The 72,089-nt window shown below is 36.9% G+C and overlaps 1 non-coding gene across 1 annotated transcript; it reads right to left on the minus strand.

Annotated features, from left to right (window-relative positions):
* Positions 1–11,328: 11,328 nt before the first annotated feature.
* On the minus strand, positions 11,329–11,435 carry LOC128279754 (small nucleolar RNA R71). Its single transcript, XR_008269950.1, has one exon. It is a non-coding gene; the product is annotated as a small nucleolar RNA R71 (small nucleolar RNA).
* Between the last annotated feature and the right edge of the window lie 60,654 nt (positions 11,436–72,089).

Consider the following 72,089-nt stretch of genomic DNA (forward strand, 5'->3'; position numbering starts at 1 on the left):
GATCCTGCTTCATGGGAAAAATTTCTAAGTTTTTCCTAGAGCTTTCCAAAGTTCTTGGTTTAGTCACGAACCCTTTCTAAAGTATGTTTTGGGCTTCGTAAACCCAAATAAGGGACTATGTGCATGTGATTGAATGTTTTAAAATATGAATGTTTTAAAATATGAATGAAATTTTATGGCTTGGCTTGCATGATTATTTGCGTTTAAGTCCATTAATGCCTCATATCCTGTCCCGGCGTCAGACACAGGTAGGTGGTGTTATATTTAGGGTAAGGTGTCGATGCCATGTCCCGGACATGGTCTTTCACTGGCTCACACATCAAAGTTGATGCCATGTCCCAGACATGGTCTTACACTGACTCTCATATATCGATGCTGATGCCATGTCCCAGACATGGTCTTACACTGGCTCTCATCTATCGGTGGCGATGTTATGCCCCAGACATGGTCTTACACTGACACATATCAAGCCGATGCCATGTCTCAGACATGGTCTTACATTAGCTCTCATCTATCGGTGCCGATGCCATGTCCTAGACATGGTCTTACACTGGCACATATCAAGCCGATGCCATGTCCCAGACATGGTATTACACTAGCTCTCATATCTCAAGGCCGATGCCATGTCCCAGACACGATTTTACACTAGCTTTCATATCTCCCTAGCATCATGGCATGAAATCTAATCTATTCCTACGGTTCAACTGGGAGTTTCCCGTATTAATCTCATCATACATTACTCATAGCCACATTCAAACATTTTATGCAAAATCAATCATTAAATGCATAATAACGATAAAGTTGTAATATTTACGCACATCTTACTCGTTTCAATGGAATGTCATATTCCATCAAATTTCCAATGTATCCAATCATCACATAAATGTTATTAACATTTGGCATCACTTTCTCATACTCAATATCATCAACATATAATTCAATATAATCATAGCAAGATAGATTTCAAGTATATTAATAATAACATGGATAATATGCTTATTTAGTCACACGGGCTTACTTCGAATGCAAAAACAGCTAATTATTCCCTTTTTATCCTTAACCACGTACTTTCTCGATTTAAGCCCGAATATCGATTTTCTTGATCTAAAATTTCAAATATAGCTTATTTATTACTCACAATATTCAAAATGACCCAAAAATCATACTTTGGAAAATTTACATTTTGCCCCTAAACTTTCACTTATTTGCAATTTAGTCCCTAGGCTCGAAAAATAAAATTTATTCAATTTTATCCCAACCCAAGTCTAGCCGAATATTTATCTTACTTACAGTAGCCCACATATTTCATTATTTCACACCTTTATCACCTATTTTATAACTTTTACAATATGGTCCATTTTAGGTGTTTTCATGAAAATCACTTAACAAAAGTTGTTTATTTAACAACCAAGATTCATTTTCTTCCATAAAAATGCAGCAAACAACAAGAATATTCTCATGGAAAAACCCTAGACTTTCAACCATTTTGCAAAATAGTCCCCTCATTAGCTAAATTAAGCTACAAGGGTTCTAAAAATACAAAAATAATAAAAAAAGACCATCAAAATCACTTACTTGTGAGGGTTAGAAGTTGCTGAAATTTTCAAGCTTCTATGGTCATTTCCTTGGGTAAAAATCGGTGGAGAAGAAAGAGAAATAAAAAAAAAGATGATAGCTTTTTGCATTTTTGTCTTATTATGCCTTTTTAACTTAATTACCCATTTACCCTTTTAATTTCTAACTAATTTCAATAATACCAAACAAATATCTTCCACTAACTTAATAATGGGCTAATTTCCACATAAGGGCTTCCACTAAAAATTCTATAGCTATTTAATACCTTTAGCTATTAGAATGCAACTTTCGCACCTTACGTGATTTAGTCCTTAAAGCCAAATTAAACACTTCTCACATATAATATCTTCATGAAAATTTTACACAATCATATAAACATATCATAGACCTTATAATAATTATAAAATAATTATTCTAATTCAGATTTGTGGTATCAAAATCACTGTTCTGACTAGGCCCTAATTCAGGATTGACATACATGCCCGTGTCTCAGGCCGTGTAACTCTCTGACTTGGGTCACACGGCCAAGTCACACGCTTGTGTGCTAAGCTGTGTGTAGGTGTAGGGGTCACACGGCCAAGCCACACACCCGTGTGCCAGGACGTGTGATAAATTCTGAGCATTCTATTTTGACATTTTAAAGATGCAAGAGGCAAGGCCCGGTCACACGCCCATGTGCTAGGCCGTGTGTCACACACGGCTGAGACACACGCCCGTGTCTCTACCAGTGTGGAAAAAATAGGCTATTTTCCAAGCCACATTTCTCAACCAAATTCTCATCCACCCATACCAACACTTTTACACATTCACAAATCATATCCAAGCATTTAAAACAAGTCCAAATCATGTCTTAAACATGACATAATTTCACATACAACCAATGTACCCTTTGTAACACCCCTTACCCGTATCCATCGCCGGAACAGGGTACGAGGTATTAACAAATTATAGTATATACTATTAAATAAAACCCAACAGAAATATGGCGTGCAATTTGATCATGAATCATTATAACATATGCCATTAACAATACAAACCAATTTCAAAGGCTTCGTACAAAATGATTAGTTTGATACTATAATTATTATTTTAAACCTAGACAATTATGACACGTAACAAAATAACTAAGTCTGCTATACATGCCGTATTTCAAAATGTTGAGTTCGAATACCAAGAGTATTGATAGTGCGGGCGGATCTTCAACGATCTCTAACTCCTGTGCTAGCTGGATGACACTATAAGACAAAGGAGAGAAAAGAAAGTAAGCTTATAGCTTAGTAAGCAAGTATATAAATAACAAATAAGGAATCTAATATGTTTACAACATAACTCAATTATATCATATTTTTAATTTTACTATTTACTCCAATTTGATCAAGTTGTCCCTCCTTTGTCATGATCACTAAATAAATCATAACTCGAGTTACGAAACTCAAAATTCAAATCCGTAAAATTTCCTGAATCTAGACTCATAAAACTTCTTACTAATTTTTTCTAGAATTTTGGTTCAGCCAATTAGTACAGTTTATTAGTTAAAATTTCCCATTACACACTCAATTGATCTGACCTCTGTTCACTACGAATTGAATTTCTCTCAGTACACAATTCAAATAACCATGAAACCTATTTCATTTAAAACTAGACTCAATAAGGAATTTAGGCATATAAACTATATTTCTTAATTTGTTTTGTACAATTTTTAATGATTTTTCAAAGTTGGAATAGGGGATCACATAGTCATCCTGAGCAAATCACACACAATTGTAAATATCTCAAAATATAGAATTCCTTTGCTTGCTCTGTTTCTTTTATATGAAAATAGACTCATTAAGCTTTAATTTCACATCTCATTCAACTTTAGTGGTATCATAGCTATGGTTTAGTCGGTTCTCGAACTAATAAAGTGTGTGTAAAAGTCTAGCTATACATGCCATAAAAATATTGTGATAGTGTGGTGACTCCTTATTATTCTAAACTGTGTTTTGTTTTAATATAGTAATAGATCCTGAAGGAACTGCGGCTGATGATGCTGCTAGTAATGCGCCAGCTCCTGCACAAGGGACCGCGCCTGTGGAAAGTAGACCTGAGACATTGAGACAGAGAGATGAGGCTCGGGATGCCTTTCTCCAAATGATGAACAATTGGTATACTGAGTTTATTCGAGAAAATCCAAATGCTCAACCTCCTCCACCCCTCCCATACCTCGGACGATTCTCAGAGGTGCTCAAGGCATAGATTTGGTAAGAACGAACAAGCCTCCGGTTGACAAGATTCGAAAACAAGGGTCAAGAGTTTAGAGCAAAGATCGATGATGATCCCGAGAAAGCGGAGTTCGGCTTGAAAATTCTACCTGTATTTGATGAGCTCTCATGTACACCCAGGAGTGCTTAAAATGTCTGTGTATCACTTTTGAGAGATTGACCTACCACCGTGGAAGACTTTGGTAGTAGTGGTGCCAAAAGAAAGAGTTACTTGGGATTTCTTCCAGGAAGAATTCAGAAAGAAATACATAAGTCAGCGATTTGTTAATCAAAAACGGAAGGAGTTCCTTGAATTGAAGCAGGGCAAGATGTCTGTGGCAGAGTATGAACGCAAATTTGTAAGACTCAGCAAGTATGCCCAGGAATGTGTGTCCACCGAGGCCATTATGTGCAGAAGGTTTGAGGATGGGCTAAATGAGGACATTAAAGTGCTTGTGGGAATTTTGGAGTTGAAGGAATTTGTAGTATTGGTTGACCGAGCTCTTAAAGCCGAAGAATTGAACAAAGAAAGAAGAGAAGCTACTATTGAGGTTCGATATGCCAGAAAAAGGCCGATAAGTAAGTCATTTCAATCTCAATCAAAGAGGTCCAAAGAGACAAACCCTCGAATGATAGTTTCAACTGGGGATTCACACAGAGATCGTGGTAGAGCATATTCGGGGTCTAAAGCTCAAGCTACTTCGGTGGCAAGTGTGGGTAATGTGCGACCTAGAAAGCCCGAGTGTCAGCAATGTGGCAGGCAACATTATGGTGAGTGTTGGGGAAACGAGCGAGCTTGTTTGAGGGCGCTCGTGAGCATTTTATTAGAGACTGCGAGAGAAAGTTAAAGAAGAAAGATTTGAGTACTAAATGAATACCACCGCTAGCGAGGTAGACCACCGAGAAATCTGGAGGTGGGACTAGTAGTAAACCGATTCAATGACGAGATCGAAGCTAGAGCACTGCTAGAGCTTATGCTATACGTGTTCGAGAGGATGCATCATCTCCGATGTCATTCTTGGTACATTTCTCTTTATGATACTATTGTTATTGCATTGATTGATCCGGGTCCACTCATTCCTGTATTTGCATGAATTTAGTATCTAATAAAAAGTTGTCTGTTGAGTTTATTGAGTTTACGATTAAAGTGTCGAACCCCTTAGGCCAATATGTGCTAGTTGACAAGGTTTGCAAGAATTGTCCATTAATGATTCAAGGTCACTTTTTCCGCTAATCGATGTTGTTACCATTTGATGAGTTTGACGTTATTTTGGGAATGGACTGGTTGACATTGTATGATGCCAAGGTAGATTGTAAACAAAAAACACTAGAGTTGAAATGTGAAAATGGAGAAATTATGTGGGTTGAAACAGATGAATCAAATAAATTGCCTATGGTAATTTCGTACATATCTGCACAGAAATACATGAGGAAAGGGTGTGAAGCTTATCTGGCTTATGTAATGAATACTGAGTTGCCTCAACTAAAGTTTGAATTAGTACCGATAGTTTGTGAGTTTCCAGATGTATTTCCAGAGGAATTGCATGGGTTGCCTCCGAACAGAGAGATAGAGTTTGCCATTGATTTGTTGCCGGGTACTGCACCGATCTCGATTGCTCCATATAGAATGGCTCCGACTGAATTAAAAGAATTGAAGGCTTAGTTGCAAGAGTTAACAGATAAGGGATTTGTGAGACCGAGTTTCTCTCCCTAGGGTGCTTCTGGATTGTTCGTAAAGAAGAAGGATGGTTCAATGAGACTTTGTATTGATTACCGTCAGCTTAATAAGGTGACTATAAAGAACAAGTACCCATTGCCGAGGATTGATGACTTATTCGATTAGTTAAAGGGAGCCACAGTGTTTTCAAATATCGATTTGAGGCCTGGTTACTGCCAGTTGAGAGTTAAGGAGTCGGGTGTGCCGAAAACTGCCTTTAGGACAAGGTATGGACATTATGAGTTTCTTGTGATGCCTTTCGGCTTAACAAATGCTCCAGCTATATTTATGAACTTGATGAACCAGATCTTTCGGCCATATTTGGATAAGTTTGTAGTAGTGTTTATAGATGACATTCTAATTTATTCTCGGGATGAGTCTGAACATGCCAAACACTTGAGAACCATATTGCAGATCTTGAGAGAAAAGAAATTGTTTGCTAAGTTTAGTAAAAGTGAGTTTTGGCTTCGTGAAGTCAGATTTTTGGGACATATAGTCTCAGGTGATGGTATTCGGGTGGATCCAAGCAAGATTTCCGCGATCGTTGATTGGAAACCGCCAAAGAATGTATCCGAGGTTAGAAGCTTTTTAGGCTTGGCTGGGTATTATAGACGTTTTGTTGAGGGATTTTTGATGATTGCCTCTCCTATGACTAAGTTGTTACAAAAGAATGTTAAGTTTGAATGGACTGAAAAATGTCAGCAGAGTTTTGAAACGTTGAAAGCACGATTGACTGAAGTACCAATTTTAGTAAAGCCCGAGCTAGGAAAGGAGTTCGTAATTTATAGTGACGCATCATTGACAGGCCTTGGATGTGTGTTGATGCAAGAGGGTAAAGTGGTAGCTTATGCTTCAAGACAGTTAAAACCGTATGAGAAGAACTATCCTACACATGATTTGGAATTGCCCGCTATTGTCTTTGCCTTGAAGATTTGGCGACATTATTTGTATGGTGAAAAATGCCGAATTTTTACTGATCACAAAAGTTTAAAGTATTTGATGAATCAAAAGGATTTGAATCTGCGACAACGGAGATGGCTTGAATTATTAAAGGATTATGAGCTAGTGATTGATTATCATCCGGGAAAAGCAAATGTAGTTGTTGATGCCTTGAGCAGGAAATTTCTTTTTACTTTGAGAGCCATGAATACGGGGTTAGCATTGTCTGATGATGGGTCAATCTTAGCAGAGATGAGGGCTAAACCGTTATTTCTCCAGCTGATTTGTGATGCATAAAAGAACGATAGTGAGTTGCGAACCAAGAGAACTCAATGCGAATCAAAGTTACGACTCGATTTTCGAGTTGGACCGACGGTATCGCTTGATGTTTCGAGACAGGATATGTGTACTGAAAAATGATGAATTGATTCAAAAAATATTACATGAGGTGCACAATGGCTGTTTATCAATTCACCCTAGTAGCACAAAAATGTATAATGATTTAAAGAAGTTGTATTGGTGGCCAGGTATGAAAAGGGACATTTCGAATTTGTAACCAAGTGTTTGATCTATCAACAAGTAAAAGTTGAACATCAAGTGCCTTCAGGACTACTTCAACCGGTAATGGTGCCTGAGTGGAAATGGGACAAGATTACCATGGATTTTGTAGCCGGTTTGCCTTTGACTCCTAAAAAGAAGGATGCTGTCTGGGTAGTGGTTGATAGATTAACAAAGTCAGCCCACTTTATACCAGTACGTACCAATTACTCACTTGATAAATTAGCTGAATTATATATTGCTGAAATTGTGAGGTTGGAGTACCTATGTCTATAATATCAAATAGAGATCCGAGATTTACCTTGAGATTTTGGAAAAAGTTACAAGAAACTTTGGGTACAAAATTGAACTTTAGTACTGCGTTTCATCCACAAATAGATGGTCAGTCAGAAAGAGTAATCCAGGTACTTGAGGATATGCTTAGATGCTGTGTCTTAGAATTTGGAGGTAGTTGGTAGAAATATCTATCTTTGATTGAATTTGCCTACAATATCAGTTATTAGTCAAGTATACAAATGGCACCGTACGAAGCCTTGTATGGTCGCAAGTGTCGGACTCCTTTATATTGGACCGAACTTAGTGAGAAACAGATTCACGGAGTTGATCTAGTTAAAGAAACTAAAGAGAAAATAAAAGTAATTCGGGATTGCTTGAAAGCTGCTTCAGATCGACAAAAGTCATATGCAGATTTAAAAAGAAAAGAGATTGAATTTCAGGTGGGTGATAATGTGTTCTTGAAGGTGTCACCATGGAAAAAGATTCTGAGATTTAGCCGAAAAGGCAAGTTGAGTCCACGTATTATTGGGCCGTACGAGATTACTGAGAGGATTGGACCAGTGGCATATCGGTTGGCCTTACCAGCAGAATTAGAAAGAATTCATAACGTGTTTCATGTATCAATGTTGCGACGTTATCGTTCTGATCCTTCACATGTGATTTCTTCAACAAAAATTGAGATTTGACCAGATATGACCTATGAGGAGGAACCAATAAAGATTTTGGCTCGGGAAATTAAACAGTTAAGAAATAAAAGTATAGCCTTAGTGAAAGTATTGTGGCATAGACATGGGATAGAAGAGGCTACGTGGGAACCTGAGGAAGCTATGAGGAAACAGTACCCGAACCTCTTTACTGGTAAGATTTTCGGGGACGAAAATCTCTAAAGGGGGCGAGAATTGTGACAACTCGAATTAGGGCCTAATCAGAATAGTGGTTTCGTGACCACAAATCCGAGATAGAAATAATTATTTTATAATTATTTTTGGGTTTATGATGATTTCATGATTTCGTGAAAATTTCGTGATGAAATTCTATGCATTGAGCGCTTAAGTTGAGATTAGGGACTAAACTGAATAAATTGTAAAACTCGTGTTTTAGAAGTTTTTAGTATGAAATTGCTTTAGGATATTAATTAGGAGGTCTTAAATAGCAATTTGACCCATTCCTAAGTTATGGACAAAAGTTGGACATGGAGGGAATTTTTGGAAAGTTTAGTAATAAGGGCATTTTGGTCATTTGTATATTAAATGAAATAAAATGGGAAAAATAACACAAAATTGGTCATCATCTTCACTAGTTGCTGCCGAAATTTTCTCTCCTCCATAGCTAGGGTTTCTTTAACTTTCAAGCTTCATAATCAAGAAAGGCGTGGAATCGACAAGAAAGTTTTGGACTAAATTGCAAAATTCTCATATTTTGCACCGAGGTAAGTTTGTATGTAAATAATACATTAATTTCATTTACATTCTTATATTTCAGCCTATTATATATATACTAGCTGATGTTGAAGTATAAATCGACTATTGGAAGAATGGAAATAAGTAATAGAGAGAGAGATCCCGATTGAACATTCGGAAAGATCGAATAAAATAGAGGGAGCATAGCTAGGTCACATGTATGGTGATGATTGCACATCATGTGTACAAGAAAGCTACGAGATACTATGTAGTAGCTAGGTCAAGAGGGCTAATACAAGATGCTCTTTTGAGCTATGGTGTGTCTGCAACTTATGCAAAACCACAACTAATGCGGGAAACTTGTATCCATCAATTTTCATTTATTCAAATGGGATTTGACACTTTTCTGGCATTATCGGATATGTGATCATTTCATATATTTATAAAATTTATACAATTCACATAAATACATTCAATACAAGCGTATAAATATACACAATTTAGTTACATGAACTTACCTTAACAATTGTTCGTATTCGTAAAATCTACTAATTTGACATTTTCCTCTTTTCCTCGTTCTAACTCCGAATTTGGTCTATCCAGATCTACACGAGTAAATTTAACATCAATTTAATACAATTCATACTCAATTCAGTCCAATTCACATTTTAGGCAAAATTATCGTTTTGCCCCTAAATTTTTAATTAATGACGATTTCGTCCCTAGGCTCAAAAAATGAAATTCATGCAATTTTATCCTTATTCCAAGCCTACCTAAATTTTACAAGTAACATTTACAGCCTATGTATTTCATTAAATTCAAAATTTTTTCATGACTTTTCTATTTTTACAATTTAGTCCCTAAATCATAATTTCATTAAAATTTTCTTTATAAAAGTTGTTTAGCTATCAATAACCTTTCATTTTCCACCATATATTTCAAAATTTCAGCATATTCATCCATGGAAAATTTTCTATACTTTGATAACTTTTCAAATTAATCCCCAAAATAACTATATTAGGTAATCCCGATCTCAAAAATATAAAAATTACTAAAAACGAGACTTGAGTTCTTACTTAATTTGGCCAAATAAGTTTTCTCTTTCTTCCATTCTCCATGGTTAGGGTTTCCATATTTATTTGGGAAATATGATAAAAATGATGATATTTTCTTTATTTTATTATTTACCATCTTTAGTTATCATCTTTCCAATTTTATCCTTTTCTTTAATTAATTTTCCATGAATGAATCATCATCCTTAAAAACTAAGCATTTTGAATGGTCTATTTACCATTTAAGGACCTCAAATTTTGAATTCCATAGCTATTTAATCCCTTTAGCTATTAGAACTCAACTTTTGCACTTTGTGCAATTTGGTCATTTATCAAATTAAACATATAATCGGTAAAATTTCTTTACGAAATTTTCATACGACATTATTATCATACTGTAGACCATAAAATAATATTAAAATAATTTTCTTTCGGAATCAGATTTGTGGTCCCGAAACCACTATTTTGATTTTACCGAAATCGTGCTGTTACATGGTTTAACTTATATGAGATTCCCAGTTAATGAAAGATCGAGTTTCCATGAAATATTTTCTGAACATTGTTAAACATGATGAAAATGAATTGAGTCAAGTATTGTAATTGTTCTGGCTTATTCATGTTATTGTTGTTGAACTTGTGAAATTGCTACAAAACCATCACCTTGCATTTCATTTCATCTAATTTTCATTTAGGTTAAATTGCATCTGGTTAATTAATTCAATTTTAACATCTATCATTTCAAAATTATTGTATTTTTCTTACCAACTTGTAAATTCATAATTTGCAATTATTTGATTAACAGATACAGTCCTTGTGGAGACGATAACTCTTTTACTTACTTATTACTTGATAATGACTGTGTATACTTGCACAAACCCATATGTTACAAGTTTTTGGTGCCGTTGCTGGGGACTGTTAATTTAATCCTTATTTGTGAAATAATTTCTTGCAATTTGATTTATTTATTTTTATTTTTAATTAATTAATTAATTATTCTTTATTTTTTGTGATTTCTTTTTAGGAGTTTAGGAGCATATATCAAATCACTGATCTACTTCCTGTAGACCTTGAAATCAAGCGGATATTTCGACAAAGAAGATGAGAAAGATTTTCCCAAAGGGAAGTTGCAAAGATGGAATGATTTTCAAGGGAATAGAGCCGCTAATATTCATAATCCAATCCTTATTGCTTATGATAGGGATCGAGCTATAAAGAAGTATGATGTGCCCCTTTTTAAAGAACTTAATCTGAGTAATAAAATGAGACCAGAGATCTAAGCACTGCAGTTTGAGTTGAAGCCTGTAATGCTCTAGATGCTTCAAACAATAGGCGAATTTAGTGGAATGCCCACAGAAGATCTACACCTTCACCTTTGGCTATCCATGGAGGTGAGCCATTCCTTTAAGATAGTCAGTGTAATTGAAGACGTACTGAGATTAAAGTTGTTTCCAAACTCATTGCGATATCAAGCACTAGCATGGCTTAATTTGTTACCACTACATTCAATTTGAACGTGGCAAGAATTAGCTGAACGCTTTCTGGTAAAGTATGTCCCACCTAGCAAAAATGCGAAGTTGCGGAATGAGATCACCATTTTTTAGCAGATGGATGATGAGTCCCTATAGAAGGCATGAGAAAGATTCAAGGAGTTACTTTGTAGATACTTTCACCATGGGATCCACATTGCATCTAGTTGGAGACATTTTATAATGGTCTCAACGTACAGATAAGGTTGGTGGTAGATGTTTCTGCAAATGGTGTTCTTTTATCGAAGTCTTAATGAGGCTTACGGGATCATTGAGAGAATAACCAATAACAACTACTAGTGGCCGAAAAATCGAGCATATTTAGGAAGACTAGTAGCCAGAGTGCATAAAGTAGATGCCCTTGCTTCACTTTCAGCTCATGTATTTTCTATATCTTCAATATTGAAACAGTTTACTACCAACGCTTTAAATCATGTTGCAGCTCAGCCACCGAGTCAATTTGATGTTGTTTCCTATGTATGTTGTGGGGAGATTCATTCTTTCAAGAATTGTCCATAAGTCTTGAGTCTGTTTATATACTAAAGGAGCAAGCAATAGAAATAGGAGTGCAATGCCCAATAGAAATAGAAATAGGATGTTCTAAATGAGCTTCACATCAATATACCATTGGTAGAAGCTTTAGAACAAATGCCTAATTATGTCAAGTTCATAAAGGATATTCTGTCTAAGAAGAAAATGCTTAGTGAGTTTGAGATTGTAGCACTAACAAAGAAGAAAATGCTTAGTGAGTTCGAGATTGTAGCACTAACAAAGGAGTGCAATGCGTCCTTACAGAACAAAATACCTTTGAAAATGAAGGACCCTAGAAGGTTTACTATATCCTGTAATATTGGAGAATCTTACTGTGGTAAAGCTTTATGTGATCTTGGAGCGAGAATCAATTTGATGGAAAAATCTAGTTTCAAAATGTTAGGAATAGGTGAAGTAAGATCCACGGCTTTGACACTCCAATTGACGGATTGATCTTTGGCAAATTGATACGATCTACCTCAGGGATGAGTTGAGTCATATGTGAAATGCCCGATCATCTATGAGGAAGTATCGTTCGGTTTGGATAAGATGAAATGTAAGTATGGAAAGAAAGGAACTTAAAAGCAAGTACGAACCAATACTAGAGAGTATTGACCCAATTGCTTATAGGCTTTTAAGGTGATCGGATGAAAGAAGGTAAACCTCGACCCACTACTTAGTAAATAGGAACCTTGGTATAGTTTCAAATGCCATACAATGAATAGTGATAAGTTCAGGATAGATAAAAAACAGGTTGACGCCACTAGGCTTCCTAGATAAGCCAACATGTCTTTAGTGAAATTAGGGAGAAAAGAATCTCACCAAATAGTTTCATTAACAAAGAAATAATAATCAAAGTTTAGCCACCTTTACAAATGAAATTAAACAACTATTTATAGCCTAGTTTGGAGTAGCCGAATGGACAACTACTTAAACTTAAAAGCTAGTTAAATTTGGCTAGAACATTTTAGATTAAGCTAGAACTAAACTATTAAAATGCTAAGTCCAAATTCAGCTTCTTGACGCCAAAAGACATGCTTCTTAAAGAAGAAATGTGGCTAAATGAATTTGGATGTCTTGGAAGCTTTAAGGAACTTGTCTAGGTTCGACATTAGGCTTGAATAGACCTTGTGATGTGTTGTTTATGTTCGGCTGCTTGGAACAACAATGGACAACTTCTTAATTGAAGGTAAGTAACTTGGATGAATGTGGCTGCAAGTTAGCTCAATGGACAAGTCTAGATTCGGCCTTAGTGGTGTTTGGCTAAAAAGACACCTTTAGAAAACTAATGGACCAGCCACAATTCATGCATTTCATCCATACATGAACCCTCCGATTCCTTGAACCAAGCCATGCATCACTTCATTAATACTCCTTGTATATTTGGCTGCACCTTGGTATTAAATATACTACTATCTCTTGGCCAAAAGGTTGCTTAAGAATCACCAATAGCTAGCCCACTGTGTATAAATTCATTCAAGCATGAACTCTTAATCCATGTACCTAGCCGTGCATGAATCTCATTAAATGTGCTCAATACATTCGACTGAACCTACAAGAAACATGAACACATTAAATGCCAATGTATATTTGGCTGAACATGTTAACAGCATGAACTAGACATCATAAATATCATGCTAAGCTAAACTAAACACATTAATTAAAGACTAGCTAGTAGCATTAAGTTCGGCTAGCTCAAACTAAGTGAAACATTTAATGAACTTATTTGAGCTAGGATTTTCATTAATGAGCTGTAGCAAACTAATTAGTATAAAACTAAAACTTAGTTTAATTTATTGAAATAAAGAACGAGCTGAAAGTAAGCTCGGTTGAGCTAAAACGAGCTGAAACGAGCTGAAATGAGTTGAAACGAGCTGAATTGAGCTGGATGGGCTTGAGGAGCTAGAAATGAGCTAAGATCAGCTTGCCAACAATGCACGGGTTCTTTGGATAGTTGCTTCAAGCTGATTCTATGAGCATTGGCCCTTGTTTCGAGCTAAGGTTTTGCATTAGAAGCTAAAACAGCTTCTAGGAAACGTTTATATTGCAATTGGCTTATTAGAAATTCAAGTAGCTTAAGGAGCTCATTGCCAGAGCTTAATGAGCTCCAAGGCATGCTCGTATCATCCCTCCTCTTGAGGGCGACTTGTCCTCAAGTCGAGACTTTTGTCCATTTGAAAATGTACCTTCTTGCATAGCTTTCCTCGTTCAAATGGGATAAAGGATTGCACACTGTAACACCCTATACCCGTAACCCACGTCGGGTCAGAGTACGAGGCATTACCTAACTTTATCTCATGCATACAAACAGTCTCAAGTCACCGAGACTTGGTCCAAATTAAAACCTTTTCAATTTCTACTTTAAACTTATTACTATGGGCCTATGAGCCCCAAATCGACCGTTAAAAACTATTCAAAACCATTCAGGGTCCTTAAACCAACCTTAAGAAATTTGCCTTAAAATAGAGCACACATCCCTGTGGAAGGGTAACACGCCCGTGTGACCATTTCGACATGGTCATGTTGGTGGTCCGTGTGGTTCACACGACCTAAACGCCTTGGGACACACCCGTGTCCCACACCCGTGTGGAATTAAATTCTAATTCACACCTATAGGGGTTTTCAGACGGCCAGATACATGCCCGTGTCAATGTCCCGTGTCCCTCACACGACCAAGACACACTCGTGTCTTAACCCAAGTGCAAAAACCTGGGTATTCTATTTCTGATGTCAGCATTCCTAAATTGTCACACAGCCAAGGCATACGCCTGTGTACTAGGTCGTGTCCTTCACACGGTTGAGACACATGGCCGTGTCTCTACTCGTGTGTTTATTATCATGCATACTGACTTGAAATTTTTACGTGCAGGGGTCACACGGCCGGACCATACGCCCAAAGGGCTAACCGTGTGTCACACACGGCCTAGACACATGCCTGTGTGTCTACCCGTGTGGGTAATATAAGGCTATTTACCAAACCTCATTGCCACCCTTGCATACCTATTTTCACGCAAATACCAGCCAATACCAAAACAAGCATAATTTCAAAAATCAAAGCAGCCACAATAGACATTCATTCAACCATGTAGATGCAACTTTTATAAACTCAATATAAATATTAGCTATCGTTCATGGCTTAATACTAAGTGTCGAATCTATCCCAAGCCAACACATTTGGCCAAATCTCTAAGACTCAAAATAATAAGTTCTAATCCTATACATGCCATATTCGAAAATATAAATCCAACTATATCGAATGTTTCGGCTGATAGTGTGGTCGATATCTCTGACTTCCGGTGATCCTTGAGCTAGTTAGGCGGCACTGAAAGAAATGGAAAGGAAAGGGAGTAAGCATAAAGCTTAGTAAGTTGCATATAAATAAATATACAACAATAAGTCTACAATTTACCAACAACTTATGATACCAAAGTGGGAATAAGCATGACGTACTCTTTACTTCATACAAATCACATAGCATATACAATGAGTTCACATCTTATACATATGTATCACTTGGGTACCTGTAATACTTACAATATGGTTATACTTTTCTTATTAACTTAAATTTATAACTCTCGCCGTTGAACCATTCGGAACACTACCAGATATTCCATAGGCCTCAATCATGGGTAAAGTGTCGATGCCATGTCCCAGACATGGTCTTACACTGGCTATCATCTTCGAGGCTGATGCCATGTCCCGGACATGGTCTTACACTAGCTCTCAGATAACCGTGCCGATGCCATGTCCCAGACATGGTCTTACACTGACACATCTCGTAGCCGATGCATGTCCCAAACATGTCTTATACTAGCTTACGTCTCGAGGCTAATGCATGTCCAAGACATGTCTTACACTAGCACTCGTCTCAATGCCGATGCCATGTCCCAGACATGGTCTTACACTGGCTCTCATAATGTGGCCGATGCATGTCTTTGACATGTCTTACACTAGCTCACACAAATGACTCACAAGTGATACGGCATGAATATCCTGTTTACTTTCTAAGGTCCCAACAGGAATTCTACTATCTCAATGATCATTACACATTCTCAATCTCGAAATCAAGCAATTCATGCCATATCCATTCAATGAAAATTTAAATTCGGATAGTAGCAATGTAGTTATATTATTTACATACAACTTACCTTGGATTTCAAAATGTAGCGACTATACGGTTTCGTCGATTTGCTTGGATTTCCCTCGGGCTTGGTTCGGATTTGACAATTCTTGATCTATATTATCAAAATACACTCATTTAGTCACTAATTACAATTAGGCAATTGAAAATTCACATTTTTGGTAAAATGACTTTGGCAAAATGACCATTTTACCCTTATACCCGAGAATCGATTTTTATCGAGTTTCTTTACCTCTTAAGCTTAGGTAAACTCTTTTTACTCTTATAGCAACCTAAACTTCCAACTATTTCACACACTTATCACTTATTTTGCAACTTATGGAAAATAGTCCTTTTAGGTGTTTTCATGCTAACACCTTTCACAAAAGTTGTTTATAAGACAACCAAGACTCATTTTCTCCCATAAAAACTCAGAAAACAACATAAATTCTTTCATGGAAAAACCCTAAACTCTTGATAATTTTGCAAGATAGCACCCTCATTTGAAAACTCATGCTTCAAGGGTTTCAAAAGTACAAAAATATTTTAGAAAAGCCATTAGGATCACTTACTTGTGAGTGCTTCAAGTTGCTGAAAATTTTTGAAGCTTAAAACCCAAAAATGGCTGAAATTTTCAGCTAAGAAGAAATGGCAGATAGGGTGATATCATTTCCTTTTTCTATTTTCTATTTTAGTCAAAATTGGTCACCTAATCCCACCAAAAATTGAAATTTTTGACCACACATGTCTCCTATGGCCAGCCACCCTATTTCTAGGGGTCTAATTGCCCTTTAAAAGCCCCTAATTTAGATTCTCTAGCTATTTAACACCTTTCGCTATCAATTTAGGACTTTTACACTTTATGCGATTTAGTCCTTTTTTACAATCGGGCTCACAAACGTCAAAATTAACTCACCAAAATTTTCATGTACTAATATAAACATGCTATGACTCCAAAATAATAATAAAATAATTTCTTTAACTTTGGATTTGTGGTCTCGAGACCACTATTCTGACTAGGCCCTAAATCGGGCTGTTACACACACAAACCTTATTCGGCAATGACAAACAAAAAGTATTCAAATAGCATATATAAAATTTATTCCAAAGGTTATATGGAAAAAATCTTATTCGATCATAACATGGATACTTCGCAATGTCACACAAGTTTGATATGCCATCAATATGAAAAATTAAAGAGAAAGGGGCCAAAGATTGATTAGTCACGCAATCTTGCAAACGAATATTCATTCCTCGTTTCAACCATAACATTCCAAATGGATCAAAACAAAGGACATATTCACTTAGCTTTTTGATTTGAACAACCTCACCTTGCCATATTCAATTGAATGGATTTACTTTAGCAGGGTAAATAGCATGGCCGCTTTCCACAAAAATATTATCAACATCATGGTTAATCAAAGGTGAGCTTCCAATTTCAGCATAAAATAAATGACTTTCAAAGTTTGGATCATGAATAGAATTTCTTCTAAAATTCAAATGAAATGAAGGTCTTTCCATATCTTTAACAAGGTCATCATCAACAACACCGATTTATTCATCTTTCAAACAAAACAAAGATATTATTGACTTACCTTGATTACCTTGAAAGTTACATGTTGAAAGTTTGATTTTACCTCGTTTGCTCAAAATAACCCTTCGCTCCTCAGCAAGGTAATGTAATCGATATTTCAGACTCAAATAAACCTAAAAAGGTGAAAAATCAATGAAGTAACTCGCGCTCTTCAAAATGTAATTTCCATAAAGATGGAAGATGTCAATACCATCAGGAAGGATATATTTAAAAGGACATGCTAAGATGTTATTCACAAGTGGATAGCATAAACTGATTCCGGGATTAAAAACAAAATTTCTAGATTCAAAAACTAGATTTTGATTTTGTAAACTAAGCACAAGATTTATTTTCAGAAATGAAGATAAAATTCATAATGGATGAAAAGGTTTAACAAATTTATTTACAATGAGATTACGGTACTTACCTTTTATTGATAACAACTCAAAGTGGCTTACTCTCGACTTAAAGAATCGATTTTGGTCACTTAGCCCGATATACAGCAAGAGTTTCACCTTCTCAAATAAATCACGAAAATAGAACAAAAAATGTTTAGGCAGACAAATATGCAGAAACTCATACTTCAAGAATCTCAATCGGACAGGCAGATCGACACATGGAAATTTTGCACAAAAATTCAAAGATTTCTCTTGAAGGGAAAAATCAAACGATTATTCATTGTATGCAAAAACCTTTGAACACATATGTTGAACAAATAAATTGTAAACATGCGACTTTTCAAAAGTTCAAATCCAGCACAGACCAATCGAATAGGCATGTTTAAGAAAAAAGGTTTAGCACATATGTTCAAAGAGTTTAAGTATTCAAACACATCAAAATTTGTATGTGCAAAACTTTTACCACTCATATCCACGATTCGCATAGCTAAAACCAAATCAACAAAAGGGTTAAACATGTCATGAGACAAACTTTTTGTGGCTCTTCTTGAAACAAGGATATTAACATCAAGAGTTGAGCAATAACTAACCAAATCAAAATTTGGAGACCTTTTAGAAATTTCCCTATCAAAACCTTTATTAGCAGTTTTTAAATCAAATGATAATGACTCGATAATCATAGAGTCCTTACCTTGTTTACCTTTAGACACAAGTGGGTAGTTGTCATTCTTGTTCTTACCTTTCTTGTACAACTGAAATCGCCACTCGTTGGGAAGGTATTAAAGCTGGAATTGGTCACACGGATTTTCAAAAACCTGGGAAGAGATATCATAAGAAAAACTAATAGGTGGGTTAGTGGAAACAATCCTCGCTTGCTGACTAACATCTTTTGCACTCGAATCATTTTCTTTGGAGACACTCGTTTCTTTTACCTCAATTTCTTTTTCCAGTCTTTTCTTTTGATCAAACTCTTTTTCTTTTTCATTCTCTTTTTCAAGCTCTTTTTCAATCTTATTTTGTTTCCTCTCTTCCTCTTTTTCTTTCATTTCTTTGTTTCTTTTCTAGATTTCATTCAAGATCCTCTCATTTTCTCTCATAATCCTTTCTTGCCTCTATTTTCTTTTGATCTTTTTTTGCTTTTTGTCTTTTTCTTTTCTCAGTTTCTTTTTACAGGGGGACGCAAAAGATTTAGGAGAATAATAATTTTGTTCAAAAAAAGAAAAATTATTTACATATGGTTCACGAACAATCCTTCATGAAGATCTCTCCGTGGATGTTTTCTTTGGAGTTCTTGAAGAGGTGTATCTTTCATCTCGTATGTCTTCTCGGAAGGATTCAAAATCAAAATCGACTTCTCTTCGTCTTGAATTTCTTGATAAAAAGGAATCTCGGTCGAAATCTCTTCTTAAATTCTTCAATGAGTAGGAGTCATAGTATAGGTCTCTTTGTCTCGAAGTTGTTGGGGAATAGGAATCATAATAGGAATCATAATAGGAATCTTTTCTCGAGTAGTCATCGAATGTATATCTCCGTGATGTTCTCGGTTCTACTCTCTAACTAGATGACACTCGTTCACTTTGGTCTCTTTTCTCCACACTATCTTGTCTTTAATGTAGTTTGTCAAACTTAGTATTCACTATTCTTCGCATTTCTTGCACCAAATATTGGAATTCCGATTTGGAAAATTCTTTACGAGACATAATTTATTACTGAAAGAAAAGATTGTTAAATAAGAACAGAAATAAATTCCTCACAACAAAAACCTCATGATTTCACTTGGAAAGAAAAAAAGTTTGATTACGCTATTGCTCGTATTCGTAATTTTGGCTTTTACCTCCAATTGATTGTGCTCACACTTTCGTGCCTTTTACCTCTCAAACTTTTCTCTCACAACTTCGTATTCGGACTTGCCAAGGCCTTATCGTAGGCTTAGGGGTCAGTTGCAAATGGTTTAACAAGGAATAAAGATGAGGGGGTTAAGGGTTGGCTGAAAGAAAATTGGAATGGTTTTGGGTATGGCGATGGGGTAGGAAGTGAATGGTAGAAAATCAAACGTACTTGGTCGGGAATACAAAAATATCAACAAAGATCATAAACTTTCACACTTTTTTTTATTATTCTCCTTTTTTTTTTCAATTTCAAGAATGCTAAATACAATGCTTTTGATACAAAATAAATTTTTTTATAATTTTTTTCACTTTACGAACCTATTCCAGATGATGGTGGAAATGTCGATACTTCCCGTTTTGCAAGCTCTGATACTAGATGATACGATCTGCCTCAGGGATGAGTCGAGTCGTATGTGAAATTCTTGATCGTCTACGAGGAAGTATCATTCAGTTTGGATAAGATGAAATGTAAGTATGGAAAGAAAGGAACTCAAAAGAAAGCATGAACCAATACTAGAGAGTATTGACCCAATTGCTTAAAGGCTTTTAAGGTGATCGGATGAAAGAAGGTAAGCCTCGACCCACTATTTAGTAAAGTAGAAACCTTGATATAGTTTCGAATGGCACATTATGAATAGTGATAAGTTCGGGATAGATGAAAAATAGGTTGACGCCACTAGGCTTCCTACATAAGCCAAAAAGTCTTCAACAAAATTAGAGAGAAAAGAATGTCACCAAATAGTTTCATTAACAAATAAACAATAATCAAAGTTCAACCATCTTTACAAATAAAAGTAAACAACTATTTATAGCCTAGTTTGGAGTAGTCGAATAGACAACTACTTAAATTCAGCTAGAACATTCTAGATTAAGCTAGAACTAAACTATTAAAATGCTAAGTCCAAATTTAGCTTCTTGAAGCCAAAAGACATGATTCTTAAAGAAAAAATGTGGCTGAACGAATTTGGATGTCTTGGAAGCTTTAAGGAACTTGTCTAGGTTTGACATTGGGCTTGAATAGACCTTGTCATGTGTTGTCTAACTTCAGCTGCTTGGAACAACAATGGACAGCTTCTTAATTGAAGGTAAGTAACTTGGATGAATGTGGCTGCAAGTTAGCTCAATGGACAAGTTTAGATTCAGCCTTAGTGGTGTTTGGCTGAAAAGACACCTTTAGAAAACTAATGGGCCAGTCACAATTCATGCATTTTATCCATACATGAACCCTCCGATTCCTTGAACCAAGCCATGCATGCACTTCATTAATACTTCTTGTACATTCGGCTGCACCTTGGAATTAAATATGCTGCTATCTCTTGGCCAAAAGGTTGCTTAGGAATCACCAATAGTCAGCCCACCATGCATAAATTTGTTCAAGCATGAACTCTTATAATCCATGTACCTAGTCGTTCATGAATCTCATTAAATGTGCTCAATACATTCGACTGAACCTACAAGAAACATGAACACATTAAATCACAATATATATTTGGCTGAACATGTTAAGAGCATGAACTAGACATCATAAATATCATGCTAAGCTAAACTAAACACATTAATTAAAGACTAGCTAGTAGCATTCAGTTAGGCTAGCTCAAACTAAGTGAAACATTTAATGAACTTATTTGAGCTAGGATTTTCGTTAATAAGTTGTAGCAAACTAATCAGTATAAAACTAAAACTTAGTTTAATTTATTGAAATAAAGAACGAGCTAAAAGTAAGCTCGGTTGAGCTAAAAGTAAGCTTGATTTAGCTCAAACGAGCTGAAACGAGCTCAAATGAGCTGAATTCAGCTAGACAGAGCTCGAGAAGCTAGAAATGAGCTAGGATCAGCTTGCCAACAATGCAGGGTTCTTTGGATAGTTGTTTCGAGCTGATTCTGTGAGCATTGCCCTTATTTCGAACCAAGGTTTTACATTAGAAGCTAAAATAGCTTCTAGGAAATGTTTATATTGCAATCGGCTTATTATAACTTCAAGTAGCTTGAGGAGCTTATTGTTAAAGCTTAATGAGCTCCTGGGCGTGCTCGTATCAGAAATAGATCAAAATGTCATCAATGAATACAACCACAAATAAATCTAGATACTGTCTGAAAATTCTATTCATTAAATCCATGAATACAGCAGGTACATTAGTAAGTCTGAAAGGAATAACCAGAAACTCATAAAATCCGTACCTTGTTCAGAAATCAGTCTTTGGCACATCAGTGTCTTAACTCGCAACTAATAGTAACCTAACCTCAAATCTATCTTTGAAAATACTTTAGCCCTTTTCAGTTGATCGAACAGGTCGTCAATCCATGGCAAAGAATATTTATTCTTTATAGTCACCTTATTGAGCTATCTATAATCGATACACATTCTCATAGTTCTGTCTTTCTTTTTCACAAATAAAATTGGTGCACCACAAGGAGAGAAACTCGATCGCGCGGAACCTCTATCTGTCAACTCTTGCAACTGAACTTTTAATTCTTTTAATTCAATAGGTTCCAATCTATATGGAGCTATCGATATCGGAGTGATTCTCGGCATTAACTCAATACCAATTTCTACTTCTCGTATAGGTGGCAAACTCAGTAATTCTTTAGGTGACATATCCAGATACTTACCCACAACTGGTACTGATTCAATTTTCTTTTCAGTTACTTTAGAATCAAGCACATAAATAAAGTAAGCTTTACAACTCTTTCTCACATATTTCTGAGCTAACATCGAAGATATCACTGCCAGTAAACCATTTAGATCATTAGACTCAATCCGATTAATCTCATCATTCAATAGTCTTTCATTTGCAGTTTACAACAGCATTGTGCAAAATCAACCAATCCATACTCAGAATTATATCGAACTCGTCGAATGATAACAACATCAAATCAACCGGAAGACATGAATCTTGAACCATCAACGGAAAATTCTTACACATTTTATCAACCAGAATATACCAGCCTAAAGGGTTCGATATTCTAATCACAAACTCAGCAGACTCTACAGATAAAGTCTTACTAGATATTAAGGTCCCAAATACATAAGAATGAATAAAACTAGAATCAATCAACACAATTACACTAGTATCATAGAGAGTGAATATACCAGTAAGAACATCTAGGGTTGAAGCCTCTTCGCGAGCGTGAATAGCATAAGCTCTGATAGGTGCACGAGCCTTAGATCGAACTATTGTATCTTTAGTTCCTCACTGAATGCTACTCACATTTCCCTCATTTCTAGGAGATCTATTCTTGGCTGAAGTGTTACTCGATCTCAGATTTTGCACAATCTCTTGCTCAACCTACTCAGGACAATCTTGGATAAAGTGATCTAAGGATCCACATTTGAAACAAGCTTGATTATTCAATCTACAAATACCCGAATGTCTTTTACCACAAGGTTTGCACTCAGGTCAATCAGATCTGACATTTTCAACATTAACGATCGAAGTAATGGGAGCTCTGAAGCTCAAATGTGATCTAGCACAATCTCTACTCGAGTGTCCCATGTTAGCCTTTGAACAACTATAATCATTTCGGATTTTCTTTGATGTAGACTGAAATGATTTACCCGATGATCTCTCACAGAAATTTCTAGCTTCAAAATCAGCTTCTCTTTTCTTTTCTTTTCGTATGGCTTGGGTATTTACAGAAACTTGAGGGGGTGGAGGTTGTTGAGTAGCCGGATTCGTTTGAACGCACTCTGTAGACCACTCATTCATTAATTGGAAGAAGGCTTGCTTAGCCTCTCATTCTATACTATTTGAAATCGACCTAGAAGGCACTGCCCCCTGAGCAGGACTGGGAAAATTATCTTCTACGTCATCCATTACGCTCGATCGGGATCCATTTCTATAAGAAAACACATTTTTAACTGTCAAGAATCATTACACTATCACAGTTTATAATTATGGCATGTATAGCTAGACTTACACATGCTATGTTAGTCCTAGAACTGACTAAATTGTAGCTTCGATACCAATCAAATGTAACACCCTAACCCGTATCCATCGCGGGACTAAGGTTAAGAGATATTACCAGACATAATAACACATTTAACAATCAAGCAAAACATAGATCATATTCATATATATATAATTACTAATTAAATAATAAACATAAAGCATAATGCATAAATTATTCATATCTTAAAGTTCAGGTCGATTTCATATCAAACATACATCATATTCTCAAGTCAATAAACATATCTCAAGGTTTTATATCATACACTTTATAAATACATAATTCAGCCTATATATTTATCTCTATAATGGTATTCGAATACCCACATAACATAAATAAAAATTTTCCATTTCATAGAAAGAAATTTAATAAATATATTTTTGAATGCAAATTAAGAGTTTAACCATCACTAAGTAAACCTTTATGCAATTGCTATAATATTAAATATTTCATTTTAATACCCTTACACATGTAATTATTGAAACTAATCAAACCAATGCATATATATATATATGCAGACTAATCATATATGCGACATTAACAATCGATGATTAGTTCAAATGTACATATGTTTCATTATACAATTTGTATTTTTTTCAAAGTGCTATTCACCAACTTAAACATACTTGCTGAAATATATTCATTCCCAAAACACCTATTTATCAAATACTAAGGTTATATAAATCTTAATAATTATTTTCCAACATCACTGTACCTATATAGCCAATCAAATATTCCTAAAACATGCATCTACTTTGCTATTCATCACATCATCTAATCAGCCATTATATTAAACTATATTATAATATTCACACGGCATTTTAGACATACATTTATATTTATAATACATAACAAGCACTATATTAGGATCAAATATTCTTTTTAAACTCATCACAAATCTATGCACATATGAACATATCAATTTGGGTCATACTCGAACAATCACACTAAATCATATCATGTCTTTTTCATATACTATGAAACATGTCTAAACATCACTTGTACAACCTACAAAATCATTTATAATCCAAACCTAAATAATTAATTCAATTTCATACACATATAACATAAACTTTTCATATACTTAATCATGCCAACTCTCATGACTTTATCATTAGCAAATATGCCAACCACCTCACATACATATATATATTAAGACCAAAACTTGCTTATACTTAAACATCATACCTAGCCATATCTATCAACCATATTAACCTCACTTAAGTTAAATTTTATAATCAAACACCTCACAAAATATACCACAAATTATACATCTAAAATGAGCTACTTTCATGGCCGATTATGATTCATAACTAAACATTTCATTTTCAATCATATAACCAGCACCACAAACATATCACCAAAACACAAATTACATATCATAAAATATGCATGTAACACCCCAAACCCGGCCTAGACGTTACGACCGAATCTGGCGTGTCACATTGAAGCGTTATTAGAGAAGTCATGTTTTATCTAAAATCTTTCTTAGTGTTTAAAGAATATTTTCATTTTAAATTAAAGTGAATGGAAGCTGCGCACCAGGTAGGATTCAAGAAAAGAGGAGGTGAGTTAATTAGACTGCTTAAGCACCTAGCTTTTCCATGATCCAATCCTAGACATGCACACATCCATTGCCACACTTTAAGCTTATTACTTGTCCACGAATAACAAATTAAGTTTAAGTCTATTTAAAATATTTATTTCCTTTGAAAACATTTACATTGCGGAAGCTTTGCTCGGTTATTGTGATATTTTGAAAATAAGTAACTTTTATAAAACGCGGCCTAGAGCTAACCAATTGTAAGGAATCAATTTAAGTGATGTGAATCTCAAGTTGAAAACGAATTAAGTAATTTAAAAACCCAAAATAAAAATAATAGAGCGGCCTTATTACAACTTTAACCTAGATAGAAATAATCAAAAATAAATGCAAAATTTAAAAGGAAGCTAATTGAAAGTTATTTAAAAATCAGAAATTTAATCTTCGTGGCCACTCTGAATCCCGCCTAGCTCCAAGTCCACCAACTAGGGCTCACCTGCAAGGATGGAAGAGAAAGGGGGTGAGTTTGGAAAACTCAGTGTGTATGGAAAACCTATCCACAGCCCAAGTCAGCTCAAGCCCATTGGGCCTAAGCCCTATTCAGATATCAATGACTCTTGGTCAAGCCCTTTTCGAATCGATGAATCGGGCCTTAGCCCTTTTTCAGATAACAAGATGGCCCATAGGCCCATTCCGAAACGTAACGACATATTCGTGTATGCAAGCCCAACCCAACCTATAACCAACCGCTACACTCCACTCGTACCACCCTACACTCCATGTGGGAATAGCTCAACCCACCCAAACCTACACTCCACATTAAAGCACTCACCTTTCAGATATCGATAAGTTGAGGCAAAGCCTCCAAGATCGTGGACAAGCCACTTTGAGACTTCCTCCATCAATAACCCAGTCCCATGCATCGATAATAATAACATGGCATGCAATAAATAGTATGTGATCAAACATGCATTCAGGTCAACCTTAACCCTAAGGGTATATTAGTAATTTTGCTCCTAGGGGTAAATCTGTAAATTTTCCACCTATAAAGGTATTTCAATAATTATATCAGTTTTAAGAGTTCTCACGAATGTTACTGTCCTTACTAGCCCATTTGTCATCGCAATAATTTATTTGTCTCAATTTCACAATTTTAGCCATTGGGCCCTAAAACCTTTAATGGGCCCTACAGTGTCCACTAGCAATTTAAGCCCATTTAATTCAAGTTTTATGACCAGTTTACCGGTTTAAGCAGTTTCGATTCCACAGTCTAACAGAACATACTTATTACCTTTTTTTTATTATTTTACCCGCATGGGCCCGCAAGCCCATTGGGCCCAGTTTTAGCCTATCGAGGCCCAATTACCGAAGTGCACGAAATTTCACACACTACTAACTTACCACTTTGCGATTTCAGATCTAATGATTTCTAAATGTCTTGTGAGCACTCGCACACTCACAAGCCCACGGAATGCCGAATTTTCAGCATTTTGGCTTTTGCCGATTTGAACTATGAGAGGGTGTTCGATACACACCTGATTTAGAACGGTACGTTGGCGAGATCCTCACACGAATTGCCTACAATTGGATTACTAACACGTCAATCTAAATATCAAAAATGAACTACGTATTTAACCCCAGAGTTCTTTACCTTTTGCCGAAATATGGGTTAGATCTGATGAGCCAACCCAATTAGTCTTCAAGCCCTTTTCTATACGTCCCCTTGTCCATGCTAATGCTTACACACCAAACAGACAGAGGCACAAAACCCTTAGTCCAAAACGCTAGCCACCCATAAGGGTTTCGGCTTTTCTTAACTCCCGAAATAAAGAAATAGTTTCGAAAACTTACCACCGGTTCCTTCAGCCAACAATTCCACTTTAGTTCTTATTCGATTTTGATGTAGATCTAACCTTCAAACCGTAGCAGAAGTCAGTCCTTTTCTGATCTAAAGGTTCGGCTATGCCCCTAAACTATGGGGTTTTTGGCTTTTTGAAATAGTAAAGAAGATGAGATATGAGAGTTTTGTAGTGGCTTTGTCGACAGAACTTTAGGGTTTAGAAGAAGAAAGAATCGACAACAAGATGGGGAAGAATCAGGGGGTTTGACTAGGAGAAATCGACACAAAAGAAATATAGGCTTACGGGATTTCAGCTTTTGTGTATAAAGCTTAGGATCAAATGATTAGAAAGTAGAGATAAGTAAAATAGTAGAAGGATTCGACTATGGGGGAAAAGAAGAAGAGAAAGTAGATGAAGAGAAAAGAAAAGAAAAAAAAGAAGGGAAAGAAGAAGAAGAAAGGAAGTAGATGAAGAGGGGAGAAAAGAAAAGAAAATAGAAGAAGAAGAAAAACTGAATCCTAAAGGCCAAAATATACGGCACTTATTAGCTATGGCCGAGTGAGTGTATTTCGGCATATGAGTTCTTCTTAAATTCCAATTCCCCGAATTGTTCCTTGATTTTTGGCCACATTCAATGTTTGAATTCCACTCAAACTCTTGACCGATCAGCCCACTGTTTGCACCACCTCAGCATGCTACCAAGAGTCCTGATCAGACCCCAACTCCTTCCCCACGCATGCGGCAAAAATTCCAACCTTGCGTGAGCAAGATGAAGCTCGAACCCCAGACCTCCATCCACCTTGCGCCCTTTCACCTTTGCTCAAGCTACTGGCCACTGCACCACGTTTTCTCCTTTACTAATATATGGTTACAATTAATTATAAACCTTACCTACTGAAGCTTTGGTCTGCTTAAAAATAAAAAAGGGAATTTTGCCTTCCACGCAACTCGAACCTATGCCCTTGTGGAACTTTTAGCACCCTACTGCCACTGCGCCATAAGCATTCTTATAGCATAACACAGTCGCAACTATTCTTAAACCTTACTTTAGTGCGACCTGGCTTCTAAAATAAAAACAAGCCTTTGCACGCGCCAACCCTCAAACCTAGGCACTATACCACCCTCCCAGCACCTCTGCCACTGGACCGAGCTTCCCTTTGTGTTACCTTTTAACCCCAACTATATATAAGGCTTCCCTGCGTAGTTCCCTGATATAAAGAAAAAATAAAACACTTTTGCACATGCTAGGAGTCGAACCCCAGCTCTCTTTCCCACTACCTAGCATGCTAACCATTGGGCCAGGTACGCTTCTTCATGCCCAGTCTTGCCTAATTTATTTTATAAGCCTTATGCCCAGATTCCCTCTATGAGGCAAAAATTAAAACAATTTTTTTCCTAGAGTTTAAACACCAAAACACCAATACTTTTATAAATATATATATATATATTTTCCTATCTAATAATAATAATTATAATAATAATTTTATAAATATATCTAATAATAAAAATTTCAAATATCAATAATACAATAAATAATAATAATAATTTTCATAACAATTTTTCAAACATACATACAATAATATTTTTCTAATAATAATAATTTTATCTCATAATACTAATTAAAATTTCATAAAAATTTAAAATATCCGTAATAATAAATACAAGAAAAATTTCTAGTAGTAATTTAATTCAAAAATTTTTTCTTAAACGATAATATTTAAAACTTCTTAATTATTCAGGTTTTCTTCTATCCGAATCCCAAACTCAAAACCCAACTCTTTTAGGCCCCAAATTCAAGGTGTTACAATGCATTCCAAAATAAACTCCAACCATATCAAATATAACCAAAATTCGATCAAACCTTAAAATCGAATCTAATAAAATAAACAAGGCATTTTCGCATGGATTAATATATACACAACTTCAAACTTAGCCAAATATAATCTAGCCTATACATGCCATAGATTTAAGTTCAAACTTATAAAATACCAAAAACAGTCGATAGTGTGATGGACTTTGCTGATGATCCCCAAGCTCATAACTGATCTCCAAAATCTATAAAACAGAGGCAAATATAAACACACAGAGTAAGCTATCATAGCTTAGTAAGTCATAAGCAAATAAACAACTTAATGACATAATCAACTCATTTAAACCAAACCAAACTATTCTATCATAGTCACATTTAATCTCAAGCTTACAATTTCATGTATAACATATACATTCACATAGAAACTTTATCATGGCCAAATGTACATATATATATTAACAAAGTATCATTCGACTTCAAAGTCAAAATATCATTATATAACCAAGTACATTTACACTCATATACATATACTTATGAATCAAAATATAACATCACATACATATTTATAGCATATGACCAAATATACTACACAAATGCACATCTGTTTACATTAGTAACTTGTATAATTTGCATCACATATCAAATAGCCAACTTACCTTATTTTAAAATAGGTAATCAACTAACTCATACCTGATCGTTTTAGCTTGTTTTACACATTCGATCACAACTTATCATTGCCCGTTGCACCATTCGGAATTGAATAGGATATTCGGATAATCACACATATCTACAATGCCGACGTCCCAAACGTGGTCTTACATGTAATCACATATCGATGCCACTATATTAAACGTGGTCTTACTCACACACATATATCGGAGTCACATATTGATGCCAATGTATTAAACATAGTCTTACTCGCAGACATATATCGGAGTCACATGTCGATGCCAACGTATTAAACGTAGTCTTACTCGCACACATATATCGATGCCATGGTCTTGCTCGCACATCACATATCAGAATCATATGTCATGACATATGTATCCTGGCTATTCCTAAGGTTCATATGAGTCTTTCGGATGTCGTAACTCGGTTGGATCGAACTCGTACACATAGATTCCAAGCTTATAAATATTAGGTTTCCACATATATAATATCACATTATACATTTAAGCATATATAGTTCGTATCTAATCAAATAAATAAACTTACCTCGGACGACTAATCGACAACTTTGGTTTTTCCTCGATCCAAATCTGATTTCTTTGGTTATTGATCTAAACATATTCAAATTAACTTATTCAAACATATTTTCACTCAATCCAGTCCAAAAACACATAAATGGGAAAATTTCCATTTTACCCCTGACATTTTATACTTTTTACAATTTAGTCCAAATTGCACAAAACATAAAACATGCAAAATTTGCACATACCATACTGAGGCTGAATACTACCCATGTTCATACAAGTCCATACATTTCATTTATTTCACATTTTAGTCCCTCAATTTATTATTTTTGTAATTTAGCCCTAATTACTCAATTTCATCAAAAAACCCAATACAAAACATATCTTTCATAATTCATCAACTAAAATCACAAAGCTTAATTATTCATCAATGGAATAACTCAAAATATTCATCAAAATCAGAAATTCAAAGATGGGCTTTGTACATTACACTGCAACAATCTAAAAAACGTAAAAATTAACAAAAACCGAGCTAGTTACATACCTTAATCAAGTTCAATAATGGTTGAAACCTTGAAAACCTTTTTCTTTCTATTTTCATATCCGGTCATGAATAATGAAAGACAAGTGCATGATAACTTTATTATATGTTTTATTATAATAACATATTTATTATTTTACATATTTAACCTTTATATTAAAATTCTTAAACCATTATAAGCCATGGTTATAGCCATCCATCACTTTAAAAATGGTTATATTGCATAATAAATACCTTAAATTAAAAAGACAACAACAAATTAGCCCTTTCACATTTAAACATCAAATTTTCATTTTACGCGATTAAGCCCTTTTTATTAAATTGACACTTAAACTACAAAATTAAAACACGAAAATTTTACAGATATAAATTCACATATAATAAACACATAAAATAAATTTAAAATATTTTTCTGTCTCAGATTTGTGGTCCTGAAACCACCTTTCTAAATAGGGTCTAAAACGGGTTGTTGCACAGAATGCTCAGAATTGAGCATACGGCCAAAGACACGGGCATTTGTTTTAGCTGTGTCGATGGCGCAGCCTCAAACACGGGCGTGTGCCCTGGCCATATGAAGTCTACACCTATTTTATGAAAATGAATTTTCTACACGGTCTAGCACACGGGCGTGAGACTTGGCCGTGTGATCCCAATTTATTCATGAGTGACAAGTCAGAAAGTTATACGGGATCGAGACACGGGCATGTGTGACCACACAGCCTGATCACACGGGTGTGTCCCATAACCACACTGCGTGTGACACTTATTTAGTGGAAAATTTTCTAAGTTTTATAAAAATTTCTAAAGTTTTCGGTTTAGTCCCAGACCACTCCCAAAGCATGTTTAGGGCCTTGTAGGCTCGTATTAGGGACTTTATGATTAATTGCAAATGATTTTAATTTGGACGCAAATTGATGGCTCGAAATTGTATGATTGTTTGTGTGGTAAGTCCAGTAACGCCTCGGACCTTGTTTCGGCATTGAATACGGGTAAGGGTTGTTACATTTAGTGGTATCAGAGCTATGATTTAGTTGATTCTCGGACTAGCGTAGCGTGTGTAAGAGTCTAGCTATACATGCCATATATAAATTTTGATAGTGTGACGACTCCTGAAAATTTAAACTGTGCTTTCATATAGTAAATGGATCCCAACCAAGAAGTGGCTGATGACATTGAGAGTAATGCGCCGGATCCCGCTCAAAGGACCGTGCAATCTGAAAGTAGACCAATGACGATTAGTCAAGGAGGAGAGGCTAGAGAAGCCTTCTTCCAAAGGATGAATAGTGGTTTTCTGAGTTTGTTCGAACAAATTCGGCTGCCCAACATCCTCCACCCCTACCTAATCCCCAACCAATTCCTGTAGCTGCCCGAGGTGTGGAATTGGTAAGATTGAGTAAGCCTCCAGTTGATAAGATCCAGAAACAAAGGGCTGAAGAATTTAGAGCAAATGTCGATGATGATTCTGATAGAGCAGAATTTTGGCTTGAGAATTCTATCTGAGTATTTGATGAGCTTTCTTGCACATTGGAAGAGTGCTTGAAATGCGCTATATCACTTTTGAGGGATACTACATATTAGTGGTGGAACACTCTTATATTTGTAGTACTATGGGAAAGAGTTACTAGGGATTTCTTCCAAGAGGAATTCAGAAAGAAGTACACCAGTCAGTGGTTTATTGATCAGAAATGTAAAAAGTTCTTGGAGTTGAAACAAGGCCGAATGACTGTGATTGAATACGAGCGGGAGTTTGTTAGACTCAGTAAGTATGCGGAAATGTGTTTCAACAGAGGCTATTATGTGTAAGAGATTCGAAGATGGGCTGAATGAGGACATTAGGCTGTTAGTTGGGATTTTAGAGTTGAAAGAATTTGTTGTGCTAGTCGAATAAGCTTGCAAAGCCAAAGAGTTGAGTAAGGAAAAGAGAAAAGCTGAGTTTGAGGCTAGAGATTCGAGAAAGAGGCTTATGAATAAGTCATTTTAATCTTCGTCAAAGAAATCTTGAGATTTTTATGCTCTCTCCAATGCTTAAGTTGGGTATCCCAACAGAGATTGTGGTAAGCAATATTCAGGTTCTAAGGCCCAAATTACATCCACAGCGAGCGTAGGTAATGCTAGGCCTAATAAGTCCAAATGCCAACATTGCGGTAGATGACATCCCAGTGAATGCAGGATGAATAACCGGGCTTGTTTTAAATGTAGTTCCCAAGATCATTTTATCTGAGACTGCCCTGAAATGGCTGAGAAATATAATTTTCAGAATGTAAGATCGAGTAACACTGATGCTAGTGGGAAGCTAGTGAGAAATATAGGAAATGAGACCAGTAGTAGAGGAGTATCCAAAGACTCAGCCGTGAGATCGAAAGCTAGAGCACCTGTGAGAGCTTATGCTATTCGCGCTCGCGAGGATGCGTCCTCCACTAACATGATCACTGGTACATTTTCTCTTTATGATACTAATGTAGTTGCATTAATTGATCCTGGATCGACTCATGCCTATACTTGTATGAATCTGGTATCTAGTAAGAATTTTCCTGTTGAGTCTACTGAGTTTGTGATTAAGGTGTCGAACTTCTTAAGCAAACATGTTTTAGTTGATAAAGTTTGCAAGAGTTGTCCTTTAATGATTCAGGGGTACTGTTTTCCAACTGACTTAATGCTTTTGCCATTGATGAGTTTGATGTAATACTTGGAATGGATTGGTTGACTCTGCATGATGTCGTAGTGAATTGTAGACAAAAGGTTATTGAATTGAAATTTCAAAACAATGAAACTCTTCGGGTTGAGTCAGATGAATCGGGTGAATTGCCTATTGTGATTTCATAGATGTCGGCTCAGAGGCATGTAAGAAAAGGTTGTGAAGCTTATCTTACGTATGTATTGAATATGAAAGTGTCTGAATTGAAGATTCAATCTGTGCCAGTAGTTTGTGAATATCTTGATGTGTTCCCAAAAGAGTTGGCAAGGTTACCATCAGTCAGAGAGGTAGAGTTTGCTATTGATTTGGTACCGGGAACTTCACCGATATTGATAGCTCCATATAGAATGGCTCCAACCGGATTGAAAGAATTGAAATCTCAGTTGTAAGATTTGACAGATAAGGGTTTTGTAAGACCGAGTTTTTCACCTTGGGGTGCACTACTGTTATTCGTTAAGAAGAAAGATGGATCCATCAATCTTTGTATTGACTATCATCAACTTAATGAGGTTACAAAAGAACAAGTATCCTATAACATCCCGAAATAGGGCCTAGTCGAAATAGTGGTTTTGGGACCATAAATCCGACATTAAAATATTTATTTTATGATTATTATGAAGCCTAGAATATGAGTATATGCAGGTGTTAAAGTTTCATGAAGAAATTCTTTGAGTAAGGTGTTCAATTGGAAATTAGGGACTAAATTAAATAAATTGCAACACTTGAATTCTAGAAGAAATTTGTATGAAATTGCTTAGGGTTATGAATTAGAAGGTCTTGGAGAGTAATTTGCCCAATTTTTAAATTTTTGCACAAAAATGGGCTTGATGGATGGAATTTTAAAGAAAGGGCATGAGGGCATTTTGGTCATTTGGCTTTTTAATGAAATAAAATGGGAAAAATCAAGCCAAAATCAGCCATTCTTCTTCTCCATGCTGCCAAAATTCTCTTGTGACCATAGCTAGGGTTTTCAAACATTTCAAGCTCAATAGTAAGTACTCCCAGACCCCATTTTTAATGTTCTTTGTATTTTTGGAATCCTGGTAGCTTGTTTGTGACAGCCCTAAATTGACCCTAGTCGAGAAGTGGTCTCGGGACCGCTAAGCCGAGTCACCGAAGTATTTGAATGTGATAATTATTGTCTAGAATATGTGAGTATGAATGTGTGAAAGTTTTAAGCTTCGATTTAGTCGATTGCATGTGAACTTAGTTAATAGGACGTATGTGTGACACTTTTGAAATGTGATAGGTTAATTTATAAGGACCTATTAAAGCATGTACTGAAAATAATGGCTTTGCATGTCAAATACTCCTTTTTTTTATACATAGTGGCCGGCCATGATGGAGCATATATTAGAATATGTGGTAAATTTCCATGAAGTGGTCATTATTTTATGTAAAAGAAAGGAAATAATAAAAGAAATACTAAGGATAATAAAAGAAAAAAAAGGGTTATCACCTTGTTCTTCTTATAGTACAAGAAGAGAAAAAAAAGGGGGGAAGGCATTCGCCTTTTGAATGAAGAGAATGTTAGTAAATTTTGTTAATCTTTCTTTTGAAATCTTAGTTTGTTCATGTTAATCATCATGTTTTTCTTACCTAGCCATACTAAAATTTTGAATTTAGAGTGTTGGATGGAACTTTCGGTTATGGTATGTGTGAGAAGAACTTGATTTTTTTCTTACCTTTAAGTTTTGATGGATAAAGAAACAAAAGATTGTTGATGAAAGAAATTAATGTGTTAAGAGATTATATGGAACTTATTCATGTTTATATATGTTATATGCATTGAAAATGGTTGATGATTTTGGATGTGATTAGATTGAATCGCCATGGTATATCCATAAGTATGATTTATGCTTGTTATGTTATCATGGTTAAAACGATTGCTATGGTTCATGTAAAAATAAAATATACATGTGAATTTGGTTAATATATTTGGTTGAGGTGTTATACATGATTTGGTATTAAATGCTATTAGGTTATATTCGAACATAGAAAGAGTTTATTTTGATATGCTTATTACATGGTAGGTAAGATTTGTGTTTTGGATATATGTTTATATTTGGTTAATGATTTATTCTTGTGAAGTATAAATTTGTGACATGGATTGAGTTGGAAGTTATTATGATGTACTTGTGCATTCGGGTGTATGATGAAAATATATGAGATGGTTATAATCAACTTTATGATTCGGCTCTTGCACATATATATATATTTGCACATGATGTATTGGTATGACATATATATTGTCTCAAGGTATATATTTATATATGGTGGTGTTTCAGTTATGGAGTATATGATGGATGCGTATTGAGTTATAATATGTAATGCATTAGTTAGTAAAATGTATGTCATTTATATGTGGTATTAAGTATATAATTGGCCTCAACATAGACATGCATATTCGGCCACATGAGATGGATTGGTGTTGCATGTATTCGGTTAGAGGCAAGCATATTAATGCTTTTATCTTGGCTTAGATAATCGGCTAAAAGAGAGTGTGGGCTAAAATGTTGAGTTTGATTCATGATTTCATATATATGTGACTCTAATGTCTAATGTATATATGGGTTAAGTACCTTGAGTTCTCTTTTTGATATTCAAATGATTAAATCAATTTATTTGTTAAATTAGACTCAAGAGTATAGAGGGGCAATTTTGGATAAAGAGAAAGTAAACGAATAGCCGTGGATATCTAGTCGTCGACCACTTCCGAGGTAAGTTTTAAGCGATTAAACGTTGAGTAAATTCAATCATGATAGGACATAATGAGTTGATTTAATAAGATATGATGTGGCCATGATATGTCTTAAACTCAAATGGTAAGTTCATAAGTGTTTGGACTTGGAAATTTAAGAGCAAATTGTAATAATTTGCTTTGGACAGCAGCAGTAACGTGATTTTAGAAAATCACTATAAATGTTTGGTGTGGAATTATAGGCTGAATAAAATATGTAATCAAAGCTTAGTTAGTCTAGTTTCTTATAAAAGATACCGTGGAAGCAAAGAAATTTCCTATAAAGAGATATTTAAAGTTGTGTGGGACGATTGTAGAATGACTCCAAAATCCCTATTCTGTTTTTGGAAAATCATTATAATTTGTACAAAAATGGTTATAAGATAAGATTTATATGCTTAGACTCCTTAATGAGTTTAGTTTCAAATCAAACCAAATATAACACATTATGAATTCTGTACAATGAAAAATTTGATTCGTAGTGAAGAGTGGTCAGATTAGTCAAACAGTGAAACAGGGGAAACGTTAAGAAAAATCTGGTATTGATTGGCCAAACCTAAAATTCTGGAAATTTTATGGATGGAAGATGTACTAGTCTATATTCAGGTAAAATTAATGGCAAGTGATTTGGAGTTTTGTAGCTCCAGTTATAAATAATTTAGTGACTATTGTTCAGGAAAACAGCTCGTAGTGAATATGTGATTTTGTTGTAAACATGGATAAAACTTGTTTTAGTTGCTCATAAGCTATTGATTAAACCCATACGTGAATTCTAAATCGTGATATTGTAAAACGATATATGAGTGTTAGACGGATCTTTGATATTAAAATTTGTGAAATTGTAAGTTTATGATTATTCGAATATGAAATGATAGTATGGCATGAAATTGAATTATTCATCGGAAAATGATTGATGTAGATTCGGCCAAGACAAAGTGTATACATGATAGTATATGTGGTATGTGAAGTATATTTGGATAATTGTGATGTGAATACATGAAAATTTATATTTTGATTTAGGATTTTATGTGATGAATGTGAATGTGTATATATGAGATAAGGCCGAATGGCCAATGTGATGAATGTGAACATGCATATATGTGATAAGGCCGAATGGCCAATGTGATGAATGTGAACATGCATATATGTGATAAGGCCGAATGGCCAATGTGATGAATGTGAGCATGCATATGTGTGATAAGGCCGAATGGCCAATGTGGTGAATATGAACATGCATATATGTGGTAAAGCCGAATGGCTAATGTGAAATATGTATGAGATATGCATATGTGGTAAAGCCGAATGGTCAATGTGAAATATATATATATGAGATATGTATATGTGGTAAAGCCAGAATGGCTCTTGTGAAATATGTAGGCGATGTGCGTATATTGTGGCCGAACGACCAATGTGAAAGGTGTGTATTATTAGATATTTGATGAGGCAAATGAATTACAAATATGACAGTCGATGTGAATGTTGTAACATGTGATTAAATGTACATGAAACTTGAAATATATTCGGGTAAGACCCGATGACTACGTGTGGAGATTATGTCCGGTAAGACCCGATGACTACGTGTGGAGATTTTGTCCGGTAAGACCCGATAACTTCGATGTGGAGATTTCGCTCGAGCTAAAGGTCTCGCCGATAATTCGAGTAGAGGTTAAAGCTATAAGACTTCGTAATAAGAATTGCTTATAAATATATTCAATGCGAAAGGTTAAGCAGTATGTACTCCAAGTTTATATGTGAGCTTGATTTGAACTAAATCATAAGGTAGTTATGTGATGCATACGAGAGCAATCTATGAGACTATTCCTATGATTATGTGACATCGGATCAGTGTGAGAGGTTATGTGAAATCATACAATATATATTTGTCACATGAGCTCACTTTTATGTGAAAGTTTATCTGTCTATTGTATATGATGAGATGTGCATATTCGGTAAAGGGATGGTATGCCCAAAGGAAGAGTGAAATAAAATATATGAACAACTATGTTATAATTTGATTGTTATCTGTTGACACTGCTTAAAACTTACTAAGCATTGTAATGCTTACTCCATTTACTCTGTTTCCTCTGTTTTATAGATCTCATTGCAAAGCTACAGGCTCGGGGATCGTCAGCAACTAGTCACACTATCACTATCCACCGCTTGTTACTGTTATGTTTAGAATTATTTTATGGCATGTATAGAATAGACTAGTGACGGAAGAATATTTTTGGTTAATGTATATAAGCCATGCGAAAATGGCATCTTTTGAATGTTTACTTAGTGAAGTTCAAATTTCACCTCTGGTTGTGCTTAGTACTTATTTAAATGAACGATCTTTATTTCAAGAAAAAGTTCAAAATTTTACTGTTCTGACATGAGTTACAAGTCCGGTAATGCCCCTTACCTATTCTGGCGACGGTTACGGGATAGGGTTGTTACATTTTATTGGTATCAGAGCTACGGTTTAGTCAATTCTAGGACTAACGTAGCACGCGTGAGTCTATTTATACATGCCATAAAGTGATAAAATGATAGTGTGATGATTTTTGACTATTAAAATGTGTTTGCTATATTGTAATGAATCTTGATCCCGATCGAGCCGTAGCAAGCTTCTGACTATGAGAATTTGCGATATAACTTCACTTAGATATGCCTAAATTATTAAGTTAATCAGGTACGTATCATGTACTCGTATTTGAATTTTGATTTGGATTGAATTATAAGTGTATAAGTGATGCAATTTTGAAAGAGTGTTATGACTATAAATGTGATTTTTGTATGTGGCTATGGAACTGGAAGTTGAATGGTCGATAAGCATGTTGTGTTTGTATTCAAGTAATGTAAATGATATACTAATGTGTATTGCCATATGTGTATATGTACATAAGAATTGAGAGTGATATATCCGGGCTAAGTCCCGAAGAGCATTCGTGCTAGTGATATATCCAGGCTAAGTCCCGAAGAGCATTCGTGCTAGTGATGTATCCGGGCTAAGTCCCGAAGAGCATTCGTGCTAGTGATATATCCGGGCTAAGTCCCGAAGAGCATTCGTGCTAGTGATGTATCCGGGCTAAGTCCCGAAGAGCATTCGTGCTAGTGATATATCCGGGCTAAGTCCCGAAGAGCATTCGTGCTAGTGATCAAATGAACATAAATAGATAGAAATGATAAAGCTAGAGAAATGAGTTACATTCGAAAATGAATATGGTTTCTCACTAAATATGATAATGACTTAAGAATTAATTTAAGTTGTCGAATTATTATTTAATCAAATAATTGAAATTCGAAAATGAAATTAAATTAATTGATCATTGTGAATTCATTGTGAATTCGTGCTAGTGATGTATCCGGACTAAGTCCCGAAGAGCATTCGTGCTAGTGATGTATCTGGGCTAAGTTCCGAAGAGCATTCGTGCTAGTGTTATATCCGGGCTAGGTCCCGAAGAGCAATCATGCTGGTGACGTGTATTCGGGCCTTCGTGCCTAGTAGGCTTCGTGCCGGTAATTTGAGCAAAGTTTAAGTGTTCATTACTATACGAATTCAAACTTAAATGAGATAATATGTTTAAAAGTGTACATACATGATGTTTATAGACTTGGTTAAGTTATTTCAATGTGTAATAACGAATGAATAAGAGCACTATGTGTGCCAGATCAGAAATTGAGGCACTGTGTGTGTGCGAATTCCTTTAACCGAGCACTATGAGTGCGAGATCGGTCAGTGGGCACTAAGTGTGTGAAGTGGAATTCATGTAAGACCTCGTCTGGGACGAAGGCATTGATTTGAGACAGTGTGTAAGACCATGTCTGGGACATGGCATCGGCTCGATATGTGAGAATATGTAAGACCATATCTAGGATATGGCATTGTAAGAGCTATATGTGCTTAATGAGTATCCGTAATGATTTCGAATGATTCAACGGGTATATTTAAGATGGTAAATAAAGTAAGATCAGAATAAGTGATACAGGTATGTACGAAAGGTATGTGAAAATCAAATGAAAGTAAAAATTTGTGAGTTCATATTATATTATGTTATGTATACTAAATAAGTGAATACGTAAAAAGATGGTGGATATGTTGTTAAGAAATGAATTCATGTTATAAATGTGTTACGGATGTAGTCTATGGAATGCTTGGTATATGAAGTCATATGTGCTATTGCTAAATGACCCCTATTATTATTTTTTTTTGTTAATCATATTCAAGAAATTATTTCGATTAAGTTCGACATTTGAAAGTCTGTAAGAATTTTTGATGAATGCTGATAATTTTGGATATATGGGTTATGTGCTAAAATAAATCCCATGCCGGTATACTATATGAGGCTTTATGCCAAATCGATTGTATACAGTATCGTTAACTGTGATTGAATGTGCTAAATGAATTCAATGTTCGGTATGTGGAAGTTGATTTTCGTTGGAAATAGGTTAAGTTGAATAGTGAGATATGATGGAGTTATAAAGGATATTTGTTGGGATGTTTGAGTATATGTGTATTTTCGATCAAAGTTACTGACTTATACATGAATAAAAATGTGAGTTACTGAATATGTGGGTTGATGATATGAATTATACATGTTAATATGTGATTTATATGTGTTTGAAATGCATTTGTGAATTAAATTAAGTGATTATTGCTTATGAAATCAAGGAAATGAGATATATGTGCATACTTGTAGAAATGTTTATGTACTTGTTTTAAGATAAGAAAATGATTTTATAGACCGATGTGAAATCAATAATGAATTACAATTGCTATCAATGAGCTAATGTCTTTGTGGATATAATTCAATAAGAGAACGTTATCCTAACCTATTTACCGGTAAGATTTTCGGGACGAAAATTTCTTAAGTGGGGGAGAGTTGTGATGATTTCTAAATTGACCCTAGTCGGAAGTGGTCTCGGACCGCTAAGCCGAAGTCACCAAGTATTTGAATGTTATAATTATTGTCTAGAATATGTGAGTATGAATGTGTGAAAGTTTTAAGCTTCGATTTAGTCGATTGCATGTGAACTTAGTTAATAGGACGTATGTGTGACACTTTTGAAATGTGATAGGTTAATTTATAAGGACCTATTAAAGCATGTACTGAAAATAATGGCTTTGCATGTCAAATACTCCTTTTTTTTATACATAGTGGCCGGCCATGATGGAGCATATATTAGAATATGTGGTAAATTTCCATGAAGTGGTCATTATTTTATGTAAAAGAAAGGAAATAATAAAAGAAATACTAAGGATAATAATAAAAAAAGGGGTTATCACCTTGTTCTTCTTAGTCGTACAAGACGAAGAAAAAGAGGGGGGGGGAAAGGCATTCGGCCTTTTGAATGAAGAGAAGGTTAGTAAATTTTGTTAATCTTTCTTTTGAAATCTTAGTTTGTTCATGTTAATCATCATGTTTTTCTTACCTAGCCATACTAAAATTTTGAATTTAGAGTGTTGGATGGAACTTTCGGTTATGGTATGTATGAGAAGAACTTGATTTTTTTTCTTACCTTTAAGTTTTGATGGATAAAGAAACAAAAAGATTGTTGATGAAAGAAATTAATGTGTTAAGAGATTATATGGAACTTATTCATGTTTATATATGTTATATGCATTGAAAATGGTTGATGATTTTGGATGTGATTAGATTGAATTGGCCATGGTATAGTATGATTTATGCTTGTTATGTTACTCATGGATAAAACGATTCAGCTATGGTTCATGTAAAAATAAAATATACATGTGAATTTGGTTAATATATTTGGTTGAGGTGTTATACATGATTTGGTATTAAATGCTATTAGGTTATATACGAACATAGAAAGAGTTTATTTTGATATGCTTATTACATGGTAGGTAAGATTTGTGTTTTGGATATATGTTTATATTTGGTTAATGATTTATTCTTGTGAAGTATAAATTTGTGACATGAATTGAGTTGGAAGTTATTATGATGTACTTGTGCATTCGGGTGTATGATGAAAATATATGAGATGGTTATAATCAACTTTGTGATTCGGCTCTTGCACATATATATATATATATTTGCACATGATGTATTGGTATGACATATATATTGTCTCAAGGTATATATTTATATATGGTGGTGTTTCAGTTATGGAGTATATGATGGATGCGTATTGAGTTATAATATGTAATGCATTAGTTAGTAAAATGTATGTCATTTATATGTGGTATTAAGTATATAATTGGTCTCAACATAGACATGCATATTCGGCCACATGAGATGGATTGGTGTTGCATGTATTCGGTTAGAGGCAAGCATATTAATGCTTTTATCTTGGCTTAGATAATCGGCTAAAAGAGAGTGTGGGCTAAAATGTTGAGTTTGATTCATGATTTCATATATATGTGACTCTAATGTCTAATGTATATATGGGTTAAGTACCTTGAGTTCTCTTTTTGATATTCAAATGATTAAATCAATTTATTTGTTAAATTAGACTCAAGAGTATAGAGGGGCAATTTTGGATAAAGAGAAAGTAAACGAATAGCTGTGGATATCTAGTCGTCGACCACTTTCGAGGTAAGTTTTAAGCGATTAAACGTTGAGTAAATTCAATCATTATAGGACATAATGAGTTGATTTAATAAGATATGATGTGGCCATGATATGTCTTAAACTCAAATGGTAAGTTCATAAGTGTTTGGACTTGGACATTTAAGAGCAAATTGTAATATTTTGCTTTGGACAGCAGCAGTAACGTGATTTTAAAAAATCACTATAAATTTTTGGTGTGGAATTATAGGCTGAATAAAATATGTAATCAAAGCTTAGTTAGTCTAGTTTCTTATAAAAGATACCGTGGAAGCAAAGAAATTTCCTATAAAGAGATATTTAAAGTTGTGTGGGACAGTGTCAGAATGACTCTGAAATCCCCTGTTCTGTTTTTGGAAAATCATTATAATTTGTACAAAAATGGTTATAAGATAAGATTTATATGCTTAGACTCCTTAATGAGTCTAGCTTCAAATGAAATCAAATAAAACACATTATGAATTCTGTACAATGAAAAATTTGATTTGTAGTGAAGAGTGGTCAGATTAGTCAAACAGTGAAACAGGGGAAACTTTAAGAAAAATCTGGTATTGATTGGCCAAACCTAAAATTCTGGAAATTTTATGGATGGAATATGTACGAGTCTATATTCAAGGAAAATTAACGGCAAGTGATTTGGAGTTTTGTAGCTCCAGTTATAAATAATTTAGTGACTATTGTTCAGGAAAACAGCTCGTAGTGAATATGTGATTTTGTTGTAAACATGGATAAAACTTGTTTTAGTTGCTCATAAGCTATTGATTAAACCCATACATGAATTCTAAATCATGATATTGTAAAACGATATATGAGTGTTAGACGGATCTTTGATATTAAAATTTGTGAAATTGTAAGTTTATGAGTATTCGAATATGAAATGATAGTATGGCATGAAATTGAATTATTCATCGGAAAATGATTGATGTAGATTCGGCCAAGACAAAATGTATACATGATAGTATATGTGGTATGTGAAGTATATTTGGATAATTGTGATGTGAATACATGAAAATTTATATTTTGATTTAGGATTTTATGTGATGAATGTGAATGTGTATATATGAGATAAGGCCGAATGGCCAATGTGATGAATGTGAACATGCATATATGTGATAAGGCCGAATGGCCAATGTTATGAATGTGAGCATGCATATGTGTGATAAGGCCGAATGGCCAATGTGGTGAATATGAACATGCATATATGTGGTAAAGCCGAATGGCTAATGTGAAATATGTATGAGATATGCATATGTGGTAAAGCCGAATGGTCAATGTGAAATATATATATATGAGATATGTATATGTGGTAAAGCCGAATGGCTAGTGTGAAATATGTAGGCGATGTGCGTATATTATGGCCGAACGACCAATGTGAAAGGTGTGTATTATTAGATATTTGATGAGGCAAATGAATTACAAATATGACAATCGATGTGAATGTTGTAACATGTGATTAAATGTACATGAAACTTGAAATATATTCGGGTAAGACCCGATGACTACGTGTGGAGATTTTGTCCGGTAAGACCCGATAACTCGATGTGGAGATTTAAATCGAGCTAAAGGTCTCGCCGATAATCCGAGTAGAGGTTAAAGCTATAAGACTTCGTAATAAGAATTGCTTATAAATATATTCAATGCGAAAGGTTAAACAGGTATGTACTCAAAGTTTATATGTGAGCTTGATTTGAACTAAATCATAAGGTAGTTATGTGATGCATACGAGAGCAATCTATGAGACTATTCCTATGATTATGTGACATCGGATCAGTGTGAGAGGTTACGTGAAATCATACAATATATATTTGTCACATGAGCTCACTTTTATGTGAAAGTTTATCTGTCTATTGTATATGATGAGATGTGCATATTCGGTAAAGGGATGGTATGCCCGAAGGAAGAGTGAAATAAAATATACGAACAACTATGTTATAATTTGATTGTTATCTGTTGACACCGCTTAAAACTTACTAAGCATTGTAATGCTTACTCCGCTTACTCGCTTCCTCTGTTTTATAGATCTCATTGCGAAGCTACTGTGCTCGGGATTGTCGTGACTAGTCACACTATCACTATCCACCGCTTATTCTTGTTATGTTTAGAATTATTTTATGGCATGTATAGAATAGACTAGTGACGGAAGAATATTTTTGGTTAATGTATATAAGCCATGCGAAAATGACATCTTTTGAATGTTTACTTAGTGAAGTTCAAATTTCACCTCTGGTTGTGCTTAGTACTTATTTAAATGAACGATCTTTATTTCAAGAAAAAGTTAAAAATTTTACTGTTTTGACATGAGTTACAAGTCCGGTAATGCCCCTTACCTATTCTGGCGACGGTTACGGGATAGGGGTGTTACATTGTTCATTTCATTTCTACCCATATTTCATGCTAGGGTTCATGATTAAAAATTTACCCATGCATGAGTTGCTTGTATTTTGATGGATTATGGAGGAATATGAAAGTTGAATGTGTGTTAAACATCTTTTCCTAGGTGATTTTCATGAAAAACCCTTGTAGGGACCATTTTGCAAAAGTTGTAAAATGTATGGTAGAAATGAGAAATAATGGAAAAAGTGGGCTACCATAAGAAGGAAAAGTGTTTAACTAGGTTTGGGTAAGGTATAAATTGCATGTGTTTCATTATACGAGCCTAGGGACTAAATCGTAAAAATATGAAAGGTTAGGGGCAAAATGGTCATTTGGACTAGGGGTAGATATTAAACTTGAAATGTATAATGTAGTGTATTAATGAGTTAATTTTGTGGATATAGACTGCAAGAAACAAATTCTGGAGGTCGATCGAGGTAAACGCAAGGTTTCGGAATAACTGAAACACAACTCCGAATCGAATACCAGGTAAGTTTGGATAACTTAAAGTACACCCCTAATATGCATAATTGTATGATTTTTGAATGCATGATGACCGCATTTATTATTGGCATGAAATATCATAGAAATGCATATTTGATGGTAACATGTGAAAAATGTCTCGGTTGAGGTTAAAAAGGAAATTCGATGGATAACCCTGATTGACATGCGAATTGAGATCTTGCATGTGTTGCAGTAAGGTTTTAGCTCAGACGGGTAAACCGTGATCTCAAGTATAAAAAGGATCTAGCCCGAACGGGTGTTCCTTGAATGATCGAGCCTCCCGAAGAATATGTCTGCATTATGGATTTAGCCCAGACGGGTAATCCGATATGGGATCTGAATTTAGCCTGGACTGGTAATTCAGATCTGAGCTCATTAAGGGTGTTTGTCATTATAGGGATTTAGCCTGGACTGGTAATCCTGACATCTCCTTATGAGTTTATGATATGGGGGAATTAGCTTGGACTGGAAATCCTGCCATAGGATGTGAGGTTCGCAGGAGAGCATATATGTGAAATGATCATTCGTAAGAATTGACGGATAATGGGTATTCCATTAAGATTTCCTAGAAAATCAATGGGATTAATTTGATGTATGTCAATAAGATGATGAATGATAAGCTCATCTACATAAATTACAGGAAGCTTTGTTATGTGACTAACTCATTGATTGAGTGCATGTGATAGGGAATCATTTCACAATTGATGATTTCATGATTTAAATATGGATGTATGCTAATTACTCGGTAAGTTTACTTTCTGGTTATTTGAGCTTACTAAGCATGAAAATGCTTATCCCTCTCTTTTTCCCTGTCTCACAGAGCTCGAGGACTCATAAGGACTGGAAGACGATTGGATAATCAACACACTATCAACTAGTCAAGCTTTGGTATAAAGACATTTCTATTTTGTTCAATGGCATGTATATGATTTTTTTTAGTATTTTGTTATATGTGTCATCTGATTTGCCAAATGAAGGCATGTAAAAATGTATCTATCTTTTTGTATATGGCCAGTGGATTTGGCTTAATTGAAGTAGGCCATGACCTACAAATCTATGCATATTTATACTCTTATATGAAGGGTTGCTATAATTGGCAATGAGTTACCAAAACGAGCCAAATTTTGAATGTGTTACGATAACATGGAAACCCATAAGTATAAAATGGGAAATAACCTTTCACGTATGAAACCAATGATATGAGGTTTCCATACAACAAGCTTTATCAAGACCATCTACAAGTTTATAACTATGTTTTACTTTGAATTTGGTAGCCACTAAGCCTAAGTAGTAGAAAGGGATGACTAAAGGCTTGGAAAATAGCCTATTAGGGTCCACATGGTTAGACACACGGGCGTGTGTCTGGGCCGTGTGTGACACACGGCTCCCTCTTATGGGTGTGTGCTACGGCCGTGTATCCCCTGCACTTAAAATTTTAAGTTAGTATAGGACACAGGTAGGTCACACGGGCATGTCCCATAGCCGTGTCCCAAAGTCAGTATTGAACACGGGCAGGCCATACGGACGTGTCCCATGGCCGTGTTTAAAAGTTAGTGTTGCCCACGGACTAAGGGCATGGGCATGCCCCAAGCCACACGGGCGTGTGACACTTTAAGATAAGGAAAATTTTCTGAGGAGCCTAAGGTTTATCGAACGTGCCCGAATTTGTCCCGCACTGCCTCTAGGTATGTTATAGGCGTCGAAGGCCTATAAAAGGGACGAGATATTTATGGTTGAAAGGTTTTAAATTTGAGCAAAAAATTGCAACCCAAATAGTGTGTTACAAGTGTAAAGCCCCGGTAATGCCTCGAACCTTATCCCGGCGTCAGATTCGGGTGAGGGGTGTTACATTTAGTGGTATCAAAGCTACGATTTACTCGATTCTAGGACTACCGTAGAGGATGTTAAATTTCGCTATACATGCCATTATTCGAATGTTGATAGTGTGACATCTCCTAACTGTTTAAATTGTTTTGAATATAGTAAATGTCTTCCAATCAAGCACAAGATGAGTTCGAGGGAGTCGAAAGCCATGCTCCAGCTTTCGTGCAGCGAGCTGCATCTAGTAGTGGTAGAAGGCTAATGTCAGAAGGCTGGAAAGAGGCCAGAGCTGCCTTCTTTGATATGATGGATGAATGGTTTGGGGATTATCTAAGAAATCGCCCTAATATACCATGACCTCCCCCGCCCGCTAACCAATCTAATGAGGATGTGCCACGAGGTATGGCACCGGTGAGAATTGGTAAAGCCCCTGTAGATAAGCTTAGAAAGTATGGGGCTGAGGAATTCAGAGCAAAAGTTAATGATGACACTGAAAGAGCTGAGTTCTGGCTCAAAAATACTACATGGGTGCTAGATGATTTGTCATGCACACTCGAGGAATGTTTGAATTGTGTTGTGTCCCTTTTGAAGGACACTGCATACCATTGGTAGAAGACCGTATCCTCGGTAGTGCCAAAGGAAAATATTACTTGGGATTTCTTCCAAGCAGAGTTTAGAAAGAAATATATTAGCCAACGGTTTTTGGACTCGAAGCGAAATGAGTTCTTGGAACTCAAACAAGGGAACAAGACTATAGTGGAATATGAGAGAGTTCATACGACTAAGTCAGTACGTAACTGAATGGGTCCAAACTGAATCAAAAATGTGTAAGCGCTTTGAGGAAGGTTTGAATAAGGACATCAAGTTGTTGATTGGAATCCTTAAAATACGCGAGTTTGCCGCATTGGTCGATCGAGCCAAGAAGGCCGAGGAGCTTAATAATGAAAGAAAACAAGCAAAGAGAGAGGCTTGAGTTGTGAGCAAGAGGTCTAGCGGTAAAACACTCTCATTTTCCATGAAGAAAGAAAAGAGCCAGCATAGCGCTCTACTTTATCGGTAGGATATTCGAGTAGGGCGAGAAGTTCTAAACAATGGAGTCAGAAGTCTTCCTTCCAGATGGTGACTTGTGTGAGGAGTGTAGACGATCAGAAGCTGAAGTGTAAGAGTTGCAACAAATTTCACTTCGGAGAGTGCCGAATGAAGAGCGGCGCGTGTTTTAGATGTGGTTCTCTTGATCACTTTCTCAGAGACTGTCCGGAACGAGCTGAAAAAGAAGTGGAAATAGCTTCAAAGTCGAGTGCTTCCATTCCATAAGGTAGACCTCTGAGATACCCTAGGAGTGCTAGTGGCAGTTGAGTCGTGACTAAAGACGCTGCAAAATCAGAGGTTTGAGCCCCGACAAGAACGTATGCCATACGTGCTCGAGAGAAAGCCACTACTCCTGATGTTATTACGGGTACTTTCTCTCTTTTTAATACAAGTGTTGTTGCTTTAATTGACTCGGGGTTGACGCATTCATATATCTGCATGAGTTTAGCGTCTAGTATGAACATACCTGTTGAACATACAAAAGATATTATTAGAGTGTCAAACCCATTAGGCAAGTCGGTCCTAGTTGATAAAATCTGTAAAAATTTTCCTTTGACGATTCAAGGTTATTGTTTCTCGGCTAACCTTATGTTGTTACCATTTGATGAATTTGATGTAATACTTGGTATAGATTGGTTAGCCCTTCATGATGTAACTGTGAATTGTGGTAGTAAGTATATTAAGTTAAGATGCCCGAATGGTGAGATTCTACGGGTCGAATCAAGAGAATCGGGTTTGTCGCCAATTGTAATCATGGAAATGGTTGCCTAGAGATATATGAGGAAAGGATATAAAGCCTACCTTGCATTTGTACTGAACACTAAGGAAACAGAGCTAAAGATCGAGTCTGTGTCGATAGTATGCGAGTATCCAGATGTGTTTCAGGAGGAATTACTCGGATTACCTCCTGAAAGGGAGATAGAGTTCGGTATTGAATTGGTGCCAGGGACAACTCCCATTTCTATTGCTCCGTACAGAATGGCGCCTATCGAGCTGAAGGAGTTGAAAGCACAGTTGCAAGAGTTGACAGATAAAGGATTCGCTAGGCCAAGTTTTTCACCTTGGGGTGCCCCCGTATTGTTTGTAAAGAAGAAATATGTTCAATGAGGTTATATATCGATTATCGGCAACTAAATAAGGTAACTATCAAGAATAAGTATTTTTTTGACCAATTAAGAGGAGCCACAGTGTTCTCTAAGATAGACTTGAGATCTTGTTATTATCAATTACGAGTTAAAGACTCGGATGCACCCAAGATAGCTTTCAGAATGATGTATGGCCATTATGAATTTCTTGTCATGCCATTTGGGCTGACGAATGCACCAGCTGTGTTTATGGACTTAATGAATAGGATTTTTCAGCCATATTTGGATAAGTTTGTCGTTGTGTTTATTGACGACATCTTAATTTATTCCAAAGATGAGACAGAGCATGCGAAGCACCTGAGAATTGTATTGCAGACTTTGCGGGAAAAGGAACTGTATGCTAAGTTTAGTAAGAGTGAGTTTTGGCTCCAGGAAGTCAGATTTTTGGGTCATATTATTTTAGGTGAAGGCATCCGAGTTGATCCAAGTAAGATCTCTACTATCGTCGAATAGAAACCACCTAAGAATGTAACCGAGGTTAGAAGCTTTTTGGGTTTTGCCGATTACTATTGAAGGTTTGTAAAAGGATTCTCCATGATAGAGACTCCAATGACGAGGTTGCTACAGAAAGATGTTAAGTTTGAGTGGACGGAGAAGTGTCAGCAAAGTTTTGAGAAGTTAAAGACATTGCTAACAGAAGCGCCTGTCTTAGTGCTACCTGAACCGGGAAAAGAGTTTATGTTTTGTAGTGATGCATCCCTAAACGGATTGGGGTGTGTGCTTATGTAAGATGGTAAGGTGATAGCCTATGCTTCACGGCAGTGGAAGCCTCGCGAGAAAAATTATCCAACCTACGACCTAGAGCTTGCCGCTATCGTTTTTGGTCTAAAAATTTGGAGACATTATTTATATGGTGAGACTTGCAGCATATTCACTGATCATAAGAGCTTGAAGTATTTGATGATTGAAAAAAATTAAATTTGAGGCAGCGGGGGTGGCTAGAGTTAATCAAGGATTACGAACTGATTATTGACTATCACCCGAGAAAGGCGAATGTGGTCGCTGACGCGTTGAGCAGAAAATCCTTATTTACATTAAGGGCCATGGATGCTCGTTTGGCATTGCTTGATGATGGTTTAGTCTTGGCTGAGCTAGAGGCTAGGCCGACATTCCTTCAGGAAATCTATGATGCTCAAACTAATGATGGTGACTTGCAAGTTAAAAGAACTCAATGTGAGTCAAGTATTGAATTAGATTTTTGGATTGGTTCTGATGGATGGTTGATGTTCAGAGATAGAGTTTGTGTACCCAAGGACAATCAGCTTATTCAGAATATTTTGCAAGAAGCACATAATAGTCGTATATCTATTCACCAGGGAAGTACCAAGTTGTACAACGATTTAAAGAAGATGTACTGGTGGAACAACATGAAAAGAGATATTTCTCAATTTGTATTGAAATGCCTAGTATATCAGCAAGTTAAAGCTGAACATCAAGTGCCTTCAGGTCTGTTACAGCCTGTAATGGTTCCTGAATGGAAGTGGGGCAGAGTTACCATGGACTTCTTGACAGGATTACCTTTGACTCTGAAAAAGAAAGATGCCATATGGGTTATAGTGGAAAAATTGACGAAGTCGGCTCATTTCATTTCTGTAAGGATAGATTATTCCCTCGATAGATTGGCTGACTTGTATATTTCTGAGATAGTAAGATTACATGGAGTACCAATGTCGATTATTTCAGACAGAAACCGGAGGTTCACTTCGAGATTCTGGAAGAAGTTACAAGAAGCCTTGGGTACGAAGTTGAGCTTTAGTACAACTTTTCACCCTCAGACTGATGGTTAGTCTGAGCAGATGATTTAGATTCTTGAGGATATGTTGCGATGTTGTATCCTCGAATTTCAGGGTAGCTGGGAAAAATACATACCTTTGGTAGAATTTGCCTACAACAACAATTTTCAAACAAGTTTGAAGATGGCACCTTAAGAGGCCTTATATGGCAGGAAGTGTCAAACTCCATTGTACTGGACAAAACTCAAGGAAAATCAGATTCATGGAGTTGATCTGATCAAAGAAACTGAAGAGAAAGTTAAAGTGATACGAGATTGTTTAAAAGCGGCATCAGAAAGGAAAAAATCTTATGCTGATCTGAAAAGAAAGGAAATTAAGTTCCAAGTTGGAGATAAAGTATTCTTGAAAGTATCTCCATGGAAAAAGGTATTGAGATTTGGTCAGAAAGGCAAACTGAGTCCACAATTTATCGGACCGTATGAGATCAAAAGAGTTGGACTGTTAGCTTGTCGTTTGGCATTGCCACCCGAACTAGAAAAGATTTACGATGTGTTCCATGTATCTATGTTAAGGCGATACCGATCAGACCCTTCTCACGTGATTTCACCGACTGAGATTGAAATTCGACCGGACATGACCTATAGAGAGAAACCAGTTAAGATATTAGCTCCTGATATTAAATAGCTTAGGAATAAAGATGTGGCCTTAGTAAAAGTTTTATGGAATCAACATGGTGTAGAAGAGGTTACATGGGAGCCAGAAGAAACCATGAGAAGCCAATATCCGAATCTGTTTTCTGGTAAGACTTTCGGGGATGAAAGTCCTTAAGGGGGGAGAAATGTAACATCCCGAAATAGGGCCTAATCGGAATAGTGGTTTTGGGACCACAAATCCGACATCAAAATATTTATTTTATGATTATTATGAGGCCTAGAATATGAGTATATGTAGGTGTTAAAGTTTCATGAAGAAATTCCTTGAGTAAGGTGTTCAATTGGAAATTAAGGACTAAATTGAATAAATTGCAAAACTTGAATTCTAGAAGCAATTTGTATAAAATTGCTTTTGGTTATGAATTAGAAGGTCTTCGAGAGTAATTTTCCCAATTTCTAAATTTTTGGACAAAAATGGGTTTGCATGGATGGAATTTTAAAGAAAGGGCATGAGGGCATTTTGGTCATTTGGCTTTTTAATGAAATAAAATGGGAAAAAATAAAGCCAAAATCAGCCATTCTTCTTCTCCATGCTGCCGAAATTCTCTTGTAACTATAGCTAGGGTTTTCAAACATTTCAAGCTCAATAGTAAGTGCTCCTAAGCCCCGTTTTTATTGTTCTTTGTATTGTTGGAATCCCAATAGCTTTTTCTCTTCATTTCTACCCATATTTCATGCTAGGGTTCATGTTTAAAAATTTACCCATGCATGCGTTGCTTGTATTTTGATGGATTATGGAGGAATATGAAAGTTAAATGTGTGTTAAACATCTTTTCCTAGGTGATTTTCATGAAAAACCCTTGTAGGGACCATTTTGCAAAAGTTGTAAAATGTGTGGTAGAAATGAGAAATAATGGGAAATGTGGACTACCATAAGAAGGAAAAGTGTTCGACTAGGCTTGGGTAAGGTAGAAATTGTATGTGTTTCATTATACGAGCCTAGGGACTAAATCGTAAAAATATGAAAGGTTAGAGGCAAAACGGTCATTTGGACCGGGGTAGATATTAAACTTGAAATGTATAATGTAGTGTATTAATGAGTTAATTTTGTGGATATAGACCCCAAGGAATAAATTTCGGAGGTCGATCGAGGTAAACGCAAGGTTTCGGAATAACTGAAACACAACTCCGAAACGAATACCAGGTAAGTTCGGATAACTTAAAGTAAACCCCTAATATGCATAATTGTATGATTTTTGAATGCATGATGATCGCATTTATTATTGGCATGAAATATCATAGAAATGCGTATTTGATGGTAATATGTGAAAAATGTCTCAGTTGAGGTTAAAAAGGGAATTCGATGGATAACCCTGATTGACATGCGAATTGAGATCCTGCATGTGTTGCAGTAAGGATTTAGCTCGGACGGGTAATCTGTGATCTCAAGTATAAAAAGGATCTAGCTCGGACAGGTGTTCCTTGAATGATCGAGCCTCCCGAAGAATATGTGTGCATTATGGATTTAGCCCGGGTAATTTGATATGGGATTTGAATTTAGCCTGGACTAGTTATTCAGATCTGAGCTTATTAAGGGTGTTTGTCGTTATAGAGATTTAGCCTGGACTGGTAATCCCGACATCACCTTATGAGTTCATGATACGGGGGAATTAGCCTGGACTGGAAATCCTGCCATAGTATGTGAGGTTCGCGAGAGTGCATATATGTGGAATGATCATTCGTAAGAATTGACGGAGAATGGGAATTCCATCGAGATTTCCTAGAAACTCAACGGGATTAATTTGATGTATGTCAATAAGATGATGAATGATGAGCTCATCTGTAACACTCCTCACCCGTACCCGACGCCAGGATAGGGTTCGAGCGATTACCAGGACTTTACATTTTGAAACATACCAAATTGGGTCACCAAGTTCTACTCAAATTTTAAGCTTTTCATCCATTAGCAACTCATCCCTTATATAGGCCTTCGAGGCCTATAACATACCTAGAGGTAGTGCGGGACAAATTCGGGTACGTTCCATAAACCTTGGGCTCCTTAGGAAATTTTTCCTTAGCATAAAGTGTCAACGCCTGTGTAGGTGGGCTGCATGGACTTACACGCCCGTGTGACTTGGGGCACGCCAGTGCCCTTCAGCCGTGGGCAACACTGACTTATCAACACGGCCATGGTCCTACCTGCCCGTGGACGACATTGTCTATTTAACACGGCCATGGTTCATGCCTGTGTGGCCTACCCGTGTACAACTTTGAGCTAAAATTTTAAGTGCAGGGGATACCCGGCCTTAACACGCCCATGGGAGGGAACGGTGTGTCACACACGGCCTAGACACATGCCCGTGTGTGTAACCATGTGAACTCTACTAGGCTATTTTCCAAGCCTTTAGTCACCCCTTTCTACTACTTGTGCTTAGTGGTTACCAAATTTGAAGTAAAACACAATTATACACTTGTAAACAATCTTGAATAAACTAGATATATGGAAACCTCATATCATTGGTTTCATACATGATAGGTTATTTCCCATTTAGTGTTTATGGGTTCCCATGTCACTTTAATTCATCCAAAATTGGCTCGTACATGTGACTCATTGCCAATTGGTAACGACCCATCACTTGTAAATAAAACCATGCATAAATTCGTAGGTCGTAGCCTACTTCAATTAAGCCAATTTTCGTGGCGATATACAAAGAGATAATCATATTTTTACATGCCTTCATTTAGCAAAGCAAATGACACATATAACAAAATACTCAAAAATCCTATACATGCCATTAAACAAAATAGAAATGTCTTATACCAAAGCTTGTCTAATTGATAGTGTGTTGACTCTCCAATCGTCTTCCAGTCCTTATGAGTCCTCGAGCTCTGTGAGACAGGGAAAAGAGAGGGTAAGCATTTACATGCTTAGTAAGCTCTAATAACAGAAAAGTAAACTTACCAAGTTTTTAACATGCATCCGTGATAGATAAGGAAACCAACAATTATTAAATGATTCCCTATTACATGCACTCAGTCAATAAGTTAGTAGCATAATCAAACATCATATAATTTAACTAGATGAGCTCATCATTCATCATCTTATTGACATACATCATGTTCATCCCGTTGAGTTTCTAGGAAATCTCGATGGAATACCCATTATTCGTCAATTCTTACGAATGATCATTTCACATATATGCACTCCCGCGAACCTCACATCTCATGGCAGGATTACCAGTCCAGGCTAAATCCCCCCATATCATGAACTCATAAAGTGATGTCGGGATTACCAGTCCAGGCTAAATCCCTTATAACGATAAACACCCTTAATGAGCTCGGATATGAATTACCAGTCCAGGTAAATTCAGACCCTAATCGGATTACCCGTCCGGGCCAAATCCATAATGCACACTTATTCTTTGGGAGGCTTGATCATTCAAGGAACACCCATCCGGGTTAGATCCTTTACATACTTGAGATCACGGATTACTCGGCCGGGCTAAATCCTTACTGCAACATGTGACAGCCCTAAATTGACCCTAGTCGGGAAGTGGTTTCGGGACCGCTAAACCGAGTCACCGAAGCATTTAAATGTGATATTTATTGTCTAGATTATGTGAATATGAATATGTGAAAATTTCGCGCCTTAATTTCGTCATTTGAAGGTGAAGTTTATCGATTAGGACTTATGTGAAAATTTTTGAGAATGCTATAGGTTAAATTGTAGTGACTAAATAAATAATAGTGTAATAGAAATGGATTTGCATGTCAAATTCTCCCACCTTAGAGGTAGTGGCCGGCCATGGTAAATGTGATGAGTAAAATATGTATTTTATAACAATATAATAATGGTAATGGCCTAAATTATGAGATAAAAATTTGGTAAAATAGAAATGGATGGGAGAAACAAAAAGAAAAACAACATATTTGTTTTTGTTCATCTTCTTCCTTAGCTTGGCCGAAACTTGAAGAGAGAAAGGGAGATAGCCATTCGGTCACCCTTGAGCTTGAATTAAGGTAAGTGATTTCATGTTAGTTCTTGAATTGTTAACATACTTTAAGCTAGATACTAAGTTTCCTACTTAGCCCATGTCAAAATCTTGATTGTGTGGTGATATTGGGTAATCGGCCATGGAAGAAATTGAGGAAAATGATTGTTGTCTTTGTGTTGTAATGAGTATTTGTGGATGGGTGAAGTTTGAGTTAGTTAAGTGTTCATGTAGATGGTTTGGATGATAGGGAAAAATCGCTTGTGTGTGTATGGGTAGTTGCTTAATGTGTGTATAGTCAAAGAAGAAATTGTTAAAGTGTTTAGTTAATTGATGTTAGGTAAATGGTGTGTGTAAATTATTTAAAATAAAATCTTTGTATGAGTATTAAGGATGGTACATGAATTCGGCCTTAGAAGAAATTTTAGTATAATATGCTTGGATGTTAATAGGTTATTGCTTTAATGACCGAGTGTGTCAAGGGATAATGCATGGACTAATTGATTAATATGTGTTAAGGGAAGGTGAATAAATGTCTATTTGATAAGCTATATATATTCGGCTATGAAGGCTGAAGGTTAAGTCATAGAGATTTTGGTGATATTCATATTCGGTCATAAGGGTTATATGTGTAACTTGGCTATGTGGGTTACGAGTTAAGGTAAATTGCTTATTTGATATGGGTATTCGGCCATAAGCTAGCATGATGGGACTTTAATAAGATAAATTTGTTTGAATTAGCCCAAGAGCTTAGAGGGCCACAGTTGGATAAGGGAAAGGAAAAAGTGATCGAATAGCAGTAGAAGCCGTTCGACAACATCCGAGGTAAGTCTTCGAGTAATGACCCTACTTGAATTATATTGAAATCTTGCTCTTTGTGTGTGTGGCTATTGAGCCGAAATCGGAAAGGTTTGATAAATGTTTTGTGTTTGAGCCTTAGTAACGAAAATGAAATATGGATGTGTCATAATTATTGATATATGTGTGCATGAGCGTTTGAATGATACCCGGGCTAAGTCCCGAAGGCATTTACGCTAGTGATTATATCCGGGCTAAGACCCGAAGGCATTTGTACGATTTGTTATATCCGGGCTAAGACCCGAAGGCATTTGTGCGAGTTGCTATACCCGGGTTAAGACCCAAAGGCAATTGTGCTTGTGGTTATATCCGGTTAAATTCCGAAGAAACTTGGTTTGAAGGTGAGCGTTTTGTGCTGTAATAAATTCAATTAGTACGCTCGAAAAGCCCAAACGATAAGGTATGTTTGCATGTGCATCGGAAAAGTCGATTCGTTTGAAATAATGATTGTTCAATCGACTAACGAACTTTCAGCTCTTAGATAGGTTGATACCTTATGTGTGTATATGTTGATGAAGTGTGTAGTAAGTATGATTATGATAATGTGTATTAATAAAGTGATTCATTTAGCTATGTGAATGTAATACTTTAGTCAAAGCCGATTTCATTACTTGAAACTTACTAAGCATTAAAATGCTTACCCCGTTGCTTTGGCTCTTTGTTTTCTAGATTTTGCTCGTTAGATATCGGATTCGGGATCATCGAAGTCGAAGTCATCCACACTATCAAAGCCCTTTTGGTACTCTTTTAGTTGAACTTTGGATATGGCATGGATAGGACTACCCTTTGTTGTTTCAAGTACTTTTTGTGATGTATATGTGTACAGCCATGCGAAAATGGCTCGTAGAAGTGGAGTATGGCATTAGACTATTTGTGTTTATGTATATATATATGGTTTCATGATGTGACTATGGACTGGAATGGAAGTGTTGGGCAAATGATCAGCCATTGGAATGGCCAAATATGATCATATGTGGACCTATGTATGACAAAACTATAGTTGGTCCATGGAAACCACAAAATAGGTAAAGTTTACCTTGAAACAGATGCTGACAGCAGCAGTGGTGTGGATTTGAAAAATCACTAAAATTTTTAGGAATGGTATTAAATAGTGAATAAATTATGTAATCTAACCTTGATGAATCTATTTTCATATGAAAGTAACGAAATGATCATATGAACAGTATATTAAGAGATATTAAAGTTCTCGTGAGACAGGGCCAGAACAGTTTCTGGATCCCCTGTTTCGACTTTGAAAATTTACCATAAATTATCCAGAAACAATTAGAAGTCATTCCTTATATGTATCGATTCCCATTTGAGTCTAGTTTCATTAGAAATAAACGGCATGAGTATTGAAGCTCTGTACAGGGAGATATCCAGGTCGTAATACATAAAGGTCAGAGTAGTTGAACCCAGAATCAGGGGAGACTTTAACTAATAAACTGTACCAATTGGCCTGACCAAAAATTCTAGAAATAAATCCACAGATGGATATATGAGTCTAAATTCTGGGAAAATTTATGGAATCATTTTTCAAGTTTTGAAACTCGAGATATGATTTTTAAGGCGACAGTGATGCAGTTATCCAGCTTGTCTGGAAATGTTAAATTGGTCGGTGCAATAAGTGGAGTTAGCTCGTTAACCCCTCGTGTCCGACTCCGACGACAGTCTCGTGTACGGGTGTTACAATTTTATTGGTATCAGAGCTACGGTTTAGTCGATTCTAGGACTACCGTAATACGTTGGGTCTAGCTATACATGCCATTATGTGATTATCTGATAGTGTGGTGATTTCTGACATTTGCAAATGTGGTTATTTATAGTAATGGATCCCGATCCCAACCGAGCGGTAGCTGATGATCTTGAGAGTGTAGCTCTGCCCAAGACAAGGGAGCACGGCGGACTCTCAACCTATTGCTAGCAATCTGAATGATGAGGCTAGGCAAGATTTTTATAGCGTGATGAATGATTGGTTCAACCAATACATTCGAACTAATACGGCTGTTCCACAACCTCCATTCCCGACTAATGCAACCCCCGCACCTACAATACCTCCGATAACTGACCAAATAAGGTCAAGTAAGCCCCTAGTTGACAGAATCCGAAAACATGGGGCTACTGAATTTAAAGTTACGGATAGCAACGATGCCGAGCAAGCTGAATTTTGGTTGGACAACACTATCCGGGTACTCGATGAGCTATCTTGTACACCCAATGAATGCCTAAAGTGTACCATCTCCTTGCTACGCGATTCTGCCTACTATTGGTGGAGTACTCGACTTCATTGCCCCGAGAGCAAGTAACTTGGGAGTTTTTCCAAACCGAGTTTGGAAAATGTATATCGATCGAGATTTGTTGATCAAAACGGAAGGAGTTTCTTGAGCTTAAGCAAGGTTCTATGTCAGTTACTGACTACGAGCGAAAACTTGTTAGACTTAGTAGATGCGCTCGGGAATGTGTTTCATCCGAGGCTATCATGTGTAAACGCCGAGGATGGGCTGAATGAAGATATAAGAATGTTCGTTGGCATTCTTGAAATACGAGAGTTCGTAGTACTTGTCGAGCGAGCTTGTAAAGTCAAGAGCTTAGAAAAGAAAACAAAAAGTTGATGTGGGAACCGGAGAATTTCGTAAAGGTCCTCGGAAAGTCTCTTCAACAGCATCGAAGAGATTTCGAGATGATGTGGGCCGGTCTAGAGGCACTTCGGGCCTTTTTAGACGAGATCGTGATCGACCCCCTGTGGGTACACGAGGCACTTCGGTCTCCGGTGTTGGGAATGAATGTCGAGACAGAACGGAGTGTCAGCATTGTGGTAAATGGCATTCGGGGAGCTGTAGGTTCCGTGATCGCTCCTGCTATAAGTGTGGATCAGCTAACCACTTTATCAAGGATTGCCCGAGGTTGCTTGAACAAAATGTAAGTCAGAGTGGGAAACCAGGTGCTACCACTGCTCGAGGTAGGCCATCTAGAAATACGGGCAATGCTAGTGGCGGTCAGAGAGGGTCGAGAGATGCTACAACTAGATCTGAGGCTCGTGCTCCTGCTAGGACTTATACCATACGCGCACGCGAGGATGCTTCCTCGCCAGATGTTATTACCGGTACTTTTACTCTCTTTGATACTAATGTGATTGCTTTGATTGACCCTGGTTCTACTCATTCTTATATATGCGAAACCTTAGCATCCAGTAAGACTTTACCTATTGAGTCTACTGAGTTTGTAATTCGGGTGTCAAATCCCTTGGGTCATTACGTGCTTGTCAACAAAGTGTGTAAGAAATGTCCCCTAGTATTTCGAGGTTCCTGTTTTCCGGCGGACTTGATGCTTTTGCCGTTCGATGAATTTGATGTTATTCTTGGTTTGGATTGGTTGACCATGCACGATGCGGTTGTAAACTGCAAAAGCAAGACTATTGATCTGAGGTGCGCGAATAACGAGATAATCCGAGTTGAGTCTACAGACTTAAAGGGGTTACCAGCTGTAATATCAACAATGTTGGCCCAGAAATACGTAAGAAAGGGGTGCGAAGCATACCTTGCGTATGTACTTGATGACAAGGAGTTAGAAAAGAAACCCGAATCTGTGCCGGTGGTTTGTGAATACCCGGATGTTTTTCCTGAAGAATTGCCGGGTTTACCACCTGATCGGGAGGTAGAGTTTGGCATCGAACTGGTACCTGGTACCACTCCAATTTCGATAGCTCCGTATCATATGGCACCAATGGAATTAAAGGAGTTGAAAGCTCAGTTGCAAGAGTTGGTGGATAGAGGTTTTGCTCGCCGCCGAGTTTTTCACCTTGGGGTGCACCGGTGTTGTTTGTGAAAAGAAGGACGGAACCATGAGGTTGTGCATCGACTATCGTCGACTTAATAAAGTGACAATAAAGAACAAATATCCGTTATCACAGATCGATGATTTGTTCGATCAACTGAAGGACCCTCGGTGTTCTCAAAAATAGATTTGAGATCGGGCTATTATCGATTCATGAATTCGAGATTCGGACATACGCAAAAAGCGCCTTGAACGAGGTATGGTCACTACGAATTCTTAGTGATGCCATTTGGGCTCACTAATGCCCCGTGGTATTTATGGATTTGATGAATCGGACCTTCGACCATATTTGGATCGGCCAGAATGTGTTCATTGATGACATCTTGGTCTATTCAAGAGATGAGACCGAACATGCTTGAACACCGAGATTAGTGTTGCAAATTTTACGGGATAAGCGGTTATATGCTAAGTTCAGCAAGTGTGAGTTCGGTTAAGAGAGGTTAGCTTCTTGGGGCATGTGGTATATCTGATCGGGTATTCGAGTCGACCGAACAAAATTTCAGCCATACTTAACTGGAAGCCTCCAAGAAATATTATGAAGTTCGAGTTGGGCTCATGGTTATTACCGACGATTTGTAAAAGGCTTCTTGACGATAGCCCCACCAATGACGAAGCTACTTCAAAAGGATGTTAAGTTCGAATGGACGGAGAAATGTCCGAAAAGTTTCGATCAACTGAAAACTTATTTGACTGAAGCTCCAATTTTAGTGCAACCAGAATCAGGCAAAGAGTTTGTCATTTATAGTGACGCATCCCTACTTGGGTTGGGTTGCGTATTGATGCAAGAAGGTCGAGTTGTGGCCTATGCGTCGAGACAATTGAAGCCACATGAGAGAAATTATCCGACCCATGATCTCGAACTAGCCGCCATCGTATTTGCTTTGAAAATATAGCGACATTATTTGTTTGGTGAGAAGTGCCATGTAATTTCAGATCACAAAAGTCTCAAATATTTGATGACTCAAAGAGACTTGAATCTGCGACAAAGGCGTTGGCTTGAGTTGTTGAAAGATTATGAGCTTGTCATTGATTATCACCCGGGAAAGGCTAATGTGGTTGCGGATGCCTTAAGCCGAAATCACCTGCTTTTTTTGAAGCGATGAATGTACACTTGTCTGTCCTACCCGACAATGTGTTAGTAGCTAAATTAAAAGCCAAACCATTATTGATTCATCAAATTCGTGAAGCCCAGAAAGTTGATGATGAATTGGTTACAAAACGGGCTGAGTGTGTTCCGAACAAGGAATCAGAGTTTCAAATTGATGATGATGATTGTTTGAGGTTCAGAAGTCGTCTGTGTGTTCCAAGGAATTCGGAACTCATTTCGATGATTCTGAACGAAGCCCATTGTAGCCGAATGTCAATTCACCCGGGGAGTACGAAAATGTACAACGATTTGAAACGTCGGTTTTGGTAGCATGGTATGAAACGAGACATCTCCGACTTTGTTTCGAGATGTTTAATATGTCAACAAGTGAAAGTGGAACATCAAGTGGCTTCAGGATTACTTCAGCCGATCACGATACCCGAGTGGAAATGGGATCGAGTCACAATGGACTTTGTATCCGGACTGCCATTGTCAGCAAGTAAGAAGGATGCCATTTGGGTTGTTGTTGATAGACTGACTAAGACGGCTCACTTCATCCCCGTGCGTACGGATTTTTCATTGGAGAAACTAGCCGAATTGTACGTTTCTCAGATTGTGAGATTACATGGGGTACCGATTTCTGTTGTGTCGGATAGAGATCCCAGATTCACCTCGCGATTTTGGAAGAAATTGCAAGAAGCTTTGGGTACCAAGCTGCATTTTAGCACCGTTTTTCATCCACAAACCGATGGTCAATCTGAGCGGGTAATTTAGATACTTGAGGATATGTTGAGATGTTGCGTCCTTGAGTTTAATGGTTCATGGGAACGATATTTACCTTTGATTGAATTCGCTCACAACAATAGTTTTCAATCAAGTATTAAGATGGCACCTTACGAGGCTTTGTACGGGCGTAAATGCCATACACCATTGTTTTGGACCGAGCTCGGTGAAAGCAAAATTTTCGGAGTGGATTTGATTAAAGATGCTGAACAGAAAGTAAAAGTAATCCGTGAAAGTCTGAAGATAGCCTCTGATCGTCAGAAGTCGTACGCGGATCTGAAACAAAAAGACATTGAGTATCAGGTGGGAGATAAAGTGTTTCTTAAAGTTTAGCCTTGGAAAAAGATACTCAGATTTGGCCGTAAAGGTAAATTGAGTCCGAGGTTCATCAGGCCATATGAGATATCCGAACGAGTCGGTCCAGTTGCATATCGATTGACTTTGCCCCCTGAACTCGGAAAGATTCACGACGTCTTTCATGTTTCAATGCTTCGACATTATAGATCTGATCCATCACACGTAATTAGTCCATCAGAGGTTGAAATTCAATCTGACTTGAGTTATGAAGAAGAACCGATTCGTATCTTAGCACGTGAAGTGAAAGAGTTACGAAACAAAAGGGTTCCGCTAGTGAAAGTGTTATGGCTCAAACACGGAATGGAAGAAGCTACTTGGGAGACCGAGAACTCTATGAAAGAACGATACCCAAACCTATTTACCGGTAAGATTTTCGGGGACGAAAATTTCTTAAGTGGGGGAGAGTTGTGACAGCCCTAAATTGACCCTAGTCGGGAAGTGGTTTTGGGACCGCTAAACCGAGTCACCGAAGCATTTGAATGTGATATTTATTGTCTAGATTATGTGAATATGAATATGTGAAAATTTCGCGCCTTAATTTTGTCATTTGAAGGTGAAATTTATCGATTAGGACTTATGTGAAAATTTTTGAGAATGCTATAGGTTAAATTGTAGTGACTAAATAAATAATAGTGTAATAGAAATGGGTTTGCATGTCAAATTCTCCCACCTTAGAGGTAGTGGCCGGCCATGGTAAATGTGATGAGTAAAATATGTATTTTATAACAATATAATAATGGTAATGGCCTAAATTATGAGATAAAAATTTGGTAAAATAGAAATGGATGGGAGAAACAAAAAGAAAAACAACATATTTGTTTTTGTTCATCTTCTTCCTTAGCTTGGCGAAACTTGAAGAGAGAAAGGAGATAGCCATTCGGTCACCCTTGAGCTTGAATTAAGGTAAGTGATTTCATGTTAGTTCTTGAAATGTTAACATACTTTAAGCTAGATACTAAGTTTCCTACTTAGCCCATGTCAAAATCTTGATTGTGTGGTGATATTGGGTAATCGGCCATGGAAGAAATTGAGGAAAATGATTGTTGTCTTTGTGTTGTAATGAGTATTTGTGGATGGGTGAAGTTTGAGTTAGTTAAGTGTTCATGTAGATGGTTTGGATGATAGGGAAAAATCGCTTGTGTGTGTATGGGTAGTTGTCGAATGTGTGTATAGTCAAAGAAGAAATTGTTAAAGTGTTTAGTTAATTGATGTTAGGTAAATGGTGTGTGTAAATTATTTAAAATAAAATCTTTGTATGAGTATTAAGGATGGTACATGAATTCGGCCTTAGAAGAAATTTTAGTATAATATGCTTGGATGTTAATAGGTTATTGCTTTAATGACCGAGTGTGTCAAGGGATAATGCATGGACTAATTGATTAATATGTGTTAAGGGAAGGTGAATAAATGTCTATTTGATAAGCTATATATATTCGGCTATGAAGGCTGAAGGTTAAGTCATAGAGATTTTGGTGATATTCATATTCGGTCATAAGGGTTATATGTGTAACTTGGCTATGTAGGTTACGAGTTAAGGTAAATTGCTTATTTGATATGGGTATTCGGCCATAAGCTAGCATGATGGGACTTTAATAAGATAAATTTGTTTGAATTAGCCCAAGAGCTTAGAGGGCCACAGTTGGATAAGGGAAAGGAAAAAGTGATCGAATAGCCGTAGAAGCCGTTCGACAACATCCGAGGTAAGTCTTCGAGTAATGACCCTACTTGAATTATATTGAAATCTTGCTCTTTGTGTGTGTGGCTATTGAGCTGAAATCGGAAAGGTTTGATAAATGTTTTGTGTTTGAGCCTTAGTAACGAAAATGAAATATGGATGTGTCATAATTATTGATATATGTGTGCATGAGCGTTTGAATGATACCCGGGCTAAGTCCCGAAGGCATTTACGCTAGTGGTTATATCCGGGCTAAGACCCGAAGGCATTTGTGCGATTTGTTATATCCGGGCTAAGACCCGAAGGCATTTGTGCGAGTTGCTATACCCGGGTTAAGACCCGAAGGCAATTGTGCTTGTGGTTATATCCGGTTAAATTCCGAAGAAACTTGGTTTGAAGGTGAGCGTTTTGTGCTGTAATAAATTCAATTAGTACGCTCGAAAAGCCCAAACGATAAGGTATGTTTGCATGTGCATCGGAAAAGTCGATTCGTTTGAAATAGTGATTGTTCAATCGACTAACGAACTTTCAGCTCTTAGATAGGTTGATACCTTATGTGTGTATATGTTGATGAAGTGTGTAGTAAGTATGATTATGAGAATGTGTATTAATAAAGTGATTCATTTAGCTATGTGAATGTAATACTTTAGTCAAAGCCGATTTCATTACTTGAAACTTACTAAGCATTAAAATGCTTACCCCGTTGCTTTGGCTCTTTGTTTTCTAGATTTTGCTCGTTAGATATCGGATTCGGGATCATCGAAGTCGAAGTCATCAACACTATCAAAGCCCTTTTGGTACTCTTTTAGTTGAACTTTGGATATGGCATGTATAGGACTACCCTTTGTTGTTTCAAGTACTTTTTGTGATGTATATGTGTACAGCCATGCGAAAATGGCTCGTAGAAGTGGAGTATGGCATTAGACCATTTGTGTTTATGTATATATATATGGTTTCATGATGTGACTATGGACTGGAATGGAAGTGTTGGGCAAATGATCAGCCATTGGAATGGCCAAATATGATCATATGTGGACCTATGTATGACAAAACTATAGTTGGTCCATGGAAACCACAAAATAGGTAAAGTTTACCTTGAAACAGATGCTGACAGCAGCAGTGGTGTGGATTTGAAAAATCACTAAAATTTTTAGGAATGGTATTAAATAGTGAATAAATTATGTAATCTAACCTTGATGAATCTATTTTCATATGAAAGTAACGAAATGATCATATGAACAGTATATTAAGAGATATTAAAGTTCTCGTGAGACAGGGCCAGAACAGTTTCTGGATCCCCTGTTTTGACTTTGAAAATTTACCATAAATTATCCAGAAACAATTAGAAGTCATGCCTTATATGTATAGATTCCCCTTTGAGTCTAGTTTCATTAGAAACAAACGGCATGAGCATTGAAGCTCTGTACAGGGAGATATCCAGGTCGTAATACATGAAGGTCAGAGTAGTCAAACCCAGAATCAGGGGAGACTTTAACTAATAAACTGTACCAATTGGCCCGACCAAAAATTCTAGAAATAAATCCACAGATGGATATATGAGTTTAAATTCAGGGAAAATTTACGGAATCAGTTTTCAAGTTTTGAAACTCGAGATATGATTTTTAAGGCGACAGTGATGCAGTTATCCAGCTTGTCTGGAAATGTTAAATTGGTCGGTGCAATAAGTGGAGTTAGCTCGTTAACCCCTCGTGTCCGACTCCGGCGACAGTCTCGGGTACGGGGTGTTACAATTTTATTGGTATCAGAGCTACGGTTTAGTCGATTCTAGGACTACCGTAATACGTTGGGTCTAGCTATACATGCCATTATGTGATTATCTGATAGTGTGGTGATTTCTGACAATTGCAAATGTGGTTATTTATAGTAATGGATCCCGATCCTAACCGAGCGGTAGCTGATGATCTTGAGAGTGTAGCGCCTGCTCCCGCACAAGGGACAGCACCGGCGGACTCTCAACCTATTGCTAGCAATCCGAATGATGAGGCTAGGCAAGCTTTTTATAGCGTGATGAATGATTGGTTCAATCAATACATTCGAACTAATACGGCTGTTCCACAGCCTCCATTCCCGACTAATGCAACCCCCGCACCTACAATACCTCCGGTGACTGACCAAATAAGGTCAAGTAAGCCCCCAGTTGATAGAATCCGAAAACATGGGGCTACTGAATTTAAAGCTACGGATAGCAACGATGCCGGGCAAGCTGAATTTTGGTTGGACAATACTATCCGGGTACTCGATGAGCTATCTTGTACACCCGATGAATGCCTAAAGTGTACCATCTCCTTGCTACGCGATTACGCCTACTATTGGTGGAGTACTCGACTTCACAGCCCCGAGAGCAAGTAACTTGGGAGTTTTTCCAAACTGAGTTTCGAAAAAAATATATTAGTCAGAGATTTGTTGATCAAAAACGGAAGGAGTTTCTTGAGCTTAAGCAAGGTTCTATGTCAGTTACTGACTACGAGCGAAAATTTGTTAGACTTAGTAGATACGCTCGGGAATGTGTTTCGTCCGAGGCTATCATGTGTAAACGCTTCGAGGATGGGCTGAATGAAGATATAAGAATGTTCGTTGGCATTCTTGAAATACGAGAGTTCGTAGTACTTGTCGAGCGAGCTTGTAAAGCCGAAGAGCTTAGAAAAGAAAAACAAAAAGTTGATGTGGGAACTGGAGAATTTCGTAAAAGGTCCTCGGGAAAGTCTCTTCAACAGGCATCGAAGAGATTTCGAGATGATGTGGGCCGGTCTAGAGGCGCTTCGGGCCTTTTTAGACGAGATCGTGATTGACCCCCTGTGGGTACACGAGGCACTTCGGTCTCCGGTGTTGGGAATGAATGTCGAGACAGAACGGAGTGTCAGCATTGTGGTAAATGGCATTCGGGGAGCTGTAGGTTCCGTGATCGCTCCTGCTATAAGTGTGGATCAGCTAACCACTTTATCAAGGATTGCCCGAGGTTGCTTGAACAAAATGTAAGTCAGAGTGGGAAACCAGGTGCTACCACTGCTCGAGGTAGGCCATCTAGAAATACGGGCAATGCTAGTGGCGGTCGAGAGGGTCGAGAGATGCTACAACTAGATCTCGAGGCTCGTGCTCTGCTAGGACTTATACCATACGCACGCCGAGGATGCTTCCTCGCCGGATGTTATTACCAGGTACTTTTACTCTCTTTGATACTAATGTGATTGCTTTGATTGACCTGGTTCTACTCATTCTTATATATGCGAAACCTTAGCATCCAAAGAAGACTTTACCTATTGAGTCTCTCGAGTTTGTAATTCGGTGTCAAATCCCTTGGGTCATTACGTGCTTGTCAACAAAGTGTGTAAGAAATGTCCCCTAGTATTTCGAGGTTCCTGTTTTCCGGCGGACTTGATGCTTTTGCCGTTCGATGAATTTGATGTTATTCTTGGTTTGGATTGGTTGACCATGCACGATGCGGTTGTAAACTGCAAAAGCAAGACTATTGATCTGAGGTGCGCGAATAACGAGATAATCCGAGTTGAGTCTCTGAGACTTAAAGGGTTACCATTGTAATATCAACAATGTTGGCCCGAAATACGTAAGAAAGGGTGCGAAGCATACCTTGCGTATGTACTTGATGACAAGGAGTTAGAAAAGAAACCCGAATCTGTGCCGGTGGTTTGTGAATACCCGGATGTTTTTCCTGAAGAATTGCCGGGTTTACCACCTGATCGGGAGGTAGAGTTTGGCATCGAACTGGTACCTGGTACCACTCCAATTTCGATAGCTCCGTATCATATGGCACCAATGGAATTAAAGGAGTTGAAAGCTCAGTTGCAAGAGTTGGTGGATAGAGGTTTTGCTCGCCCGAGTTTTTCACCTTGGGGTGCACCAGTGTTGTTTGTGAAAAAGAAGGACGGAACCATGAGGTTGTGCATCGACTATCGTCAGCTTAATAAAGTGACAATAAAGAACAAATATCCGTTATCAGCAGATCGATGATTTGTTCGATCAACTGAAGGGACCCTCAGTGTTCTCAAAAATAGATTTGAGATCGGGCTATTATCAGTTGCGAATTCGAGATTCGGACATACGCAAAACTGCCTTCAGAACGAGGTATGGTCACTACGAATTCTTAGTGATGCCATTTGGGCTCACTAATGCCCCTGTGGTATTTATGGATTTGATGAATCGGACCTTCAGACCATATTTGGATCAGTTCGTAGTTGTGTTCATTGATGACATCTTGGTCTATTCAAGAGATGAGACCGAACATGCTGAACACCTGAGATTAGTGTTGCAAATTTTACTGGATAAGCGGTTATATGCTAAGTTCAGCAAGTGTGAGTTCTGGTTAAGAGAGGATAGCTTCTTGGGGCATGTGGTATCTGCATCGGGTATTCGAGTCGACCCGAACAAAATTTCAGCCATACTTAACTGGAAGCCTCCAAGAAATATTCTCAAGTTTCGAGTTTCTCGGGCTCATGGGTTATTACCGACGATTTGTAAAAGGCTTCTCGACGATAGCCACACCAATGACGGCTACTTCAAAAGGATGTTAAGTTCGAATGGACGGAGAAATGTCGAAAAGTTTCGATCAATGAAAACTTATTTGTTGAAGCTCCAATTTTAGTGCAACCCGAATCAGGCAAAGAGTTTGTCATTTATAGTGACGCATCCCTACTTGGGTTGGGTTGCGTATTGATGCAAGAAGGTCGAGTTATGGCCTATGCGTCGAGACAATTGAAGCCACATGAGAGAAATTATCCGACCCATGATCTCGAACTAGCCGCCATCGTATTTGCTTTGAAAATATGGCGACATTATTTGTTTGGTGAGAAGTGCCATGTAATTTCAGATCACAAAAGTCTCAAATATTTGATGACTCAAAGAGACTTGAATCTGTGACAAAGGCGTTGGCTTGAGTTGTTGAAAGATTATGAGCTTGTCATTGATTATCACCCGGGGAAAGGCTAATGTGGTTGCGGATGCCTTAAGTCGGAAATCGCTGTTTGCTTTGCGAGCGATGAATGTACACTTGTCTGTTCTACCCGACAATGTGTTAGTAGCTGAATTAAAAGCCAAACCATTATTGATTCATCAAATTCGTGAAGCCCAGAAAGTTGATGATGAATTGGTTACAAAACAAAATGAGTGTGTTTGAACAAGGAATCGGAGTTTCAAATTGATGATGATGATTGTTTGAGGTTCAAGTCGTCTGTGTGTTCCAAGGAATTGAACTCATTTCGATGATTCGAATGAAGCCCATTGTAGCCGAATGTCAATTCACCCGGGGAGTACGAAAATGTACAACGATTTGAAACGTCGGTTTTGGTGGCATGGTATGAAACGAGACATCTCCGACTTTGTTTCGAGATGTTTAATATGTCAACAAGTGAAAGCGGAACATCAAGTGCCTTCAGGATTACTTCAGCCGATCACGATACCCGAGTGGAAATGGGATCGAGTCACAATGGACTTTGTATCCGGACTGCCATTGTCAGCAAGTAAGAAGGATGCGATTTGGGTTGTTGTTGATAGACTGACTAAGACGGCTCACTTCATCCCCGTGCGTATGGATTTTTCATTGGAGAAACTAGCCGAATTGTACGTTTCTCAGATTGTGAGATTACATGGGGTACCGATTTCTGTTGTGTAGGATAGAGATCCCAGATTCACCTCGCGATTTTGGAAGAAATTGCAAGAAGCTTTGGGTACCAAGCTGCATTTTAGCACCGCTTTTCATCCACAAACCGATGGTCAATCTGAAGCGGGTAATTCAGATACTTGAGGATATGTTGAGATGTTGCGTCCTTGAGTTTAATGGTTCATGGGAACGATATTTACCTTTGATTGAATTCGCTACAACAATAGTTTTCAATAAAGTATTAAGATGGCACCTTACGAGGCTTTGTACGGCGTAAATGCCGTACACCATTGTTTTGGACCGAGCTCGGTGAAAGCAAAATTTTCGAGTGGATTTGATTAAAGATGCTGAATGAAAGTAAAAGTAATCCGTGAAAGTTCAAGATAGCCTCCGACCGTCGAAGTCGACGCGGATCTCAAACGAAAAGACATTGAGTATCAGGTGGGAGATAAAGTGTTTCTTAAAGTTTTGCCTTGGAAAAAGATACTCAGATTTGGCCGTAAAGGCAAATTGAGTCCGAGGTTCATCGGGCCATATGAGATATCCGAATGAGTCGGTCCAGTTGCATATCGATTGACTTTGCCCCTTGAACTCGGAAAGATTCACGACGTCTTTCATGTTTCAATGCTTCGACATTATAGATCTGATCCATCACACGTAATTAGTCCATCAGTGGTTGAAATTCAATCTTACTTGAGTTATGAAGAAGAACCGATTTGTATCTTAGCACGTGAAGTGAAAGAGTTGCGAAACAAAAGGGTTCCGCTAGTGAAAGTGTTATGGCTCAAACACGAAATGGAAGAAGCTACTTGAGAGACCGAGAACTCTATGAAAGAACGATACCCAAACCTATTTACCGGTAAGATTTTCGGGGACGAAAATTTCTTAAGTGGGGGAGAGTTGTGACAGCCCTAAATTGACCCTAGTCGGGAAGTGGTTTTGGGACCGCTAAACCGAGTCACCGAAGCATTTGAATGTGATATTTATTGTCTAGATTATGTGAATATGAATATGTGAAAATTTCGCGCCTTAATTTCGTCATTTGAAGGTGAAATTTATCGATTAGGACTTATGTGAAAATTTTTGAGAATGCTATAGGTTAAATTGTAGTGACTAAATAAATAATAGTGTAATAGAAATGGGTTTGCATGTCAAATTCTCCCACCTTAGAGGTAGTGGCCGGCCATGGTAAATGTGATGAGTAAAATATGTATTTTATAACAATATAATAATGGTAATGGCCTAAATTATGAGATAAAAATTTGGTAAAATAGAAATGGATGGGAGAAACAAAAAGAAAAACAACATATTTGTTTTTGTTCATCTTCCTCCTTAGCTTGGCGAAACTTGAAGAGAGAAAGGAGATAGCCATTCGGTCACCCTTGAGCTTGAATTAAGGTAAGTGATTTCATGTTAGTTCTTGAAATGTTAACATACTTTAAGCTAGATACTAAGTTTCCTACTTAGCCCATGTCAAAATCTTGATTGTGTGGTGATATTGGGTAATCGGCCATGGAAGAAATTGAGGAAAATGATTGTTGTCTTTGTGTTGTAATGAGTATTTGTGGATGGGTGAAGTTTGAGTTAGTTAAGTGTTCATGTAGATGGTTTGGATGATAGGAAAAATCGGCTTGTGTGTGTATGGGTAGTTGCTTAATGTGTGTATAGTCAAAGAAGAAATTGTTAAAGTGTTTAGTTAATTGATGTTAGGTAAATGGTGTGTGTAAATTATTTAAAATAAAATCTTTGTATGAGTATTAAGGATGGTACATGAATTCGCCTTAGAAGAAATTTTAGTATAATATGCTTGGATGTTAATAGGTTATTGCTTTAATGACCGAAAGTGTGTCAAGGATAATGCATGGACTAATTGATTAATATGTGTTAAGGAAAGGTGA

This window comes from Gossypium arboreum, chromosome 8 (genome assembly GCF_025698485.1).
Source record: "Gossypium arboreum isolate Shixiya-1 chromosome 8, ASM2569848v2, whole genome shotgun sequence".
NCBI classification, from domain to species: domain Eukaryota; kingdom Viridiplantae; phylum Streptophyta; class Magnoliopsida; order Malvales; family Malvaceae; genus Gossypium; species Gossypium arboreum.